Source organism: Embiotoca jacksoni, unplaced genomic scaffold (assembly GCF_022577435.1).
Source record: "Embiotoca jacksoni isolate LCO1_2020_lvr unplaced genomic scaffold, fEmbJac1.0.p SCAF_7, whole genome shotgun sequence".
NCBI lineage: Eukaryota > Metazoa > Chordata > Actinopteri > Embiotocidae > Embiotoca > Embiotoca jacksoni.
In genome coordinates this window covers 2,565,061-2,636,139 of record NW_027185425.1, presented here as the reverse complement: position 1 = coordinate 2,636,139, position 71,079 = coordinate 2,565,061, and the positions used below count along the sequence as shown (strand labels likewise).

General features: G+C 43.2%; 4 protein-coding genes and 1 long non-coding RNA gene across 6 annotated transcripts in view; 3 read left to right on the top strand and 2 right to left on the bottom strand.

Moving 5' to 3' along the window:
• Positions 1 to 3,405, bottom strand: part of oscp1a (organic solute carrier partner 1a) — a 5,807-nt gene extending 2,402 nt beyond the window's left edge. Inside the window, exons 1-5 of one of the 2 annotated variants that reach the window (XM_069176346.1) lie at positions 3,159 to 3,405; positions 2,436 to 2,590; positions 1,018 to 1,185; positions 764 to 844; positions 533 to 636 (exon numbers count right to left, since the gene is read on the bottom strand). In XM_069176346.1, coding sequence (XP_069032447.1) covers positions 533 to 636; positions 764 to 844; positions 1,018 to 1,185; positions 2,436 to 2,588 — 506 coding nt within the window. In that variant the 5' untranslated portion in view covers positions 2,589 to 2,590; positions 3,159 to 3,405. Of the gene's footprint in view, positions 1 to 532; positions 637 to 763; positions 845 to 1,017; positions 1,186 to 2,435; positions 2,787 to 3,158 lie in introns of those variants that run through there. The other variant, XM_069176347.1, reaches the window with a different exon arrangement.
• A 2,167-nt stretch (positions 3,406 to 5,572) lies between these two features.
• Positions 5,573 to 15,809, top strand: zc3h12ab (zinc finger CCCH-type containing 12Ab). The gene is made up of 6 exons (XM_069176310.1): positions 5,573 to 5,650; positions 6,825 to 7,367; positions 11,269 to 11,408; positions 12,413 to 12,647; positions 12,784 to 12,884; positions 13,983 to 15,809. Exons 2-6 carry the CDS (start codon positions 6,949 to 6,951, stop codon positions 14,933 to 14,935), a joined length of 1,848 nt encoding a protein of 615 aa, XP_069032411.1. The 5' UTR covers positions 5,573 to 5,650; positions 6,825 to 6,948; the 3' UTR covers positions 14,936 to 15,809.
• Positions 15,810 to 18,548: 2,739 nt separating this feature from the next.
• LOC138214902 (uncharacterized) lies at positions 18,549 to 21,276 on the top strand. The gene is made up of 2 exons (XR_011179669.1): positions 18,549 to 18,796; positions 21,002 to 21,276. It is a non-coding gene; the product is annotated as an uncharacterized lncRNA (long non-coding RNA).
• smim13 (small integral membrane protein 13) lies at positions 18,822 to 21,276 on the top strand. Its single transcript, XM_069176748.1, has 2 exons — positions 18,822 to 19,089; positions 20,025 to 21,276. Exons 1-2 carry the CDS (start codon positions 19,014 to 19,016, stop codon positions 20,213 to 20,215), a joined length of 267 nt encoding a protein of 88 aa, XP_069032849.1. The 5' UTR covers positions 18,822 to 19,013; the 3' UTR covers positions 20,216 to 21,276.
• A 6,730-nt stretch (positions 21,277 to 28,006) lies between these two features.
• On the bottom strand, positions 28,007 to 59,915 carry nedd9 (neural precursor cell expressed, developmentally down-regulated 9). Its single transcript, XM_069176199.1, has 7 exons — positions 59,648 to 59,915; positions 45,758 to 46,183; positions 33,963 to 34,061; positions 32,547 to 32,663; positions 30,384 to 31,559; positions 30,089 to 30,178; positions 28,007 to 29,001 (listed from the first exon to the last, which is right to left on the bottom strand). The coding sequence occupies exons 1-7, from the start codon at positions 59,657 to 59,659 to the stop codon at positions 28,462 to 28,464; spliced, it is 2,460 nt and encodes an 819-aa protein (XP_069032300.1). The 5' UTR covers positions 59,660 to 59,915; the 3' UTR covers positions 28,007 to 28,461.
• Between the last annotated feature and the right edge of the window lie 11,164 nt (positions 59,916 to 71,079).

Genomic DNA, 71,079 nt, shown 5'->3' with positions numbered 1-71,079 from the left:
AAAATGTAATTTGAAGCAGTCGAGAGGGAAAACGCGTTGATATCTCAAATTGTATAAATAAGTTGTTGGTAGAATCGCTGCGATTAAATCACCACTGGCAATTACGTCTAAATAAAATGATGTTATCACGAGTACAACTAGTTCACCTAATTTGATTAGATTTATACAGTATACGGTTTCACTAAACCAACTCCTACAAATCTGTGACCTTCTTCTGTGACCACGAGGTGAAAACGACTCCAGAGTTTGGCAGCTTTCCCAGCTCTCCTTCCGCTGACGTAGTTTGGGGCAAAGTTCACGCCGTAATTCTTGAATCGCTTTTTCTGATGAACTGAAACACGCTGACCTTTCGGTCCACTCGTAACGTAAATGGGATGTCCGACATCCGAAATATTAGACAAACTGAATTTTTCACCTCAAGGTGGCGCTGAAACGTTCAGGTATTACAGAATAATAGAAGGGAGGTACGGGTTTTACGTTATCTCTTGAGTATCTCTGGTGTCACTATTTACGTGTGAAAGAGCAGCGTTACCTAATAAGACCTGGAACATCGATCCCATGAGGCACCGGCCCCGAGGTAGTCAGAACAAAACGTCCGTTGGCATTCTGGATTTTATTTTTCAGGAAAAGTGACACCTAAAATAAAAGAGAGAGAAATAATCATTAACTGACAGAAGTTTTTTTTTTTATTGTTTTTTTTTTAATATATATAATCTCCTCTCTTGTTTGAGTTTGAGGAATGAGTTTAAAAGCCGAGACTCACGCGAACATGCATGTCTTGACAAAATAAGAGCAGGGTTTGTCTGAGAAGCTGGAATTCACCTTCTGGTAAAGATGAGTATATCTGCAGAAAGTAGAGAGGAAACTCGTTACACAGGTTGTAAAGGCAATCAAAACTGACAGCTGGAATCTGCACAACATGTACCATATAGCCTGCTGCATCATGGGTAATATGTGTCAAAGTTGAACATTTGTGCAAACAGTATTTAGTAAAGGAATAATAAGGTTAATAAATACCTCAATGATTCTCCGGTGTGTCTCGTTCACTTGGTTCATGATCACAGGAGTGTCCTTTACAAATTCCCTGATGGCGTCTATGTGATTGTACGAGATGAGCAGCAAGTCTTTTGGTCGTGGACAAAGGAAGACTTGATTTTTGAAAGCCATGACTATCAACTCATAAAGCTACAGGAAGAAAAAAAAAAAAAAAAAAGACAAAACACAAACTTTAAGGACATGAGAAATGAAACTAACTTCACATCCCAACGACCTTTTCAGAAGGTTATTCCTAAATGATTTCCACTCAGTATAAAAGCTGCAGTCTTAGATTTGAGACAGACTTCACTCACAGAACAACAATCCCTTCAGTTATTTTAAGGCCTGACTGCCTTGATTACGTCGACTTTGACTGGGAATAAATTGGACCTTTTAATGGCAGGCAAGTTTTTATGTCAAACTAACAAGGACCCGTGCTTTGAATATTTAATTGTTAGACTTGATGAGAGAAAGAACTCGCAGTCATCGTAAAACCACAGCTGCAGAACATACGCATGTCATGTCATTTTATGTGGCATCAGGACACCTGAACGATTTGCAAATCTGGATTTATCCTCAGAGACATGGGATCGGTCTAAGATCATTTCCTATTTAGTGTATAGCACACCGGATTTACTGTCCGCCGTTTTATCCCGAGTGTCCGAATGCTGTTTGTGTAAATTTATCTACAGATGCCCTCAATAATTCTCCATAACCAAACAAAAAATGTAATCTCTGTGTGTCATGTAATCGAACAATCCCAACACGTAATGCTCCGTGTTTTATAGATACAAAAATTAGCTTGCATCACCACAGTTGTGTGTGAGAAGGCAAAGTAACAACGATAATTATGTGTGTGAAATCTCAATTTGCTGCTCGCTATTGAGTAGATTATTTTGTGTCCGTTATAAATATATATGGAGTTATTTAGAGTGAAAAAGACTAATTTCAGACAGAAGTTTCAGCCATGGACTTGAGGAGCAGTACATGGGGGGGGGGTCAATTGGCAGAAATGGAATATAATATCCATAATTAGGTTTTGATTCGCGTGTAATCACCTGAAAATAAGAGTTGTGTTTTGTTCGCTAGGAATGAGCGCTTTACAGCTACACGGGGAGCGGGTCCTCTTCCCCCGGTACCCGCCATGTTGTTCCACCATGTTTCTACAGTAGCCCAGAATGGACAAACCAAACACCAGCTGAGTTTCGAATGGGACGGTGCGGTGAAAAATATTAAATTGGTTGCAATCTGCAGCGACGTGCGTAGATGCTACTAAATCCAACACGCTGGTACTTAAAAAATAAAATAAAAAAATAAAAAATCTTCCACAAATGAATGTCTAACTGTGCATCGGTCTATCTAAAGGGCTCCCGTCTCTGTTTCCAGTATCTCTCACGTACTCTGTCCATGCTGGCCGGGTTCAGCATCATGATGGAGGCGTGCGCTAACCGAGTTAGCACCGTTCTCATTGTCCTGTGAGAATACAACTGCTGAGGTTTGAGAAGTTCGTCCATGAAGCTTTTACTAAACATGGTCCCAATGATGTCGTTCATAACTGGGAATAGGGAAGAAGCAAATGCAAAAGAAAAGGAGCATTAAATTTACCGAGCTGCTTTACTCTTATTGACATATGTAGGCAGAGTAAATAGAAAGGCAATACAAAAAAAAGAAAAGAAAAAGAGAAGAAATAGGTTGCTAACCTTCATTTTATGCCTTTTTATATTGATTAAGAACAATTGGACCTTAAAAGTATTGATATATTCTGGACAGTCATCAAGGGAAAACGAAATGTAATAATATTAACCATTTGAAGTTACTGCTCAGGTTAGCCGGTTATCGTTACCAAGGATTGAGCTCTTTTTTTTTTTCCTCCCTCATGATTTAGCTCCGGCCTGGTGCAGTTTTGCCTGACTAAAATCTGAATTGCCAACTCGCCGGTTCTTAGAAGTTCATATTTTTAATACAGTATTGCAATTACAAAACAAACTTTCAGGAAGTTTTAGATGGAGCTGAGTGATGCAATATTTGTACATGTCAGTGCCATCAAATTTTGTCGTTAAATTTCCAGAGATTACGTCTCGATCTCACAAGGGACCGACGGCAGGTGTGTGTGTACGACTTACAGCTAACAAGAGATTACAGGGGGCAGGAGGGCCTGACTAATGTGGATGTTGCGTGGATACCTCTTTTCCTGTCATTGTCTGACCACACTCCTGCGGCCGCAGTCAGGTTCCCCATGAAAGAAGAGAACGAGGACAGACACGTCATTTGTTGTGGCGCATCGGAGATACACAAGAAGCACATTTCTCGGGTGATATATGCCGACATGTGACGGCGACAGCTCGTCGACGAGGAGGGACGACTGGGAGCTAAACACGCCTACCGAGCCTGTCAGCTACCTCTACCTTTCTCCGTGTTGTCCTCGGACGTGTTGCGAGCGCGCAGGCGTTGGTCCAGTATGTACAGCATCTCTCCGCCGAGATCAATGAAAACCAGCGGGAGGGTTCTCGCGGACATCCTGCAGAGACAAAGACGGGATTAGCTCCTGTTGGTAAAAGCTGGTGCAGAAGTAGGCGTTTGAATCAGTTGAGCCCGTCGCAGATCGAAAGCACTGTTGTCATCACGAGGGCGTCATCTGATTGTTCCCGTTGTGAACCGCCACCGGTTACTGAACTGGGCATGTTGCGTCGTATATGATCGCGCTTCTGAAGATAACGTTTCCTCGCTAAGATGCAACAGGTGGCCGTGGAAGAGGATCAGCAGCGGACAGACACGAGCTTATTGGCCGGGATAAGGATGATGTGACAACGCGGTACAACCAACCACAGACGGGTGAACGGTGAACGCACGTGCAGAAGAGAACAAAAGCTCTCCTTCTGGAACCATGTCGGCGCTCTCGACGGCCTGTTTACGGCAGCTTGTTATAAAAAAAAAAATACAAACCTTCCAAAAGTATGTGGACACCTGAAGAAACCATGAATTGTGTGATTGTTAAACGTCTCTTTCCGACGTCACTGTGACAGCCGCCGCTCCTCCGGGAAGGATTTCCACCTGATTTTTAAACCTGGCTGCTGTTCCCATTGGGTCACAAGAGCATTAGTGAGGTTAGCTTCTGATGCTGAGACATAAGGCCTTTCTCCAGTTTATCCCAAAGGTGTTGAGGCCAATGCTCTTTGCAGGTCAGCCTCCTTCCACTCTAAAACACTGGGACACTAAAACTGTTGCCCCAACTGTAGCCGCAAAGTTGGAGCCACACTATTTATTGAAATATTTTTTTTTTTTTCCAGACTGTTGCTTTACAGCTTCAGTTTTCCTCGCTGTTGAAACTCTGTTCGCATTCATGTTTGCACAGCCCCTCTGACCAATCAGCGACCAGTATCGGTGGCTCAGTGCAATGATGCTGAAGCCAAGCATTTTTTTTTTCTATATCCGGTTTCAGCAGTTTAGAGTTTCGGTAAATATGTTGGTCAAGGCCGGTTGACTAAAGGCCGCTCCGTAGTAAATTAACCCGAAGGTCCACGCCCATTTGGATGCACGACTGGAGATGATTCCCGATGGAGTGTGGCCGGGCCTATATTTTCATACAGTGATTTCAGTTCTGGTAACACTGGGCTAGATGAGAGGATCAGAAGTACTGTAACAGCTGTACGGTAAATGATATCCAGTTACAGCAAGAGCCCAGTTAGCCTAGCTTAGCATTGATTGACCTCACAGTGACAACAAGGCTCCAGGGAGTCACTGCACCTGACCCTGAACACATCTCACACATAGGCCTATTGTTTTGCACTTTCTTTCATTCTTTTTTAAAAAAAAAAATTATTTTAATAATATAATAGGACTATATGGATAAATATTATATTTCTTTCCTTTAATTCTTTGCACATTTACAGTCTCTAAAAAAAATAGATATTAGATTAAATTATAATCAATATATAAACCTAGATATATGATTTTGTATTTACACATTCATAAGGCCACATATTAGACTTTCGTATGGGTCCTTTCATATAGGCAATTTGTGTCCAATGAAAACTCCACAAACTACTGACATGCACAATGCAAGGTGAGCCAGTGTGGCCCTCAGATAATGCTTGTCATGGGGCCCTCTAGTGGGTTGATCTGTCCCTGCCTGAGTATAAAATAAATAGGATAAAATGTGGTCACTTAAATAGACTTTAGAGAATTTTTGAAAGCTGCGAACTTTAAAAAATAAATTAAAAAAAAAAAATTCCCAAATGGCTAATAAATAAATGTTGTCCTGCTAAACTAGTAAAATCCGTGTGGGAACTGAGAAAAAAAAAAACCAACCTTTTAATAGATCGTATCGTAGTTCTTAATTTTATGGTCCATGTGTCCCCGTTGACGCGTGCGTAATGATCTGGGTGAATTGTGAGCACGGATGGATGATTTCATCGTGAGATCACCTCCTTACTGGAATCCCAGCATGTGACTGGTCGTCTGCCGGTTGTTTGCTGTGTGAAGAGAAGGGGAAAAAAAAAAAAAACCCAACTTCCTTGTGTCGACTCACAACCCGAGACGCACTCAGGACGACACATCAACCGTGTCAGAAAACTGAAAACCTGAGCCTAAGGGATTTTGTATTTTTAACGTGCAGGTAAATTTGTTTCTTTTGTTTCAAGTTGAGTTTTGACGCGGAAATAGCTAAATGAGAAACTGATAAATTGACTTTCACTCATTTATTTAGGTAGTTAAGAGATTTTTGCAGTCGTTTATTTTCCCTCTTTGCTCTCCTTTTGTGTGATGTTGAACTTTTAAAGGTACAATTTCACTGTAAGGTTACCGAGTTGTGTTTTGAGATCCACCCAGTTTCAGCACGTTGGTGTCGACGTCTGAATGAGAAATGCTTTTGTTGCCACTTCATTTTAAAGTTCATTTATCAAGCAGAAAGGTCAAGACAATTACGGGTTTCAGCCTTTAAAAACTATTTTCTGCCATTTCATTGCAATAACTGGACTGGATTAATTAAAACAAATAACCTGTCGATGACTCAATGCTTATAGTTATCATAATCTTTTGCGGCTTAAAAAAAAAAGGGTAATATTGTGCCTTAAAAGAGAATAACAAGTGCTTTTAAAGGAAAGAACTAGAGCTTTTTATTATCAGTGTCTGTCAGGTGTGTAAAATGGCATAATTATGTACAAAACGAATTGCTGTTATGTTAAACTAGTTCAAATGTAAAGAAATACAATTTACTGTCACATTAGAAAAAAAAAAAATCTAGAAAATATTCTCATTACAAGCCAGAATGAAGCAAAGAAAATTTTCTTCATAGCATTAGATTATTTTTTAATTAGTGGTGGACAGTAACTGTTAAATGTTTATGCTATTTTATACGACACTCATTGTACTTTTTACTCGCCTGCATTTATTTGACAACTGTAGTAACTTGTTAGATGAGCCTCAGGTGTTGTTACACAGTAAAATAAGCCACCAAACAGTAACTAACATTTACACTTTACAGTACAATATTTAAACACTGCCTGTATGTTAATACATCGATAATAGTGATTAGAGATATAAAATAGATCAATTTCAGACCGAGCACATTTCGTCTGCATAATTACTACTTTTATGCGTTAGATTTTGCTGATTATTTGTACTTTTACTGCAGGACTTTTACCTGTGAGAGAGTATATTTACATTTTTGATATTGTGACTTTACTCGTGAATTTTTCCTCCAACTTTGATTTCCTGTTGATCGATTAATTGAATAATGAATGCAGTGTTTTGTGAGGACGGGAAAAGTTTAAGATGTCTTTTTCCAACAGGCGCGACATGAGTGGGCTTCACCGACTGAGAGGAGATGAATGCTGATGTTTGTCTCTCCCAGCTGTGTGGAGTAAAACGGCCATCACAAGCCCTCTGAGCGCCGCACGCTCCCGACACTTTTACATGGGTCTTCCCTTTCCTGCTCTCAGCTCACGACTCGTCCCGTCTGTCCCGTTCAAAAAAATGTACACCAGTGAACCTGACCCGTCCCCGGACCCGCAGCTCCTGGAGGCCCAGCTGGACTTCTTCCACAAGCTGGGCTACTCCACGATCCAGGTAAAGGCTGTCCAGCAGAAGTTCGGCCCCAGCACAGACACGGATAAAGTGTTGGGGGAGCTGGTTCGGATCAAGGCCACTCAGGAGGCCAGGCAGGGGCAGGTGACCACGATGTCCGTGCTGGTATGCAGAGGGGACACCCGGGCTGCGGGCTGCAATTTGCTGCTTCCTGTTACCGGCACGTCTCCTCAGAGCCGAGAGGAGAGCGGCGAGGAGGAAGACGCTCTGAGACCCATCGTTATAGATGGCAGCAATGTGGCCATGAGGTGAGCAAAGTAATCAGCAGCTATTCTCATAATTCAGTAATCAAGAACAGCTTTTTTTTTTTTTTTTTTACCAGCAAAGGTGCCTAAAATTTACTGTTGAAAGCTTTGAAATGGGGATCTTTGCTCTCTTTTACAGCTGCTGTGAATAGCCCATCAGTCGATATTTGATAATCTAATAATGGGTTTAGACATTTTTCAGGTAAAAATGTCCAAAATTCACTGGCTAAATCCAATGATCTTTTTGGAGCTTCAACAATTAGTTGATTATCAACTAATCTTTTATGTTCTTTTGTATCTGCAAAAATGTCCAAACTTTGCTGTTCAGAGCCTTTAAATGTGAGAATCAGTTTTTTTTTTTCTGTTTTACATAATTTAGAGCTGCAACAGTTAGTTGGTTAATCAATATTTGATTATCAAAATGTCTCTGTTTCTCAGTTATGAATATTTGCTGCTTTTCTTTCTAATTGATGATATCGAACTGGATATTTTTGGACTGTTGCTCAAACGAAACAAGACATTTAAAGTTGGACTGTGAAAAATGATTACCAACTTTTCATAGTGAAAACGTTTAATCTGTTAACTGATCAAATATTCTGCAGATTAATTGATACTGAAAACCGTAACTTTCCCCACACCTGGTGTTGCTTGATGTCAGATAGAGCAGTGGCAAATAAAGCACTTTAAACTTCTACAGCTATTTATATATATAACACAGCAGCTTCACATATGAATCACTGTTTCACATTGTGTGTAGCTTTGATGTCACCCATTTAGACAACATAACAAGCGTGGACTGTTCTGACATTTAACTTCACCTCAAATCACCCAGTGAGTCACACTGTTTTGGAGATCCTCCTAATTGAGGCGATAAGCAGCTGAAAGCGGAGGTGCCTGATGGGTAGTGAAGGAGAGCTTCCAGCAACAATCTGATAGTCACTGTTTGTATTTTATCAAGAGTATGTGTAGATGTTGTTAGGTTTTTTTTTTAGGTTTTTTTTACGATTACGTTTTTTCATAAACTAGGATGCTGATAGGTTGATAGGAACAACACGTTTAGCTGCACTGCTTGGTTCGTATTTATCGTCTTTTTAATTTATAATTGACACATTTAACCATTTCATTTAAATTAAACCAGGATTAAACACAAATACTGAAATTCACACACGTGTTAACAGTAATATCTACTACTAATACAACTACTCCTATAAAAACACGATTTGCAACCTTGTGAACAGCCATTTTAGCATGCTCACAAAACCTGTGCTAATTATGCTGTTTTTTTTTTGGCAGAATTTTTTTTACCGCGTTCACCGTGTCGACATTATTAGCTCTAAACACAAAGTACATCAAAGGCCGATGGGAGCATCATTCGTTCTGCAGGTATTTGGTCACAAACCAAGTCAAATTTGGACCTGATTATGGCGCCAGATAAAAAGTCTGGAAATCAGCAAATTTATTACACTTCATTCTGCGTGATGCATGAATGTCTGAAACTAAGTTTGTGGCCCCTCATCCAATAGTCATTGAGATAATTCAGCCTGGAACGCAGTAGCTAATGATAATGGAAAATGATATACAATATTTTCAAAGCTCATGAGTTTAAATGTCAAATTTCGGAGACAAAGCTCACCAGAAATCACAGCACGCGGTCACTGTTTGGCTCTGTACTCGCTGACGTGGATGTCAGTTTAATAAAGCTGTTTGGCAAACGCAATGACAGCTTTGCCCAACTGTTGTCTTTTCTGCTCACAAGAACATTTTAGCCTCACCTCAGCGTTAACGGTTGTCATTAATTAATCATCTGTTGTTATCTGGCAATCTTTTTCAGCACATTTCACACCGATCACTGACTGATATAGCCAGTAATTTGGAGGTGTGTGCCAGTGGGAACACTCTATTGTTTCTTTCATGCACCTCCTCGTGCCCGGACACGCAGGTTCAGGCATGTTGTAAACTTGTTCTCGAGTATGCAAATCAGAGTATACTGCAAAAAAATTTCAACAAGAACAGGCCTGAGAGCATTTTACAGCCAACTATCTGTCTGGTCTCCTTGTTCTCTGACTTGTCACCTTTTAAACTCGACTCCCCTTCAATCACTGTCAAATAGTTTCACGCTAGAGGTCTTAAATAAATACAGACAGTGTGAATATCACTTAGGCGAGGCGCTCTGACATTATTGTTGTTGTAACTGTAGATTCATTAAACTGTTGCCGAGCGAAACACTAAATCACAATCACAACAGTTTGAAAGCCAGTCAGAAAAAAAGTAAAATACATTTCGGTTATTTCAATATTAAAATGACATTGCTTTGCTTCTGTGTCTACTGTTATATATTATGCTTTTTTAAAATTATTTTATTAAGAGAAATTCTAAATTGATTCTTAGGTAGTTATTTTATTAATCACTAAATTTAATCTGCAACCGTTGTAATTCACTGGATTCAGTACCTCAGATGTGACTATTTTCTGGTCTTAAATTGCCGATTATATGTATTTGAATTTCGGTTTGTTGGTTGGGCCTGAAGGGGGAAATTTGAGATGTTGTGTCTGACATTTTATAGGCCAGGAAACGTCGTAAAAAGCAGTGCATCCAAGTTATAAAGTAATAATCTTGACATTTATTATTTAAATAAATGTTTGTTAGGTCACTATTTCCACATTAGGTAACACAATAGTGATTGCTCCTGTGGCCCAGGGGTGTAGTAATCCCTTGCATTTGCAGTATGAAGTAATGACCGAGCTGAGCATCTGTGGCTACATTCCCGGGCCAAATCACAAACTGGACAGGGATGCATCTTCCATTATTGGGCAGTGGATGTTCTGCCAGAGGTTAGATGGTGCTAATGCAACAGGCTGGCTTTTTAACTGCTTGGATCTCTGGGAAATTTAGTCCAAAAATACAGCTGCAATTACTGCTTAATTGCCAAAGTTTCCAAATACACAAGTCAGGCAGCCAAGATGGCGCCATGTTTTGGCTTCACTTTTGTACAGTGGGAGGGAGTGGTGATGCTTCGCTCAAACTTATCCACAGTCTATGATTTCAATCCAAATAAGACAGGGTGTTACATGGGAGAAAACAAAAAGGGAAACCTGCGAGTTAAAATGTTGATCATCACAATAATCTTTGGATTCGTCAGTAATGAAAACAGTTGTTTTTTGCCGTCTCAGCAGGTTTAGTATTTACGACTAAATCATCAGGCTCAACCTGTATGAGAGAAGGAACTTCGTTCTATTGTTATCCTCTCATTTGCATGGCTAATGTCGACCTGATGAGAGCTGTGAGGTCGATTGAACATCAAGGAGAAGCCATGATGAACACGACAGTCATTGTTCTGAATCAGATCAGGGAAGTTTCCTTCCAGCTGTTAATGTGTGAATGTTTTGCAGGAGACAAAATTACATAAGTGATTAGTCCAACAATTCAAGTTTATCATTACCACTAATGAAACATTTATATTGTGTAACAGTGAGAACAGTTTAGCCAAAAAATAATGTCCAGTTTATTCCCTCTCTTCTTTCTCTCAGTTCTAATAAAGTCAAAAGTGTCCTTTTTTAGAAATGTGGAATTATCAATGAGTGTAAATCAAGGCCTTATTTGAGGTTATTGTTTGCAAAGTGCTGCGTCAAAGTGAGCCGACAAGCACAGGTTGGTGTATTCTTTCGCAGGCCCAGTTCCTGACAAACTCAAATGTCAAAATATACTCTGACTCCTGTCTCCCAGTTCAGGAGGTGAGATAGGAAAATTTCTGTTTGGATGACGGCATGTAGGGTCGTGTTGTTATGATTGACAGTTGCTTTAAGCACTCAATAAAAATGAAGAAGAAAAAAAAAAGTTTCGACAGAAAATTCGTCAACAGTTTCTCATTACCCTTTTTCCTGGTATCTGTCCATTCATTTTTCAGCCACGGGAACAAGGAGGTTTTCTCTTGTCTGGGAATCCAGCTGGCTGTGAACTTCTTTCTGGACAGAGGCCACACTGACATCACTGTGTTTGTTCCCTCATGGAGGAAAGAGCAGCCCAGACCAGATGTTCCCATCACAGGTACGATGATGGAAATTTAAGTTCGTCAAAACAAATTTCTACGTCCTTCTTTGTCCGGTATCACGGATGACACAAACGGTGTTTTACGGTGCTCCTTTTCGTCGTGTTTGAAACGGACAGAAAATTTTGCATTTTCTAAGCAAAAGTAACAACAGATTCACTGTTTCTTTCATTGCAAATGAAATATCTGTGTATTTGTTGATAAAAGACAAAATTAAAATTGAATTTGTTGCAACTGCTGATTCTCAGAGTGCGCTGTGGCTGAAAACCCCAGTGGAGGTTTCTTCTTTTTTTTCCAATTTCTCAGGAATGATAGAAAAGATAAAAATGCGGGGGTTTCCTGCTTGTTTGTCACACCAAAAGATAAAACATTTGAACTGCTGCCATCATTTTAACAGCCTACATCTGGAGTTTCAGCTACTGCTTGTTTGCTTCATGTAGATGAACAGATTGATCATGCGGATACATTTTTTGAATACAGGATGTGCTTTTAGGGCCCTTAGTTAATATTTAACTGGGTTAAATCAGGCCGCTGGGAAAAACCCAAATTAAACTGCACCCCTGGCCTCCAGAAAAATACTAATTAAGGTTGTGTGTGAAATATAATGTGCCTATGTTTGTGCTCTCTATCTTGGCACTCTCGCTGCTTAATTTTTGGCCATAGCAGGCCGCTGTCAGCATAAAAGCTCTAAAAGCCCACAGGGCACGACCTGCTCAGCACCAAAGAGCTGACTAACACAGTTTTTGTCTAGTTTATGAGCATTGTGTAGCATTAAGCAGCCAAAAAAAAAAAGCAGATCTTTCCCTCAGCAGATGGCGGAGACCAAAAACAGAGCAAAAAGAGTCAATATTAGGGCTACGTTGGCTCGGTGGTCAGAAACACGACTCCAAATGACTGATCATGTTGCTCCACAAGTCTATTTGCTTAAAAACTTCAAGATTACGCCTCGGTTATGTCACTGAGGCTAAAACAAGGTGTGTTCAATATTTGCGTTCGTGCACAGATCAGCACATTCTGCGAGACCTGGAGAGGAGGAAGATTCTGGTGTTCACGCCGTCGCGGTGGTTCGTAGGCAAACGGGTGGTCTGTAACGACGACCGCTTCATCGTCAGGCACGCCTTCGAGTCTGACGGCGTCGTCGTGTCCAACGACATGTACCGGGACCTCCAAGGAGAGAAGCCGGAGTGGAAGCGCTTCATCGAGGAGAGGCTGCTCATGTTCTCCTTCGTCAACAACAAGTGAGCTCCGCCTCCCCGATACGCGGCGTCCATCCTGAACGAATAGATGAACGATGAATACGTCAGTGAGGAAGAAGAAGAAGGAGAAGAAGAAGAAGTGTGACGTTGTTTTAAGACCGATGTCTGAATTTTGCAGGTTTATGCCTCCTGATGATCCTCTGGGCCGCCATGGACCGACCCTGGAGAACTTCCTGCGGAGGATTCCCAAGACTCAGAAAAGACAGCTGTGCCCTTACGGTGAGAAAACGCCGATCTTCTTCTGTCTATGAGTGACCTCGTAGAGTTCATTACCCCCAGCGGAGGGTAGGGATGTAGACCAACTGATAAATAAGAGAGCTTAACCTTCCAGCTCAGCTCCCTCTTCACCAGCCGTGGCTGCTTCTCCCAGCCTAATGAAATATAAAGCCTCGTTTAAATGAAAAGCCTTTTAGTGTGTCATAAATAGTGCAGCCACGTACTGTTAAACATCAACTCCAGCTCGTCACTGTGAGCATGCTAATGTTAGCATTCAGCTCAAAGCACTGCTGCGTTGAAGTGAAGTCTCACATGGCCGCCAGCATGGCTGTAGCAGCCGTAATTATCCGTAATGGGAAGTATGTGAGATTTGCAGTTAAAAGGTTAAAGGAATGCTTTAAAGGTCCCATATTTTACACTTTTGAGGCCGTTTATTTTCAGTCTTCATGTCCATAACAAGACATTTTGTGGTTTTAACTACTAAAAACCATCTCGGTGTAGTTTTACGTCTCTTCAGCTTTACTTGGCAGTTCTACTTAGTTTTGTGTCTGTTGTCTTTAAGGCGCTTTCAGCTCAGTGACCCTCTGCTCTGATTGGCTACATCCTTTCCATAAAGGCTTAACAGTGGGCGGAGCTGAGGGCAGACATAGGAGATGAGCCTGAGTTTGTGACATCACAAACTTACAAGTCTAAATAGCACAGCTGCTGAATACAGGCTGTGCGCATTTCTCTGTGAATGGAGCTTTTGGACACTTTCACAGTATTTATATTACACATAGACCTGATTAATTTTGCGAAAAGACAATGAAATCGGACTTTATATAAGAGACCTTTAATGTACAAAAGGTTTTGGCCTTTTTAAAAAAAAGAATTGACTTGTACATTTGACTTATATCTTCCTTCATTCATTCATACATGGAAACAAAAACGATAACTATTAGCTTGTCATCAATGTCCTCATGTGGATGTTAGAGGGTTGACGTTACTGTATGTCCAAGTCCTCCAGTTCTGGACTCACAGAGCAGACAGAGACTCTTATTTTGTCTTATTTTATGTGATCAGCATTGCTAAAATGTTCTATTTTTTTTCCTCCTTTTTCAGGGAAGAAATGTACTTATGGAATCAAATGTAAATTCCACCATCCTGAGCGAGCCAAACAGTCCAATCGTATGGTTGCCGACGAGCTTCGAGAGAACGCTAAACACCCTCCCTCCGCTCAGAGACAAGCTTCAGCTCGCTCCAGTCCTGTGTCCGGACTGAGCCTCTCGTTGGTGGAGGACATGGCAAAGAAACTGACTCTGGGACCCGAGAGCGGATCATCGAAGAGAGATCACAAAAACGAACACGTAGCTCAGGTGAAGACGAGTCACCGCTCCAGCAAGAAGGCCTCATCTCGGAAGGAGAAGGCCAGCCAGCACTCGTCTTCTGACCCGGACTCAGTGCGGCGGCGCAGCGGCTCTCAGGAGCAGCTGGACTCTGGTTTAGGCTCCATAGACTTTCAGACGGGGGAGGCTCCTCGGAGCGACCCCCAGTACGGGGCGACATACGGCAGACAGCAGTACTGCCCTCCGAAAAGTGCACCGTACGGCTGCTGCTCACACGGCGCTTCTTCCTGGGGCTCCACGTCGCCCTTCCAGCCCCGCGGCATCGGGCCGGGGAGCGGCCGCAGCGCCGACGTGATGCCCTACGGCCCGCCTCACTACCCCAGCTATTGTCCGTACCCCGTCAGCATGCCTGCGTACAGTCAGCCGACAGATTTCCAGAACAGCAGAGTCCCCAGCCACCAGCAGCAGCAGCAGCAGCGGCCGTACTGGTCCGATCCGTTCGCGGTCCGCAGCCCGCCGGAGGGTGAGCGCTTGCACTGGGAGCCTCCGCCGGGGACGCAACCGGGTCCCTGCAGCGAGGAGCGAGAAGTCGTCCGGAAGAAGCTCCTCGCCATCTTCAGCGCCCGCTTGGTGGACACGGCCATGGACATGTTCCCTCAGCTGATGGACCCGCAGAGGCTGGTGGCGGAGATCCTCATTTTGCAGAGTCAGAGCGGGTCGCTGAGATGAGACGAGTTCAGTCTGAACCCTCGTCTTTCAGTGGAAAGACTGAAGAGAAACATGAGTTAGTGTACTTTTGTCGTGTGGTATCCACCGTGCTATAAAGTGTAACTTTTGAAATGCTTTGGAGTTTCCTCAGCGAGCTGTTAAGCCAGAGGTAGTGTGCAGTTGATACAAATTGTATCTTTTATTCAAAATTAAATAAGGAAAAGTGGATTTTAATGCCACTTAATGGGATCAATTGATACTCTTAAGGACTTAATGTCCCCTTTATTAGGTACACCTTTGCAGTCTTTTTCAATCCATCATGAGTTTTATGATGCATTAACATTTACTTTTTCTTGACTCTGTCTGATGTTTGGAGGTTTGGGAGAGATGAATACTGAATGTAAAGTTATCTGTTTGTGTCATATTGGCACTGTGCACCAGTCATGCTTTCGCGTCAAACTACTGCAGAGTTGAGCAAACAAAACCAAACCTGCAATAAAAATGTCACGATGAAATAATGCTGAGTTCTCAGTCTGTGCAGCTAATACTCACAGCCCTCCCCCAAAATACCGATCTCACTGAAAATGAGATTACAACTTTAAATGGTTTTGTTTTATACTCCTGGTTTAGTTTATTTGATGTGTTGTGCTATTTGTTTCTGTGGTGCTCAGACTTATTGGACCCTTTAGGGGTCAGATCCATTTATAGCTACATTTATTGTATTTACTTAATGGCAAACTGACCAATCAGACCCCTGCTTGGCTTTTTATTTCAATGTTGAGTAGCTGTTATGGATGTTACTGATATAAAATTGAAATAAACCAATAATCACTCATTCTACTCGTTACATTTTGAGATCACAAACACTTTTGACGGTGTCCCTTCCTAATGACATTACCACACACTGTAATAAAAGATTATTATTTCCGGTGTAAGTCAGTCAAGGTGTCACTCTTTAATTCATAAGACTGCATCATATTTTATGGATTGATCATGTATTTGTCTTGACAAACAAATAGTTCAGCTGTCAGATGTCAGCTGTGTGGACGGAAATACACAATACTTCCTCCTGAATTCCCGCAGTAGGAAAATCAAGTGGTTAAAAAAAGAACTTCAAAGCAGACAGAGGAAAACCTCCACTATATGCAAATAAGTGCATGAGCTTAGGAATGCTCTCCTCTGTATATGCAAAGCAGGCTCATTGTTTGTCAAATACCACTGATGGCTGTGTGCTCACTGTATGTTCTGCAAACCTTTGTGTGTGTGTGTGTGTGTGTGTGTGTGTGTGTGTGTGTGTGTGTGTGTAAATACCTCAGAGTCAACAGGTCATCGGCTCTGCAGCCACCAAGACTTGTTCTTCAACACGAAACTGTGTTGTTTCTTGTAGTAGAACTTAAAGAGAGGAAAACCACACCTGAGCCACACTTGCAAATCAAATGAGGTCAAATGATTTTGCAGGAGGACCAGATAAGGATCTGTTTCATGGTTACCCAGTTTCTACAGAGTTGAGAGAGACTTCTACCAAAATCAGTTTCCTGTTTTAGTTTAAATACACTGAACTTCCTTCATTTCCATGAAGCGTTTGCTTCATACTGTTTGTAGTTGCACACAGTGTACTCATTAGGTCACGGTAGATTAAGAAACAGGCGTCAAATAGCCGGAGGTCAAAGAACGAAAAAATTAAACCGTAACAGAGTCGGAAGATTTATGACTCATTCAAGGAACAGCTGTACTTTCCCTGCTTAAGGCGCTAATTGGTATTGACTAAGTCTGTATTAACTCACTTGAGTGCACATTACAGGAACACACGCTGAGATGAAATGCAACTTCACTGATGGTCTTGTGTAAATTGGGCCTTTAAAGCAACAAAAAAAGCTGCAAGGAAGAAAAATAGGCTGTAAATAGAATACAAATATAGAACAACAGAGGACATGCTTTTAAACCATGGAAACATTACAATGTGTATAAATTAAAATGGCTCTCGTGAAGGTTTATTTTTGAGCATTTTAAGTCTGTTTTGGTCAAGTGACGTAACTTATAATACTTACTCATGAAGGTTTTAGCTTCCACCTGTTCCGTCCCTCGTGTATTGTCACATAAAATCATATTTATGAGATATCATGTCAAAGTTTTTATGCAAATTATAACGGTGAAAACTTCAGCTCTCATTGTAGGTAACCCGAGTGTCAACCTGTGAACATTCACTCTCTTTGTACGGAAAACGACGGGAAGCCCCCCACTGATGACAGGAAACTTTTGCTGTGTAAGCACTCTTATCACTGTTGCTGTGGTGAGCACAGTTTAAATCGGGAGGCTTTGTGCTTCGAAACAATGATTCAGATCGGATGCGGTTCAAAATACAGCAGCAGAGTGAGTGTTTACGGGTTCAAAATCTTATCTGACACATAATATAGCATTATATATATGAAAAAAAGATAAACATCCCATTTTCACAGAAGTGAAATGTGTAAAGCTGATTGGAAAGAGCTGAAAGCCAACCACATATTCCTTATAAACCTTTCGCTGCGATAAAATCTTTTCGAAAAAGTTGTGAGATCAGCTCATCTTTCTACAGACTGTCAGTGAAGCTTTACGGGCTGGTTTCACATACTTCGAGTAGACACACTGTTGGACTCAAACATTTTAAAGATGCCATCTTCTAGCGAAGGTGTCTGCATCTCAGCATAATATGCAAATACTGAGGCTGCCTCGGGTGAAAGGACATGCAAGTGTGCACAAGTGAAGACATGATGTAATTGATCACAATTGAATTATTTACATATTCTGATACGTCAAGTCGTAAACTCTTGAATTCAAAAATCCACTCCCTGCGTGTAAACTCTCAGCAGACACCTAATTCCAGCTTTCTCGAAACACAGGAAACTCTAGCAGAGGTGCGACCTACGCAAGATCTGACCTGATAATGATAACATCTGACCTCTGAGGTGTCAGAATACAGGAAAAGCCCTACAGACAGTTGCTTGAACATCATTCACCAGAGTGTTTGCAGTCCTTCTACAGACTGGTAATGACTCCTCCTGCTGGATTTATGAAGAAATGCTGCAGTTATTAACATTTCTCAACTGTATCTGAAATACAGATGTTGTTACACGTTTTTTTTTAACGGCTGGTACTACAGAAATGTTGATTTCCGTCTGTTTCAGTGTACAGATATCTTTTTCTGGACATATAGTTTAGTTTTATCTTCTTATGACACCTGAAAAGTAAACGTCTCACCAAAACTCATTTGTCATATCTCAACTTTAGACTTTTGGAGGCTGATGTGAAACATCTGTTGATTGAGATGTATGAAAAAAAAAAAGACTGGATATTTTTGTTCTCTAATATCCCTTTGACCTTGCATTGTTTAATTAAGTATAACGAAAATGAGTTATTAACGTAATAAATGCCAATATAGTAAACAACAGGGGCACCTAAGTGACTTTATCACAGATGGTTATTACCTCCAAATTGTAATTAAGTGCAGTAGGATAGCGGTAGTATATTTATTTAGCTTTTATAAGTAGGAAAAGTAGAATAAAAAAAAACCAAAAAAACATAAAAAGGTGAAATTGAAAACAAACTACATTACCCATAAGTCCAACAGATCCTGCGCAGACTCAGTGCGTCGCGGCTTCATGACGCTGGTTTTTGTCGTCCTAACCCGGTTACCGCGCTGCCGCGTCTCGTCCCGACAAGCGCTGGTTAAAATACACGTCGCAGTGATGTAGCACAAACCAGCGGGGACTTCAAGCCTGCTGTGACCAGCCGTCGCCGGCTCGCGTTACAAGCCCTCCGGGGGGGCTTTTCACAGCCGTTTTTGTCAACCAGATAAGCCGCCGAGCTAGCGAGTTAGCCACACCGCTAGGACAACAAGCTGGCGTGAGTTTTTTTTTTTTTTTTTTTTTTTTTGGGGGGGGTTGGGGTTGTTTTTTTTTTTTTTTTTTTGCGATGTGCCGCCGTGTGTTTCTCCCGTCTCGGCCCGCTCTCTAAACTCAAGCTGCCGGGGCACGTTATCTACGACACCGCTTGTTTGCTGCCGCCGGGGCGTCCAGCTTAAAAACAACAACAACAACAACAACAAAAAACACAAACAAAAATGTGGCAAAGTGTCGGGCTCACACTGCTGGTCATTGTGGCCACACTTGTCTGCGCGCTGCTCTTCATGCTGTTCGGTGAGTTTCCAAGAAAATAAACCACTTCATAAATAAAATAATATATATATATATATATATATGATACTGTTGTCATCGACGTTACCAAACAAGGCCTCGGATCACCTGATTTTGTTAGTGAGCGTGTGAAGTTGCTACGTCAGCTAATCAGAAGCTACCCGATGCTGGCAAAACAGAAAGGGAATATTTTTCTGTAAAAAATAATAAAAAAAATAATAAAAAAAAATCCTGGCGTTTAAAATGAGAAAGTTTAAACGAGTCTTCTTCAAATTGAACCTGAACTTTTCCTTTTAAAAGTTGCCTCTGACGTCAGTCAGCTGTATTGGATGTCTTCGGCTTGAGTTTCTATTTTTAAACCCTGTTTCCTTCTCACTGCCTGCTTCTCTTTACAAACTGTGACTGATATGAGATTTTTTTAATTTATTTATATATTTTTAATTTAGCACCTTTCACACGGGTGGATGCTCCTTTTTTTAAAAATTTTTTTTTATTTTTTTTTTGAAAATCTAATGTTTGTCGCTGATTTAAAAATCAAAACTTTTGGCAATTTATATTCTGCTTCTTCGGCCTACAAGTGAAGTTTTTACCTGGACGCAACTGATCCAGCTTCTCAGGTGAACCCGTCTCCACTTTTCTGCTTCCAGTATCAGAACCAACTACCAGTGCAATCGAGCCCTAAAATTAAACATCTGTTTATCTGAAAGATAAATATATATATATATGTTTTTGTCCATTTGGGAGACTTGTTTCAGTTTTTTTTCTCTTATCTCCTACCCAGGCAGCCGTAACTTACACATCTCTCTCTCTCGTTCTGTATAAATGACGAATAAACGGCTGCTTTGCAACCGGGACTTGAAAAGTGCTCGGTGGACGCCGATCATCTCGATAACCGGGGCTTTGCGGGTAAATAACAGTTTCCCTTCTTCGCCCCTCAGGTTGGTACGTAGTCTGGCAGCTCTTCCTGTCCAAGTTCAAGTTCCTGCGTGAACTCGTCGGGGACGCCGGCACCCCGCAGGCCGAAACTCAACCGTCCGAAACCAAGAGCGAACGTGCGGCCGGCGCCCCGGCACGAAGCCGGCCCCGGACCGCACGCCAAAGAGCCGCCTGTCCAGAAAACACCTCGTAGACGGCCACGCACGTGAAACCCGTCTCGTTGCGTGCGATCACCAGAGATTTTTTGTTTTTGCTTTTTTTGTCACTGACCTGACACTACACACGGACCTGGCAGTCAACCCTCCTCCTCCTCCTCCTCCTCTTCCTCCTCACCGGGACACTTTAAACTGACCAGGCAGACCTCCTGGTTTTAAAGGGAAAAGCCATCTACGTACATTATTGTCCATTTCTTTATGTCACCTGTTGCTATGTTTAACTACGCACAGTCGTATGTCCTTAGCAGCGAGTCTGGTCCTCCGGTTACCCTGCAATCGTCACGGCCAGCTTTCCCGCGAGCCGGCCGAGCTGCTTCCTCTACCGCCTGCGCGTGGGGTGCGACGACGCTCGGTCACGCCGAGAGACGCGTGAATTCTCCCGTGTACATGTTTGCGATGGTGTATTTTTTTCTTTTTAGCATACGCGAGTACTACTTTGAACACAGTAGGCGGGTAACTTGTTAAAGAAAAGAAAAAAGAGCTAGCCTCCCGTCATTTCTACAAGAGCAACGATAGATAAACTCAAAACTGACAAAACGAGAGGTCTGTGCAACTGACAACTTTACTTTCTTTAAGTTTTAAAGAAACTTGAGTATCGAAAAAAACGTTTAGTGCAATGAGAGGAATGTCCATGCTGTCATTTTGTTGTTTCTTGCGCAGTGTGCTCGACGTATAATGGACTTCCATCCGTGAGGTGGAAACTGATCTTGTTCTTTGTAACTTCTGCTTCGACCTTTATTTTATTTTATTTTTTTTTTTTATAGATTTATACTTGAAAGCGTCGGGAGAAAGTTTCAAGGAAATGACTGTTGACTGCCCGAGTGACGGCCGAACCCTCTCCCGACCCCCGCGCCTCTGTCTGTATCGGTGCCCGTCTCCACGGCATCCACCGTTTGTCACACGGCTTCCTTTTTGGCTGTAGCTTGGTGTCCACCACGGGGCACGTCAAAGCTGACGTCAATATTTATGTATTACAGTTTCCCTCGAGGTTCAGCTCATGTAACCCTTGCACCTTTTTTTTTTTTTTTTTTTTTTTTTATCAGCAGTGTTTTTATTTTACCCCCCCCCCCCCCCCTCAGTGGAGCAGTAGCTTCAAATAAATAATGCCATAAATATATCAGCCTGTTCTGTTTGACTCTTCTGTGGAAAACTCACTGTTTTTAAGGGATAGATGGTTCAGAGTATTTCTAGCCACTCAGTTTTTATTCTATGTAATAAACATAGAAAATATTCAATGTCTCGCTCCATAGGTTCACAATATAACTGGACTAGGCATTTGGAAATTCATTAGAAAGTCATTAGAGCAGAAATGATTTGTCCGTTGATTAAAAATTCATCTACTATTTAATCAGTTGATCCATTTAATTATTTCTTTAGGTAAAAAGCAAAGAAATCTTTTGTTTGAGCTTCTCAAAATTTCCCCTCGGGGATTAATAAAGTAACTACCTAACCTAACCTAACCTCAAATATGTTTTTAATTAGAATTTTAACCAGGTAAAAAAAACATTCACGTAACACAACGCAAAACACATCACGTGTATCGTCTCACCACGCCGGACATATGCGACACGTTTCGTGAGGTTTCAAGCATCCTTTGACCTTAAACATCAACTTCCTGCGTCACGGCGAGACATCCAACTTTGCCGCATCGTCACGGCGACGCCCATTGACAAAGTCGAACGAATGTCTCAATATATCATCAACTACATGTTTATGTTATTGTGACCCGACTTTAGGTTCATGGGATCAACCAGCTCCACGTAGAACGTGAAAGTATGAAAAGTGTCATTTCCGGTGGCCAACAGGGGGCGCTATGACTATGAGCGAATATTACCCCGCAGGTGTCTTCAGGGCGGGGCTGTTATCATACCTGTGATGTTTGGAGAAGGTAGGTCCATGTACATCAGATTTAAAGCAACTCGTAGTTTCATGGCGAGACGCTCAAAATGGCCATCGCGCTACGGGCACACGCGTCGATGAAAACGAATTATTTACACAACTTTTAATCCCAAACACGTTTTCTATCCGTAAAACCTAAATTCAAGTCGGTCGGACAAAATCCCTCGAAGGAGTTCAACAAAGTACAACGTGTCAGAATCGCCCAAAATGGCGACTAAATTCAAAATGGTGGACTTCCTGTCGAGGTGACGTAACGGTGCAATGTGACTTTTTTGTGCGTCTCGGTGTGATACACGTGTCCACCGGATTTGGTGAATTTAGGTAAACGTGGCCGCCGGGGCATCTCTATAGGGGGCGCTCTCGAGCCGTTTGGCCGCGCCCACTCGCGACTCCACTTGAATACGAAATTTTTCGCCGGGAGACATGTGTTTATCCACTTTCATGAGTTTTTGAATATGATAAAGCCTCCAAAAAGGCAAATCACTTTACGTAAGGAGAACAACTACCAAGAACATTTTTTACGAAATACAATAGCTCGGTGCTCGGGCCCTAATCAGTCACCATTGAACAAGCTCCATGACTCAATCCATTTCATTTGTAGTCATCCTTAAATAACACATTATGAATTTCCCTTTAGTGCAGCGTTATTTTCAGCCTTGAAATTGTTTCACGGTTTGAACACAAGGTGGCAGTATCGCACTGATAGAAAACAACCAGTTTGAAGTAATTCTACTTCACTTGAGTATTTATATTCCCTTCGTAGTATTCTAGAAGGAAATAGAGACGCGAGTAGGCTCTATATTAAACATACTCAACAATTGTAAAATAAAATGCATTTATATATTGTTCTGAATTTGGCTTAAACAGGCATGTTTCAGTGAAAATAATCTAATCTAACAAAAGTAAATTTTGCTGCTGAAACTTGGCATCTACCTATTTAAATGTATGAATGTTGGACTTAATGGAGTATTTATGGTATTTTGTGGTATTTCTGCTCTTACTGAAGTAAGACATCTCGATACTTTATTTTATACTTCACTAATTTTGAGTATAAAATCGCGAGTAAAGATTAAACCTGAAGTCTTTTGTCTGCAGATGTGTTGCAGGGCAAATTTGAGAAACAGTACTTTGTTGAGTTAAGAGGAGACAAAGCAGCCTTTATTTAACTGAAAATTGTAAACCTATGAAAAGTGCTTTAATTTACCACAGAGTTGGCTTCGTGACGTTTTTTTTTTCCTTTTTGATATGCTGAAACAAACAGTGCAGCTGTTTTGTTTTTGAGAAGAGACGATAAAACAAACAAAAAAAATATTAAAAAAATAAAGCAAAACCGAGCGTTCATAATGCAGTGAGCTCCTCTGCGAACCAGACTCTGAAACGTTTCGGACCGTGCTGGCGGATTTCAAATTACTGCCATAAATTACTGCCTCAGACCTCAATGCAGTGAATTAATGTACTGTATGTATAATCTATACCGAGTCTGTCGAGCTGTGAAAGACCATTTCAGTCTCTGACAAGGCTTAATCCATTTCAGTCCCAAGGGACATTAGCTTATCCCTGAATGAACATACTTAGTGCAATGATTGTAAATGCAAACGGTGACATGGCTTCGTTCCAGTTTTGGAGAAAGTGAGATTTAAAGGCAGCAATGGAGCACAAGTGAGCCCTGCTGTTGTAATAACTATTTTTTTTTTCCTTCTTAAATGCGTAATACTTAAAGGTGAAAGCAATAAGTTAAATGTAAAATTGACACTTTTCAAAGTGTAAATATACCGTTGTTGCTGTTTTTTAGACTCTTTTCTGTCTCAGCCTGCGATTAAATTCAAATGACCACTTCACTTGTCCTGCACCAAGAACACAGTGGTGAAAAGTAACTAAATACATCTACTCAAATATTACACTGAAGCACAGTGTTGCTCCATTTATTATTTACTTGAGTGCATTGTCGGCTACTGATCGTTCTATTTGCAAGCAAATGTTGGAGTTAATACTTCATTACCTTCATTCTACAACTAGTTTGGAGATTAAGATCACGGACTGAAAATAAAACCACCAAATGTATTATTATTTATTACTAAAGATCTATCAGTATATAAAATAGTGTAAATTATCCCCACCTTCAATTATGAAATATGTTCTTAAACGGGCTGTTTTGCATAATGAGGGCTTTTGCTTTAGGAAATATTAGTGATTTGATAGTAAATTTAATAGTGATGTATCTCTTACTAAAGTAAAAGATTAACGCAGGATTTATGCTCGTGACGGAGTATTTCTAGGTCGGAATAGATCCGAGAACTTCATCCACCACTGCGGGAACATAATAAAATCGAATTAAATGCAAAGTAGGAGGAAGAGCTGCATTATTTAAAGTTCAGTAATTGATAAATTTCGCTGTGGTATGAGTCAAATGTTGAGAATCCGCTCGTCCAGAATATTATGCCTTCATCATCTACTGGAAACAGATGCAGAAAATTAAGAAACCGCCATTACAGCGAATTGACTTTGAGTTGTATTCGTACTAATGATGCCACCTCTCCCTCAGATCTGGCCGAGTACGACTCTGCCTGCAGCTGGAGGCCCGCTCTGAGAAAGAGAGATCCTGCTTAGCGATGGAGCTGTAATTTCAGAGGCTGCAAATACTTCACAGGAAATGATTGTGGTAAGCCAAGGAAATGACATAGACTCTGCAGAGCTCCTCTCGCTCTCTTTTATATACGTGTATTTCACAAAGTGAGAACCAGAACCTCGCTCCGTGCTCCTGTCGCCGGCCGCAGGTATTGCACGTTACCTCCCCGATGACCTTTCACTGGGTTTGTTTGCCCGCCAGACAGGTGAGCAGCTGACTTTTTTAATTGCTGCCGCTCTCGCACATGACTGCAAATTTCCAATCTCGGCAGCCCAACACCTGTCTGTTGTTCCTCAGCTCGACCTAGACAGTGTCTCACGGAGGCGACGGCCCTTCAGCTCTCTTCGTCTCTGTGCCACCTTGCGCAGTGTTGTAATTGTGGTAAACCAGAGACAGTCTTTTGTAAGATGTTTGGCCCGTTGCCTCTGGTGACACAAGCTTCTGCTGCTGTTGAGTTCAGGACTGCATGTTCTGGCCTGAGCTGACGAATTGGAGCTGCCAGGACTGAAATAACTCATTGATTCACCAAGCACTCCCCGGGTCTCAAGCATTAACTATCAGCCAAAAGCTATTTCTCTCACTTGTTTGGAGCCACAATATGTCCCAAGGTGCTATTATCACATCCCTGCAAAGGCAAAACAACAGCTAAACAAAGAGCTGTGGAGGCGAGCTGACGTAGCCCAAGCCAGTCCTGGCATAATGACACTTTTTAGATACATCAAGTCAAGGGTTTATTATGTATATTAGTTCATTGTATTGCGTCCGATATGAATTTAATTAATAGACCAATAACACAACAAGATTGGTCATAAACTGTATAAAAAAAAAAAAAAACGGACGTAGCCACCACCGAGACGTCACCCAAAGGTTTCTTGAAGGTTTTGAAGCTCAGTTGCGGGTTGCTCCGACCGCCGCCGCCTTGGCACTGCGTGACTCCGCCTTCCTCCAGGTTAGTCGAAAAAAGGGCAGAGAGGTGGTGCGAGGGTGGAGCGGAGGTCCACTTTGTTTGTTGATACTGCATTATCCCCTTCTGTGAAGATTATTCACACATTTTGTACATTTTTGGCTGAATAGAAGGCAACAGATCAGCTTCTCTGTCCACCACTTTTTCCAGATTAAATATCCGTCGACAGCAACTTCAGTATTTACGGGCATTCGTGGTACCCAGAGGATGAACCGTAATTACTCGGTGATCCTCTTGATTCCCCCCCTCCCCCTAAACATTATACCTCGCGTGTCGTCATTAGCATTTAGCTCAACCTCCTCTCGGCATACATTCCCAGCACGTCTGCAGACTCTTTTCGGGGGGTAAAATAATCAGAAACCAAAACCGCTTCCAGTTTTCGAGCCACCCTGAAAACTTTAAACCCTTCTTTTGTTAACTCCTCCGCCTTTTGGAGGGCAGATTAGCGCAGAATATATCTCTGCCATGGACAGACTTGTAAGGAGGATCCGACGTCTCCGGACTTAACGGTGTCTGCCTGCAAAATGGGAAGCCCTTTTCACAAGTCATTCTTTTCTTCCGCGTCTCCCCAGAGAGCTCAGAGTGGAATGCAGTGAATAATAAAAAAAAAACCCTTAGATTGCTTGTAAGTGCCAGCCTGTGTGAGCTGGAAGGATTTTTTAATGAGATTTTGTGATTGGGAGCTGAAGGGGGCTGGGAGTCTCGCCCTGGTCATTGACATCTCTCTTCTTAACGCAGTACCGTCTATGTTTCTATCTATAAAGCAGCTCCTCCATTGGGAGAGGCCATATATACTTAGATTATGATGAAAGAGAGCGATGAGGAGCAGGTGAAGACGAGGAAAACACACCGGCTGTTTTTAATTGCATCCCGCAGTCAATCCCGTCGTCTGTACATTTTTAATCGATTCACTACGCCGGACCAGAGAAAAATGTGCTGCGGACGATGGTGTCGCTCTGAACAACATGTTTCTCACGGTCCGGAGGACACGCGTGTCAGCCTCTCGTCCTTTACGCGCCCCCATTACCCTCCGTGTGTCACGTCTGGCGTCCTGCGAGCAAAGTGAAGAATTATTTGGCACCTCTTCCGGCAGAAATCCGTTCAGCCCCGTGTTTCACTGTGATTAGAGGATCCAAGTGACTCCGATCAGACTTGGAAGTCCAAAACACCTCGCACGGGTCCACAAAGGCACGTGACCCGGTTTGACGAGAGTTTGGGTTACCATAGTTGCACCAAAACAAAAACCTGAAACGTGCAGCGTAGCTTTTTATTGAACCACAGAGTCACGCTTTGGCAAAATTAACTCTTCGTTTAGTTCCGTCGTTCTCGATCTCAAGGAAAAAGTAGTTTGACAAAACATTTATTTTTCAAACTCAACGTCCCTTCTAAGGCTGAAATGAATGACTCACGAGGCAGTTGAAAGCTCAGGGAAAAAAAAACTAAACATTCAAGCGTTACATACTTCAAATTAAAAGTTCATTCTCGACTTTGGAAAGTAGTTTGACAAAAAAAAAAAAACACATCTCGACTAAATCTTTTTTCTTTTTTTTTGTCAAACCATGAACTGATGCCAAGTAAACTCAGTATGTAGATGTAGACCCCGACATGCAGTTAAAAGCTCTGGGAAAAACAATACAAATATGTTTGAGAGTTTAGTTAATGAAGACCATGAGAGGCAGTTAAAAGCTGAGGAAGAAAAATTCAATCTACCAACTTTCATGTGGGCGTAACTTTTACCGGAGAATTAAAGTTTGTAAAATTCCTTCTCGGCTCTGGAAATAGACTAACCGAATATGTTTTTGATCTCAGGATCCACTTATTAGGTTTTGTATATTCAACCAGACATTTAAGAAAACGTCATCAGCTGATGAAGAACACGAGATGCCGTTAAAAGCTCCAGAAAAACTACATACAAGATGAATATCTCCGCATTAGTTTTAATATGAAAGTAGAAGCTGAGGGAGCATTTATTTATTTATTTATTTAGGCCGCAGCAGGACATGACAACTGAGCAAACTCCATCCACTTCAACTTCATCTCATGGTTGTCATCAGTGTCTGTCAAAAAAGCCAGTTTGATATTATTTTCATAATTTCAGTTTTGATTGGGAATAATTCAAATAATAAAAAAAATGGCTGAAAAATGATGAAATGCTGTTTTGCTGTTGTTTGCAAAAACGTCGTTAATGACCTTCTCGGCGCCCCGTGATGCTTCTCATCTTGGGAATGTTTGTTTTTCTGTCACGAATCTGTTACGTCCGAGCCATAAGAAGACGCAGGCTCACGGTTAAGAACAGTCCTTTACTTTGCGGAGAGTTCAGACACACATCGACACCGACACGATTTACAAGGAAATTTACCGTCACATCCAGCAGTAAGACACATCAACCACATTCTACAACAGTTGAAAAGGGGAAAAAACAACAACAAAAAAACAGGACATCTCATAAGGTGCTTCATAATATGCAACAGGAATGTTATGAAAACTGTCCACAATGATCCTACAGAGACACCAGTACTGCATCTACATAGATATTCATACTGTAATATAAAACAATCTACACAAAAATAGAGCAAATATGTACAGAACGGGGACTATTTACAAAGTCTAGAACAGGTTTAAAGATGGAGAGCAACATATATAGAGATATGTATACTGCAAATATATATATTTATGCCAGATAATGTACAGAGTCTGTGGAGTAAATGTACAGGAGCGGAGACGCATGAAAGTCACTAATTGGCCATTTGCAGCAGCTGTTCCTTGAACTGCTGAGCGTGGTGCGAGAGATCGGTGACTCTGTCCACCATCTCCTGGATGGCAGCCGTGTTTGGGTAGTTCAGGGCGGCCGTTTTGGTCGCGGCCACCACCGTCTTCAGCAGGTCGCACAGCACGTTGCTGGAGTTCATCACCCTGTTGGCCACCTCGGGAACCGAGGCCTGCCTGGACAGCGTGTCTCCGATGAAGACCAGTTTGTGGGCGCTGAGGATGACGAACTTGCTGTGCGCCACGAAGATGCGGGGAGGCTGCCCGGCGCCGACGCAGCCGAAGAAGGCGTCCACGGCGCTGAGGAGCGTGACGAAGTGCTGCTCGCACTGCTCGGAGTAGAAGCCGAGCAGCTGGCGGTCCCGGGCGCACACGCGGGCGGCGGGGGAGACGGACGTGGACGAGACCGGGGGGGAGGCCGACGTCGGACCCGAGTGTGAAATCCACTGCGTGATGTCGTTCTCCACGGGTTTGATCACCTCCTGCTCCAGCTTCTTGAACTGATTGATCTGCGAAGGGGGGGGAGGGAAAGGATTTCAATCATCTTCCGACCTCGCTCGCTGAGATGCACCGTGTCCATCTGATTTTACACAGTCGGTCACATGAGGTCAAAGGGCCCCGAGATATCGCTTTTAATGTCACATTTACCGCAACGATAATTCATTATTTATTTTTTTTAAATGTACAAAGTCGGTCTTTTAAAGTCGTTTGTTTGAAGTTGTATTATCATAAAAACATCAGGCTCAACAAAAAACTTGGGGGAATAAAAGATAAAAAAAAAAAAAAAAAAATCCAAAGCACAAAATCAGTTCATTTCCTTTTCTTAACTTCATGCAATCAAGTATGAGCAAGTAAAAAAAAAAAAAAAAAATGCTCATTTTATCTTTGCACACGGAGGGAGGCAAAGCTGAAAGTGCTCTTTTGTCTCCCTTCGCTCGTACTCGCCTTTGTGAAGTTAATAACAAGAAATATCTACTGATTTGGGTGTGCCGTTCCTTTTTGTGCCTTCAAATTATTTGCATTTAAATAGAAAATCAGCGATTTGGACCCTTTGTGACATTTTTTTTTTTTTTTTTTTTTTTTTTAACATAAGAACACTTTGCCCTCAGAAAAGCTTTTTATTGTTTCAGTTCTTTTCACATTACAATCTAAAGTCCAGTCCTCTGCTGTTAAACTAATCAAACTGAGAGTGGATACGGAGAGAAGCTATCTGATGTCGTAATAACGCTGTCAAACATCTACTGAAATAGATATACTGTTGGATAATAAAAAAAAAACACAAAGATGCTGACCAAATAAAACAGTTTTAGCATGTGGAGTAGCGTCAGCTGGCACCGTAATAGACTGCTGCGACTTTTTGCTGTTAGTAAGCTGTTGTTGTTCAAGTTATACGCAAGTAAACTGAGACTAAATTGAGAGTCAACTGGTTGACCGTGAAAGATTTAAGTTAACAAACATATCGAAATGAGTAAATTGGATCACAATATCTGTTATTCTATTTATTTGATTAATTGCTCGGCCCGATGAGGACATACTCATCCTACATTAAACCTCTGCCCTTTGCTAGATAGGTTTCTTCTGCAGGCAAAACCTCACCTGTTCCTGGCCCAGTTGATTTTGACTCTGCTTGATAATGTTTTCTTTGTCCAACAACTGCTTCTGCTGGCGTTCAAAGTCTTCTTTGCCCTGTGAAGGAAGACGAATCGGTGAGAAACGGCATTCAGACGTACCGGTGTCCGATCTTTGATACATGCTACCTAAATGAAGCTTCCTCTCTGTTGGGTATAAAGTCACTAAAAAATATAGTTACTCTGGGAAATGTGATTGATTACATCGTTTCTATAGTTAATTTTTACATCCTCTTGAGTCCTTGACATTTTTTCTATCTTACCTGCAAATGCACGTAATCGTAGTCCTCCATCCAGCTTTTCACGCACTTCTCGCTGTTGTTCATGTTGTCTTTTTCTTGGCTGGAGGGCACGGGGAAGGGCTTGGTCGGGCCCCCGTAGTTGTCGTTATCCGAGGAGGGGGAGGTGAGCGGGTGGCTCGTGTTCTCGTCGGGCGTGCTCCCGACGGTGGAAGACCCGTCCATGTGCGTCCGCCTGAACAGCAGCTCGGCATTGCCGCCTATCGTGGACGCCAGCTGCTTGGTGTCGTCGGGGACGGTCCTGGAGACCATGACGAAGCGGTCCAGGTCGTCGCTCTTGTTGTGGTGCTTCCCGGACGAGGCCAGCGTGTTCAGGGCCCAGCCGCAGTTCTCCAGGACCTGGTAGCTCTGCAGGAGGATCTGCTGCGAGTCCTCCAGGCGTCCCAGCTGCTTTCTGAGCTTACTGTGCAGGCTGGAGTCCGATAGAGACGTGGCGTTCGCCGCCGCCCCTCTACCGAACACGATGAAGTCCCCCAGCGCTGCCCGCACCCTGTCCAGCACCGTGCGCACGTCGTTCGCGTGGCGCTCCATAAAGGGAAAAGTCCTCCAGTGAGCCGAAGCCGCCATTGAATGTATAGCGCCGACTGAGACGTCCACCGCTTGCTGCAGGCGGAACAACCTCTGGATGGCAGCGTCCAGATCCAGAGCGAGGCGTCCCTCGGAGCCGGAGCCCGTAGAGGACGAGGAGGTGGACATGCTGCTGCGTGTGCTGCCGGTGCTGGAGAACGACAGGCGGTTGACGCCGTCCGTCACGTCTGCTGCTGCCCGGGCGTCCTGAGCGGGGATGTCGTAGACGCCTTTGCTTCCATCTCTGTCAGCGGGCGAGGTTCTGTGCTGGGAGGGCTGCATGCCCCGCGGGATGTCGTACACGTCCCGCTGAGACCCCGCCCCCGAGTGATGGGCGGGCGGGGGCACATCGTAAATGCCTTCGTTGCCGTTGCTGTGCAGGTGTTGGTGGTGGGAAGGAGGCTCCACGCTCGGGGGGAAATCGTAAGGGGACTCGGGGCTCTGTGTAGACTTGGTGAGGGCGGGCGGGGGCACGTCGTAGATGCCTTCCTGTTTGTGCTTGAGAGGCTGTGGGAAGTCGTAGTTCCCCTCTTGGAGGGCAGGGGTGGTCCTGCAGGGAGGCACCGAGTAGACCTGTGGAGGCGAGGACAATTATTAGGCCGTTTAAAAATCAGCGTGCTTATAATTATTTAATTATTGTGTCATGCGTCAGAACTTCGTCGGGATGGCACAACTGTGGGAAAGCACATTTCGTTTTTTTAGATTGGTGATTAGAAACCTGGATTCCTGCATGAGGAATCCTTCAGAGTGAACGAGGTTATCAAATCTCCTCCCCTGACTGCTCGTTCAGTCGACTGTGACCGGTATATGAAGGCATGGCCGTGCTCCAGATTGTTTGCACAGCAGCGCTGCCGTTAGAGATTGAGGAAGTGAAAGGTCCTCTGGCTTGTGTCGATACTATATTTAAGCCTTAAAGTTTCTACCTTTGATTTCTTCCTCTACGTGCAGCTTCAGAGTGCAACAAAGCTCTCACCTCCCTCCGACTCGACAGAGCAGAGTGTTTTGTTCTGATGTACACGGGCGCAGAGCGCGATGGGAGCGCGGCGGGGTGAATAAAATGGTGGCCTGTAAGTGATTTCCATCAGCCTCGAAATGCACTCTTTACAGCTAGACAGGCCTGCCCAAAACTGTAATTAGGAACGACGCAAATAACAGGTCCCAGCATATTTCAGGTTATTACAAACAAACTGATGGCTCTCCGCCTGGCCGGGTCTGGTGAAATCTTAGAGGGGCTGGAAAGAGAAGAGTTATGTCCTTGACGTATTTTTTTTTTCTTCTCCCCACTGGAGAGTTCAGACACGGAGCCACACTCATAGAGTTTTGGTTAAACTCTACTGGCAGGCAAAGCTGTCATTTGAGGCAGCCACAGGAACGCCGTAAATATGACATTTGACGTATTAGTCATTTAATATAGACAATTAAGAGACATACGAGGAACTGTATCAATAAACATTTTCCGGACGTTAGCGGCTTTTCTTAATGCGGCTTTATTCGACTAAAACAAATCAAGCCCTTTTATTGTGTTTAAGCTCGAGTAGTTGTTGGTTCATTTTCTCTTACCTCTTGTGAAGGAGGTATGTCATAAACGCCTTGTGACGGGGGAACATCGTACACTCCTTGGTTTCTGGCTCCCCCGTGCTGACCAGGATAGATCTGACCGGGGGGAATATCATACACCTGAAACACGGAAGACATGTGAGACAAACGCTAAATATTTGGACAAAACAATCACAGAAACAACTAATTCAGTCAGTAAATTTACTTGATGAGATTTGACTTTTTTTTGTTGGCAGCCTTTCATTTTGTAGCTCTACTTCTTTTGTTTCTGGCCTCCAGGGGGCGGCATAGTTGTGGTTCTGACCAGTAGTCGCTTTCTTTTTGCTCAGTTTTTGGTCTCCACCATCCAGTAGGGGAAATATCTGTCTCTTCAGCTGCTGAATGCTCCACCATGATAACCAGCCCGTCTCGAACTTTGCCTGTGTGGCTGTTTGGTAGCGTTTAGAGATTTTGAAGCTGAAAATTACAGCTTCAAAGCGGTGACAGCAAACCAAAACAGTGAGATGTAGACTGGAGCTGACACTCACGATATAAAGCTCTGTAAACCCAAAGGGAAGTGCAGTTTCAGGCGATAATTTTCTGTATCGTTAAGCAACCCATGTTGTTTTCACATCATCATTATTCTAAGAATGTTGATTATAGACCCTTTAAGAAATCCAATATACCAAAAAGTACTTGCATTCACTGTATGGCACGAACGTCACTATAATACTGCAGGTTTAATCAGCTCAAGACAAGACAGAAGTCTTTCAAGGATGCCTTCTGAGAAAATAAGGTCACTGCACAGAACAGGATATGAGAGCTAAAGTGGAAACAATCAGTTTCCTCATTTTAACTTTCTTGTTTGTTGATGGATGTGGTAGATTGAAGTGAAACGTTTTTAATCACCAAAACTGTAAGTAATTTGATTAAGGACTGTAAAAACATGCGGCCCCAGGTTTTGGATGTTAAAAGACCATCTCTGATTGTTGCCTAACAACAGGTCATGCATGCTTCACATTATTGTGGTACATTTTTTGAAATGTAAACCAGTGTAATCTACTAATTTATCTTTACAGTTTGCTGAATGATTATGTCAGGAAACATGCATGAATAGAAAAATCAGTACCCTGGTTGGTCAAGTGGTATTACATATTTGTATTAAAAGGGGTTAAATCATGCAAAATTACTGGTATAATCTTTAAAAAGTAAGAAACTTAATATTGTATGATAGCTGCTAACTGCTTTATTCTCAGTCATGTTATTTATGATTACAAAATGTCTTTTTAAAAAAAGAGTATTTTTGATGAATTTCAGCCACATACTGCTAATATCAGTGTGGTTATACAACGGTGGTTATTCACATTATTGGGTACTTTTTCAGTCGACAGAATAGGTCACTGTCGTACTGTACATGCTGTGGGAACATGAGACACTTACCCCCTGTGATCTACTGGGTGGGACGTCGTAGAGGTCCTGCTGGTTGTGCTGGCCTGGGCTGTAAATGTAGGACTGTCCCACTCTGGTCGGGGTCACCACCTGTCCAATCACAGCGGGGACAGAGACAAACAATCAGAGCTGCTGTCTAAAAAAAACGACACCTGGGCAACAGCAGTGCTCGAGACAAATGCTCAGAATCACAAACAGTCCCGCTGCCACCCAGATCTCAGACTTCTGTGTGCTAGCTTTCCTTTGTTTTGCCTGTTAGTCATTTCCAGTCCTCGAATGACCCTGGGACAGTAAGTGATTGCGGCTGAGGCTGATACTTTCTGACAACATCCTCCCTGTTTCAGGCTGTTTGTCAAGGACCCAAGAAACCAAGTCCTAAACAGAAACCTTGAGCTGTAGGACTCCTGAGTCAGCTGGTTAAAAGACATCAACAGGGCATCTGTGTCACAGTGTCCCTGGTTTGACTTACTGGGGACCATTTTCCATCAGCTTTATACTGTGCAGTGGCAAAAATGGTGAAATACTCTATAATAGGTTTGAAACTAGCTGTTAATATCCCTATTGATGAATCTGCCCATTATTATCTCGATTAATTGGATATGTGTGGTCTATAATATTTCAGAAAATGACAAAAGCCTATCACAGATTTGTAGAGCCCCGGGTGACATCTTTAAATGTTTTAAAGTCAAAACATTCAGCGTGCATTGGTGTAAAACATCATCCTGGAGAAACTAGTACCAGCATATTTGGCAATTTTGCTTGGGAAGTGACTTGAACAATCATTTATCAAAGTAGTGTCCGGTTAATAATCGATAAAACAAAACATTTTTAAGGCAAAAAACCCAAGTTAAAACATAATTAAAATGGAACCAGGATGTCATACCTACTCACACCAGAAAAAGGCTGTAGTAGTAAAACACTAGCCTGGTGTTACCAGACCCTGAATTCACTGAATGAATATATGGGTCTGGCTAAGCTTCATAGGGAATTGTTTCAATCCTATTGGATGAAGACGAAGACTTGGTTAATACTGAAACTATTTGAGCAGCATGTAACCAATTGTCATTGACCACCATATATGAATATGTTGGGGGTTGTAATTCTACCACAGCTGCAACTACATTTAGAAAAAGCACTTGACGCACTGGGCCACTGGTCTCTGATTGGTCCTCCCGTCACAGTAGCTGTGCCAACCTTAATGTGAACAGAGGTTCCAGACTATAATCACAGCACAGAAAACTGAAGCTGTTAGCAATAGTCTGTCAGGGCCACGGTGCTAAACCCTCTAAGTGAAGTGAACTCAGCAAGGGTTCATTATATTGGCTGGAAATTAAACTTTTAATTTGAATTCAAAAGAATGTGTTTTTCGCCTTAAAGCAGAAATATTAAGAGCAAGGGCAAGATGTGAATATAAAACTAAAAACTAGGCTGTGACGGGTTGTTAAATTTAAGCCAAGGACTCTGCTGGAAAAATATTTCACAATAATGCAGTGCAGCTAATAAAAACAAAGTAAAAAAATACAACTAATGTGGTTCAGTGGAGCAATAAAATGAGCAAAAATAAAACTTAAAACAGTAGGGCACAATAAACCCATACATTTCAGCTCGCAAGGGCTTCATCTGAATGGAAGATGGTTTTATGACTAAAAGGGTATTGGGGGGGTGGGGGAGTTTTTAATCGTAGTGTTGGCTAGATTATGAGTTTCTGAATCCAGAAATCTGGAACGGCACCTGGTGAAGTAATCACTGGGTCACCGGTATTGATGAACAACCCACTTAAACCCAAGCGTTTTGTGCTGTAGGATTTAATACACCTTTAAAATACTTTACACTGTGGTGAAGACAGGCTGCAGAATAATGGCGTGATTACTGCTTAGGAAAAAAAACACAAAAAAAACAACACACTGCGGGCTTCACCTACACCCCATGACTTTTTTGACCCTGTTAATTTTTTATCACATTTTCCCTCCTCTTTTCCCGTCAGTGCAAATCAGTCCCTCCACACCTCCTAATCCCAGTGTTTCCATCGTCCTCCTCCTCCTCCTCCTCGTCCTCCTCCTCCCGCGCCGTCTCGCCTCCAACTAAAAGCAGGGCAAGCAGACCTCCTTGCTGCGTCAGACAGACAGAGGAATTCTGGGAATGTCCTTCCCCGAGCCCAGCGCTCCTCTTCTGCCCCTACGCACCGCTATCGCCACACTGGAACGAGCAGGGTTCATTAGCAGGGCTCGAAAATAGGAACCATACGCGCGGCTTCCTGGCAGAGCGGCAAGTCTCCGGGGACGACTTCAGTCCAAGTATCCAGTAGTCGCTGCGCAGTCGAGTTAATATCCTAATACCGTCTCTTGTAGTGCCGGAGACATTTATCGGAGCGTGAGCGGCAGGAGCCGTAACCTCATAGTGGGATTGATGTGTTCTGAGGAAAGAGAACCGGTGTGTAAAAGAGATTCATGAAAACAAAAAAAAGGTAACGGCGGTGGAAGAAAGGGAAAGCGAGAGCAACGGAAAAATGAGTTGCCTAAGTATGGAAAGGAATGCCATTCATGTGAGCTGGAGTCTGACTAACAGTAGTGCATATGGTTCTCATAAATCCAATCCGAACAAGGCCGCGGTGATTTAAGGTGTTCATTGTTGGCATTCCTGTCCGTGCGTACATCATCCCGGCAGGGCCCGTGGGGTCAGAGCTGAAACGTACACCGAGGGCTTTAAATGCGTCGACCTGAGGTCTGAAATAAACCAGCAGAGGAATAAACAGCTGCTCGCTGCTTCTGGCTCTTCTCACGAACCGTCGCTCGAAACTCTTTGGGCTGTTAAGACCCTCTTTTTAAAGACTTTACAGTACAGAAAGTGGAGCGACGGAGGCCACGCTCGCGTCATTTGTTGTTGTTCAGTCAAGGATGTAGCGGGAGACACCGTGAGCCCCTTCACGCCCCCCCCCCCCCGAGCCTCATTACTTTTAAAACATATCGATGATACCAGCGGTAGAAGAGTTAATATTAATGTAACACCCACAATTCTTGTTTTATTTTCATTTGTGGAATAATCATGCTCATGAACGGATTATTAATTGCTTGCTTGTCGTATTGTATTGTATTGAATTTTGTGGGCTTTCAGGGACGTAGACGGGAATTATAACGTCGTCATGGATTCGGTTAGTTTGCAGGGGGCTTCACGTTGAGCCTATATTTACATTTTGGCACCATTAAAAGTGCTGAATTACTTGTTCCTGTTTGCTGTAATTTCGCAGCACATTTATGGACGTTTATTCCCGATGGACATCCGAAGGAAGGGATACGTCTAGAAAATGTAACGCATGATTAAGTGTTCAGATTTAGCTCCTGTGGCAGCTACCTCCATGTTGGCAGCCCACTCATCTGCATAACTTTCTATTAGCCCGACCCGTGAGGGCTGTAACTTATCTTTTACACGCTTTGTTTCTCCCAGAGCGCGCAACCAGACACGGCAGACAGGGAGCTAGCCTTCCGCTAAGCAACAACAAAGTGACGCTCGGTGAAAGGTCACTTTACGCGGCTGCCGTCCCCGTGGGTCGAGCCCGTGTGCGCACGATGAAGGGCGGGGGGCGAGGGGGGAGGAGACGCCCGGACTCAGCTGTCACGCGCAGATGGCAGCGATGTGTCCGTCAAAAGATCTCCGTGACCTTTTCCGCAGGTACACGTCACTGCACCGAGCGGCTCCCCGGTCGTCACTGGCTCCTCTCGGCCGCTGCCAGATGCACGGCGCTCATTTATTTCCCATCTCCGCCTTCTGTTTACCCAGCGGGCCGTTGCTCCAAGGCCGCTTGGCGCTGCTATAATTGCTAGCGAGTAAATATTTACCACATGCAATGAGGTTTGGCGCTTGCGTGGCGGCGGCGGGAGCCCTTTCAGAGGGCGATGACATCATGGAGGGGAGGTGGGAGGTGCGGGTGGAGAGGGGTGAGGACTGAGCAAACATTTGTTCCCATTCAGGTGATAGGTGCTTCGGATTCCTTCATAGAGGATGGAGGACAAAGTGAGCTACTAAAGAGGGACCGGGCTTCAACGAGTGCCCCGAGGAGCCACATAGATGCCTTGTTAACGCGCCCACGCGTTGCAGCGAGTGACTCATGGCTCCTTCAACATAAACCGTGTTTACTCAGCGTCCAGGCAGGCTCAGCTTTCAGCTTCACTTCAGTCATTTGAGAGGTCTCGTCATAACATCAACAACTCCCGCTCAAGTTTTTTTTTTTATACACTCTCTTCGGTTTTTATGTACCGATGAGCTTTAAATTGGCATCGCAAACACAACGTCTCATGTCATCATTTTATTGGTACACTAGCTTTTGTGGCTTCGAAGGAGTTCTTAATTAAACTCTAACCAAACGCTTTAGCCGATAGCACATATCAAGAGTTTGGTCTCATTTGTTGCAATAAAATTAAACTGAAATAATTAGTTTGTTCATTTGTTAATTGACTGCAACTATTATATTTGGTTTTAGCTCAAATTTGGTTTCTCAAATATCAAATTAATCGGACTTGAATTTTGCGGTCTTATAAGCTTTGAGCATCAGTTGGACTTTTGATCATTTAGTGTACATTTGACACATCGCGATTTGAAGTTGGAAGACAAATGAAAGGAAAAACTGGAGGAAATAAGAGGAGGAAAAAAGCAGTAACTAATTCAGATGCTTTCATACATTACTCAACTAGAAAAATGATGCGAATCATGATGTGCGGAGTGACCACATCTCGACCCTGCTGAACACAAACAGGACGTTTCGATTTCATCAGTTTCCACCACCATCAAAACAACAAACATGTTTTTTTAGTTTTTTTTTTTTTTTTTATAAAAAGGCTGTTCATCCCTCCAGCGTCTCTGCCAGGATTCACTGAAGCCATTTTGGCAACTTGCACTGCCTCCTAAGACACCATATGTTGGTTTGTTCTTTACTCATCTGCTTATGTTGGAAAACATCCATATTAAAATGTTCTCAGCTCTAACTTGCACAGGTGTGTGCGGCAAGATTTCAGATGAAATCATCATTTCGCACCTTTTCATTGACTATACACACACAAACGCGGCCGACCACTTCCCCCCTGCTAATGGCCTGCTGACACAAATCAACAACCCTAATAAGGCTCTTCAGCGAAGGTCGCCTGATAAAAGACAGTGGCGATGACGCCGCTGGCAAATTGGCACCTATTGAATTTCACCCATCCATCTCCTTATTCACACCTTCTCATCTCCTCTCTTGTACGTTTATCCATCGATCAGGATGCTGACAAAGTCTGTCTGTTTCTACCTCCAGCTCTGTCAGCACTGCGCTGTTAGTTCACCTTTTTAGTTACACCCGGCGAAGGGAAGATGAAATCTGACCCGCCGGCTGCACCGAACTAGATGTACTTCTCGTAAACGTACATGCGGTTTTTGCTCCGTAATGACCTTTTTCTGCTTTGCCGAATCCCACTATAAGTGCTTACTGTGGTGTCTCTCTTGCAGTTTTGTGGGCCCCTCAGAAATGCCCGACAATGTTCCCCTCCGCCACTCAGAGCTGCACCAGCCTATTAAAGTGTCAAACTAATTAATGCAGGTAATTAAGTCTTGAATCCCGCGAGGCCGTCGGCCGTCTCCATAACACGTCCGAGCGGCTCAGCCCAAACAGACAGCGGGCTTAATGAGCAGCGTTAAAAGAGAACAGACTAATAAGGATCATCGCTCATCCTCTGTGATCAAAGCGGCAATTTAATCCGGTGGCGTGATTATCTGGAAAGAAGTAATGTTAAATTATGTGTCTGACATTCAGTGTTTGCTTTCAGGGGAAAAAAATACATCATGAGGATTCTTTGAATTCTGAGAAAACAAACCAGCATAATGTGGAGTGAGAAATGTGTTGTCATGAACATGTCATGTTGAATCTCCAACAGTGTTCAGTGAGTAGCAGTGAACTCTAAAGTACAGCACAGTCTGATGGGAATGTTATTCGTTTCCTGGTATTTGTTTATTGGACTGAAACGCCGAGCTGACAATGGTGTTAGATTAACAGTTAAGAAGTCACCAAAGTTACTACAATTCATCTTCATTGGCGATACGAATGTTTGCAGCGAATTTCATGCCAATCCCTCCAGTTGTTGTTAAGATATTTCAGTCCGGACCACAGCGGTGGGCCGACAGACCGACATTGTCCTCCACAGCCGCTGGTGTGGCTAAAAATGCCTAAACTGAGCTCACTTTGGCCTCTTAAATGTAAATAACTCCTTGTTTTCTTCTGTGATATGAAACTCAATCTGCTTTGGTTTTGGACTTCTTGGAAGGCTAAAAAAAGGATATAACGGCCTGGGCTTTTTAAAATGTGCTCGTAAGTCGCCTTCCTTTTCTACTTTATCACAGCTTCTGCCTTAAACTTTCCAGGGGAGAAAGTCCGCTCAGTATGCCGACCGCCAAGCTGATTACTTTTGGTGCCACTGATTTATGACCTTGCCCTCTCGGTCAAATCTCACAGGCCAGCGATTCATCACGAACGCGACAATGGCGAGCGTGTGAAGGCGCGGGCCTTACTCCAGGAAGAAATAACTCACTTAACTGGTGCAGAGATTGTCGTGCGCATGATTAGGCAAAAAAAATATAGCCGGGGCAAACAAACACGCCATTCATTACACACAACCTGGTTACTTCCAAAAGCAGAGTTTTATCGAGGTAGACGGCGCACCCTGGTAGTCCGTAAACAGTTATCAGAGCACTTCCTTGAGTTGTGTGGGAGCTTATTAATGCTTTTGTTGCGCTCACGCTTCTTTATGGCACCAATGAGCAGATTGGATCTACGGGCACGACACAGTGAATGGAGGACATGCCCATACAAGGAGCAGACCGCACGAAGGCAGGAAGTGAGGAATGAAAAGGCCGTCTGGAAGGAGTAGATAAGAGCTGATATTTGAACTCTGAACCCGGCCCATCTTTTGAAACAGCGTGACCTCAGCGACTGAGTCACAGGAGGAAATGGGAACGCCGAGGAGAAACTGACGGGGTGAAACAGACGCACGGCTCAGAAAGCCGAAGACGAAAGAGGAAATCAATCCTCTCGGAGCAGAATGATAAAAGGCTGCTCCTGGCCTCCGTGTGAGGAGGTTCTTTGTGTGGCTGAGAGCTGCAGGCATCGCTCCCACACGGTCCCAGTTTGGAGGCCATCACGGAGGAGGAAGAGGAGGAGGAGGAGGAGGAGGGCAGCTGTGTAGCTCACCCTCCCAGGAGGGTCACCCAAGGACAAGGCCGCGGCATCAAACCAAACAGCCAGAGAGGAAGCGAGCGCCAAACCTCAGTGTGCCTTTATATACCAGAGCCCGACACCACATGAAGAGAAAATAACCAGTCGGCAATCTGGATTTGCGCTGCAGGGCTGCCGTGCAACCCCGAGGACGCATTCTGGAGGATGTGTGCAGCAGACGGGACTGCGTGACACGCAGGAAGCTTCCACTGCGGGAGGCTTCAGAGTAACATGAGAGGGGATTATCAGTCTGGGACGCCGGCATCAGTCTCGGTGATCATTTGGGAAAACAAATGCACCTTTGTAACCCGACAACAAGAAAATGGCTGTTGTGAAAATGGCACCTCGCACCGCACGCAGCGTGAGCCAACGCTGGCAGCCTGTAATCAATACGGCTCCATAAAAAGACGAGCCGTAGTAAACAAAACTGATGTTTTTAAGAGCAAAGGTCAGGGTGCGGATGTCATGTCAGCAAAATGCATTTCCGTACATTACGCGGACGCAGCACAGCGTTATTCTATAAACATCCTCAAAGCCCCTCAACATAGGAACTCTGGGTGTAGTCATCCCAAACTGTTCGGTACACGTCGGTTCAGGATGGGATTTCCTCATTTGGATGCACAGTCATCAATAACACCCTGAACACTTGGGCAGAGCGCCGGGTGTTGTCCATCAGCTGCGGTATGCCAGCAGAGTTAGCCTTGAAAGCTGGACAGATGCTGTGTTATTTAATGAAACACGTACGACTACCCATTAAGTTTAAAAGTCTCACAGTTGACACTTTCCTGCTGTTTTATTCGCAGTCTTGATATCCATAAAATGACATTTTTGTGGTTTTAAAGAAACAAGTAAAACATCTCGACATAGTTTTACATCATTGATACCGAAAATCTTTTTCTTTCTTTTCCCTGCTGTACCGGCAACATAACTGTGACTGAATTCTGCGTATCGTTGCACCCCTAATCTGTTTCTTTTAGGAGTCCCCTGGATGATTAAACAAGTCTGTAAATTTATATTAACGCCGACTGTTTGATTTAGCTTGGAATTAAGCTTTAGCTAAGAACTTATGTTTGCCCGGTATCATTGAACAGCTCTAAATACTACGCTTTAACTACTACGAAGAAATCAACTTTGAGATTGAAATCAAGACCGAAGCAAATTTCCAATCCTTTGTTCAAATTTGCCACAAAAAGCATTTTAACCATCAAAATGTTTTTTTTTTCTTCTTGCATATCACACTTTGTATTTTTTCCCCCCTCCAAAACAGGATTTTCTTTAATGAAACTAAATACGGGGTCGAGTACAGACCAACTTATAAATACATGCTCAGCGATTGTGAGATGTTTGAGTATTTCGGTTTTAAAAGAAATGATCTAAAAAGAGTACACTGTAATTTTGTGCGGTATTTCAGAGCGTAAATGGAGCATCGCTTTATTTGGCGTTTGACTAAGAGTGTATGGTAAAACCACCCACGTCGGTGAAGGGAATATAACCAAAAGCGCCAAGAATTGTTCTGCACCTGTGTTTAGTTGACCCGGTTAATTAAACTGGTTAATGAAGTTAGCTCCTCAATGATAGCGTTGAATGCTAATAATTAAAGTCAGCCACTGCTGACTTTTCTCTTCATATTTTTTATGCATCTTTGACTTTTTGCCAAAGAGCTGAATTAATGCGTCATTTATCTTTTGTGCAGATGCTCCAACCAGCTGTTTTTCACGTCTATCCGAGCCTTGGAAACGCTCCACTTGAACCCTGGACCAACATAACTCTCTCTCCCCCCCCACCCGCCTCGCTCTGCATGAACCAACAACCCTCCTCTGGAGTGCGTTTCACGCAGCCTCACGACACATGTTGGCTTTAACAGAACCGACTGCAGCCACAGAGACTGACGGTGCTTCTGTCCAACGCTCAGACGTCACGGGAAAACAACAAGGCCTTGTCTGGACACACTGACACATGTACGTGCGCGCGCGCGCACACACACACACACACACACACACACACACACACACACACACACACACACACACACACACACACACACACACAATCTTTCTGTTTAACAGACAGGAAAAACCGCCGCAAATTGCACCACTTTGATAACCACAGATTGGAGGGAAAGTTAAACGTCCAAGACTTAATTTAATCTCTCCAATAACATGATTACAGCACAAAACACACTCTCATTAGAAGCACATTTAATTTTCCATGTTATCACCAAAGCCCCTTTTTTAATACCAGCTCCCTGCTAAGCCCCGCGGCTTGTTATGGAAAGGAGAGGTGTTGGCTGACAGCGCTGGAGTGTGCATGTGTGTGCGTAGATATAAGAGTGTGCAGGATGATTGACAGTCCTCTCCTCTCAGGCCCCCGGCTCTGACTGACTTTATCACAGCGGCTCCTGTGCAGTGAATCACACAAAAGTCCTCTAAGCTCCTGGCGCCTGCTGCCTGTTTACCTTTTAAAATGCACACCTTAGCTTATTTCTATGATGGCTGGAGCTGATTTGTTAAAAAAAAACAAAAACCTGAGGATATGAAAAGCTCGTTCAGCACATCATTACTCTGCGTCTCCTGAAGGGATGGTCCGAAGTGCTAGAACTAGTTAAACGGTTGAATACGTAGGAACATTTTCCCCGTTGTGTTTCAGCACTCGCCTGCCAACTAGTAACGTCAGTTTTAACTAGATAACTAGCCTAAGTTTACTAACAGCTGCCGTGAGCAACTAAACGACTTTATGGAAGTCGTGGTCGTTAATGTCAGCTGATGTTTGCTGTCGCCAGGTAACATTAACTTCCATAAGAGACACATGGAAAGCTATTATTACTAAAAAAAAAAACGCAGTGTATTAAATTGAGTAAATATGTGTTTTCAATGATGATGAATTCAACTTTTAGCTTGTAAGGAGGATGTTTAGTTATTTGTCTTTTTAGGGTAGGAAAGTATTTTTTTTAAAAAAGCAAAATCCGCACTAATGCGCACACAAGTGGTTACATTTTGGTCGAGGAAAATTTTTTTTTTAATCTGTTTACATGATGCCGACTTTCTATAAATCTGAGTCTTTGCGTATGTCATTGTGACTGCACACTGAGGACAGATATGACCAGATAACTCCTCTGCATGTGCATTAACAAATGTGAGACTCATGAGGAAACTGATCCATGTGGTATGATGTTTACTTTCTAGCGCAGTCTTGAGATTTATGATTTAAATGATATACCATCTAGTCAATAAAACAACAAATACACATGATGGACATGCTGGTTGGAGGATTGTATATATAGCTATACTGTAAATGACCAAGCCAAGTGCTTTTTCCAGTGACCGTATGTACGGTATTTAAATGCAGAAAATAAAAAAATAAAAACTTTTGAGGCAGCAGGACTCCACCAAAATCTGAAAAAAAAAACCCCTCCATCTCTGTGCTGTTTGCTTTTCCATAAGTTTTTCCCCATATTCGCCGCCTCTCTGTGGCTTCGACCGGCTTCGACCGGCTCCGCTTCGCACAGCGTGCCAGTACACGAGAAAAAGCCAAATGGGAGCCCAGCATTAAAAACACTACCCTGCTCTGTGGCGAGCGCCGGGCCCGGCACACCCTGTCCACAGTTCACATGGCAGACGTGCAATCCCTCAGACCTTTTCTGCCCTCTGTGTGTTTGCGCAATCAAGGCCGATGAGAGCCGTGTCGGGCTGGCGGGGGATAACAGGTCACCGCGTAAACGCCGCGTCCTATCGCACCTAATACCCGCACTCGAGGCCAGCTCGAGGCCACACCCACCAGGGCTGATGTTAGGTTTTAAATCCGCTGGTGATCCCAAAAGATCCATCTCCCAAGGTCAGGGAACAGAGCAGTCTCCATTTTCTTTCTCTAAACCCACTCGATTTCTTTATTTTTATATTTATCTGTGCCTCCACCGCCCTCTCTACCGCTACTGATAAATATTTCTGCAGAAATCATGCCTACTCAGACCTTTAGCGGCCCCTTTACTTTACAACGAAAGCGAATGTCTCAAAATCGAATCGGGATGAAAGACAAAACAATTTGACAAAATGTAATGTTATTTATCAAATAGAAAACAGTTGCTTCTTCCTGCCTCTTTAAATGTGAGGTTGTACTTATTTTTTTCCCGTTTTTATGTCATTGTAAACTGAATAATTTTAGGTTTCAAACAAAACCAGCAATTTTAAAATGTCATACATCAGCAGTTCTTTTTTTTTTTTTTTTTTTTTTTTTTTTTAAACATTTTATTGACTTAACTAAGAATAGGGTGTCTTCTCTCCCACAGAGAGCCAACAGTCCACAGGTGCTCCTTCCCACCAGTCACCTCAGCAGGTGGATTTAATGATGAGTTCCTCCCCTCTACTTTAAGGAGCGCTGATCCGTGAAATCATGGATCAGCTGATCCAGCCTGTGGTTGAAATGAAAACCTGCAAATTGTTGGCTCTCTGTGGTGAATGGTTTCTCAGCCCTGGACTGAATTAATCAAGAAATGAACCGGCAGAGTAACTGATAATGAAAATAGTCATTAGTTTTAGCTTCGGATGAAGAGTCTCACCTTGGTTGGTGTGTTTTCCACAGCGAGGGTACTCCTCGGCGGGACCTGGTAGATGTCCTGCGCCGGAGGAACCTGGTAGATGTCCTGCGCCGGAGGAACCTGGTAGATGCTCTGCTGCTGCGGACTCTGCAGGGACGGCGGCACCTGGTAGATGCCCTGAGCCCCGGAGCCGGCCTTCTGCTGATAGCTCTGAGGAGGAGACTGGGCGCCGGCGGCGGGCGACGACTGAGCCTCGAACATGGGTCCGATCAGCAGCTTGAGGCGGTTGCCGGGGGCGATGCCTTGGCGCCCGTGCAGGGAGCAGAGCCACCAGCCCTCCAGGCCGCCCGTGTTCTGCTCGATGACGGTGAGGATGTCACCTTTCCGGAAAGCCAGCTCCTCGGGGGACTCCGGCACATTGTCGTACAACGCTTTGGCCATCAGGTTCTGCGGAGAGGAAGGTCAGTCTGTCTTTAAATGCACTTCTTTATGGTTCATTATAACACAACAAGCGGGTTCTGCCACGTGCTGTTTGTCAGGTTTGAGAAAGTGCCAAAAAAAAAAAAAAGGGGATATTTTATATTTTGGAAAATGGCTTGTGGCTTGTAGATGAGAGGATTGATAGCTCTGTCATATCTCTCTGGTAAATACAGCAGGTTAGCTTTGCTTGGCATAATGACTGGAAACAACGCAACACGATTTATCTTCCCCAGTGAACAGTTCATATCGTGCTCGTTTAATCCGTATATAAAACTAGACGTCGTGTTTTTAGGGGGAGATATTTGCAGATCACTGCGCCTGACCAAAAATCATCCGCCACATTAACTGTCAGTAAAACCACACTTTGTAATTTTTATATTACTTATTATTATTTTTATATATCAGACAAATATGCCACGAGCTTCAGAGGCAGATTTTACTACCTTTGTACAGAATGAGGCTAAATGTGTCCCCTGTTTCCAGTCTTTGTGCTAAGCTAAGCTAAGCTAACTGGCTGCCGGCATCGTATTTACGGCACAGCGTAGACATGAAAGTAGGCGTGCGTGTTTTCTGAATAAGATTATTTGCCAAAAGGTCCAACTACTCCATTTTTTTTTTTTTTTTTATATAACACTTCAGTTTACCACCATTTGTGATGCCAGGTTTTAAATGCCCTGCTGAATGACACGCTGCTGAACTTCGTGCAGGGTTGCCATTAGCCTGCAGCTCCGCACCAGATGTCTTTCAAACCAAATCTGAACTTGATGGGATTTTCTCAGCTTGCCGCCTGCTTCAGGGCACATTTATCTAAAAGGTCCAGTGAGGGCTGAGGGATAATGACTCAAAACCACAGATTTTGGAGATAGGAAAAGCCCTGGAGCGTGCCGCTTCTGTGTCTGAGAGAGGCATTTAAGACTAATTGCCTCAGTAAATACATCAGTCTCTTTCCTTTAGCCTTTATTCAACCAGGGAAGGAGTTAACTGAGCATGAATACTCCTTTTCAACTGCGGGATGCTCGCAACTTTAACTCCCGGGAGCTGCCCGACTCCACAACAGTCCTGTACTTTCAGCCATACAAGCTCCATAAACACAATTAGGGATTAAGCGCCTTGCTCAAGGGCACCTTAACGTTAGATATATCCCAGCACAAAATCCTGCTGCACCCTCTGATGTTTGTACTTTTAAACTTCTTTTAAACTGCGCTACCTTAAAGAGGTTGTGCTTCCTGACTTGAACGTGAAACAGTCCGAATCCTCGATTTACCTCACAAACAAAACAAAAACAATTTAACATGAGGTGAGAGACTGTGCCGATGCCCTGTAAGGAACTTTTGTCATAGTTGATCATCCATAAAATAAATGCTCAAAATATTAAGCAGACATAAGGTCATGAGTCAAAAGAATAAAAAAATACACTTCATTTAAAAAAATTGCTGACGCAGTAAAGGATTTAAACACCCTCTGTGAGTCAGACAGGCGTTGTAAAGAGAGTCAGACACCTCTTCTTTGTTCACAGCTATTTCCTCTTCTTAAGCAATAACATAGAAATATGTTATAAGGATGAGGAGGAACTTCGGGGCAGCGGGGTTGAAGCCACGCTGCTGCTGCTGCCTTTAAATCTTCATCATCTCTAATCTTTCTGCGTAGTGAGCTCGATTAAATCCGTATCATCGCATCAGATGAAATGAGCTGAGCAGAGAATAAAATTGGATTTCTAATCGGACTACACACGACATGCACATGTGGACGAAACAAATATTCAACAGAGACAAGAAACTGTGAGCGAGCATCCGAGAGCAGCTGCTCGCAGGAAAGTCCGTCAGTTTGACTTATCTCTCCCTTGCTTCTTTTTTTTTTGTTTTTGGTCGGGGCTGTCAGCAGCTCAGTGTGGGAATCAGGAAGCCCACTTTGTGGCTGCTGCTGCTGCTTTGAGGCGTTCTTGATCCTGCCGGGGCCTTTCTCTTTCCTACCGGCCTGATTCATGCAGTTCCCATGTGAAACCCTCCACCGGTAACATCGTTATCTGTCTCTGCGGGCCGGGCCTCCCTGGCTATTGTCTGAGTACACTGTCGGGGCCATTACCCAGCAACACCCATCGCACAATTACACCCTCCCAATCGCCCACCGCCACCAACAACGAGCTGCAGCGAGTTCGATCGTGACCCCCGGAGGTCAACGCTGCCCGATGGGAGCGGATCTGGATGTTTGCTCACTCCAATAATTTGATCAGGGCTGGCAGAGTCATCCGTGAGGAAACTAAATGCTGATTACTGTGATTACTGCTGCCGCTCCGATTACAGTTGGAATAGGTCCATGTTTTATTTATGTCAGAGTTGCAGATATTTTTATAAAACATAAATTGTTTTATTTACTGATTTTAGTAGTTTTTTTATGATATTAAAGTGAAAATTAAAGTTAAATTCGTGGAGGAATTTGAAGACGCCATGTGGAAAGCTGGAAGGCTGATGGGTATTTTTTTTTTACATTTTACAGACCATAATTAAATAAATAATTGTCTTAATCCAACATTAAACAATAATTAGTTAGTTGTGCTGCTTTTTTAAATACTCTGAAAATGTATTATCTGACTTTAATACGTGTTTTTGTCTTTAATTTCACGTCAATTCTTTTTGAACTGATCCAGTTTAATTATTTGAAGTTGGATTCAAACTCTGAACTGTGCAAATTTTAAAATTTCCCGCCTCATAAATGCTCCCAGTTCCACCTTGCACATTTTAGGATGAGCAGTTGTGAGATTTCATCAATGTGATGATTTACGCTTCAAAGTTAATGATCAGTTTTATAATGCAGAGCTTCAGATACAATGGTAACTGGTTTATATGTAAATCAAGCGTCTTTTTCCTGTGAAAACATCTGAATTTAGTTTGAGAAGAACATTTTAAAGTAAATAGATGGATTTTTTTTTTTTTCAGTCTGAAATAATGTCAGTGTTACACCTAAAATATGTCATTATTTCAGTGTTTTTTGGTGATTTCTTTTTTTGTCCGCTTTGTGGAAATGCTAGAATTTATCACCTCAGTATTTTTTTTTTTTTACTTTAATAGGGTCTAAAAATCAGAAAAAAAATATAGATTTGACAATCATTACTATAATTCTTACTCATGTAGCAGCTGATGAGGAAGTGAAGGCAACGTGAACAAAACACAAGAGTTATTATTAAGTGCTAATTACAGAAGCAATAACAATACAATAAATCAAGGCGGCTGATTAGCATTACCTCGATAAGACTATTTGCATTTTGCACTGCTGTATTCATCATCTGCAGCCAGTGAACAAATTGCTCCGCTGAGACTGGACTTCTGCAGAAGTCTGATATCAGCTGGAGTTTGCACACACACAAAAAAACCAAAAAAAAAACCACGCATAATATCTTGTGTTGTGGTGAGTCTGAGGACCGCAACGATCGCAAAAGGAAACATTTTCACACACTTAGCAGTCATTTCTCACAGCGGTTCAGCTTTCATTTGATGACCTTGCGGGTACGCAAACATGCAGACGATATAAATGGATAAATAGCGATTGCTTTTATAGCGCCAAGTTTGATGCAGCGCGAGCAGATTTAAATCTGAAGGGTTCATGTGAAACACTGAAAATGGCCTTCAATCACGCTGAGCAAACAGCTTGTTTGCGCCACAGATCGTTCTGAGGCGACGCAGTGGGAGAAGACTTTGCTTCAGGTGAAACTGAGCATTAGGCCGGGCGTCAGACCTTCGGCGTGAACACCGGTCGGTCACATCACTTTGCCATCGATCCTCCTGTAAACAGGCGCGTGTCGGCCGTGCCCCCCCCCCCCAGCGCTTTGTTCTCAGTTGAGCACGAGCTTCCAGGAAGTGATTTATTCAGAGCGAGCGAGACGAGAGGCACTCTGCTGCTCGCGGATGTAAATACGAGCTGTTTCCGGTTCTGACCACAGACCTCAATGAAACGACGTGCTATCAGAGGCGTACATGCTGGGTTTCATTGTATTGCTATATTTGCTATTTGCCAGATCTTTTAACTGGTGCGATGTTTCAGGTGGAGATTTTGAATCTCTTCCTCGGTGAGAGTATTCTGTCTCAGGTTCAGATTTGTATTCTCTCTTTATTTCTTACATTCGTCCGGCTGCTGCAGTTTGAACTTGCAGTTACTTCCACTTTTTCTTTCGGGATGATGTCACAAAAATCTGGTTTTGGCATTTTGGAATTGATATGAAAATATTGAAATAAAATTCTTTTACCTGCTCCTTCAAGGAGCTGAGAAAAATATTATGATTTAATATGCTGCTCGTTATGTAAATATTAAGCTTATATATATATATAAAAAAAAAAAAAACAGGTTAGGAAGAGCTTTAATTATGTTTTTGACATAAAAGCAGTGTTAACTTTGGCAACAAAAACTGTGACGATAAATATTCCTGGATGACCTATTTTTCATGAATAAAACTAAATAAAAAGTCATATTTCAAGATGACAACGATGCTGAAATGTTTTCCACTCTTCTCAACAAATAAAAACTATAAACTATATCAGCAGTATCTCAAGGCGTCCAATCTAATCTATTAAAAGAAATTCCACAGCTTGTTTAGGAAACAGAAAACCTCTGTTGCAAATTTAATTTTACAGTCTACAACGGATGGGGTAACCTCGTAGTCCCAGGCACTTAAAGTACAGAAGTTTTGTTCCTTTATCCAAGAAAGTATTCAAAGGATAAATGGACAAATTAACTAATGTTTTAATGCAAAGTCTTATTCAGCATCTGTGGCGTCAAACTGCAGCTGCTTATTGTTGAAAGTTCCCCCACCGCTTCAAATAACCCTTAATCAGAAGCACCCGTTAATAAAAAGCACCTGCTTTCAGTAACATTATGAGTCTGTTTGTGATGTTATCTCATGCTCAGGGGATTTAATAATACGATTCATCTACAAATTACAAAAAGAAGAAGCTGCAGCTGAACATCTGACGGTAAGCGTAACAGAACATTACCAGGTGACGTTAACGCTACTTTCAGCCCGATATCTTTGTGTTGTTGCCAGAAGGAATGAGTCATGATGTCGCGATCTAAATCCTCCCCCAGTTGTGAGCTAAATTAATATCATTGTATTCATGTTATCCAATGATGTAGCGTCTCTTCTCAACCTAAACACAGGCTGTAAACAGCATTTGAGTGAAGTAGTGAGTGACTCATCCTCCGAATAAGTGAGAGAGAACAGGTGGCTGCTCATGCACGACAACTGCACAATATAAATATTTACAACGCTAAAAATGAGCCAAATATGTCACCAATTACAACCAGACATGACACATACTTCACTAAATCTATCAGAAATGTTCCTCTAGTGACTAAAACTAAGTCAAAATGCCAAATTCACACTGCATACAGGAGATAGGAAACTCCCACACGGTTTTGTTTTGTTTTTGGCTGGGGGGGACTCCCAGGTCCCAGACTGCCCTCTGTAACATCTGGCTTCAGAAAAGCTCTCACGGCCTTGAATGTTTTTATCATTGGAAAGTAAGACTGGATGGAGCTCCATGTGCAAATCTGGACAGCTCGATTTCTGTCCGACTCGCACACCTCGACATCAACAAGGCCCCTTTTTTTTCTTCTCTTTTTTCCACCAACCGTCTCGCCAGAACACAAACAGTATAAGCGTCGTCTCATTTGCGTGGCGAGCCTGCGCTGACCTTTTCCAGAAATAAAAGACGCCCTTACGTAACTCCACCACTTGCTGAAAAGGGCCCCACCTTTGCTTTCGGTAAGAGCTCTGTGGGTGGTTTTGGCTCTGCCTCTCTCGGGTGCACATCAATCTGATAATAATGAAGGTGGCTTTTGGCTAAACAAGCTCAAAAATACTCAAATTGCCCTGCTTGCCACGGCCAAAAACACAACCGCACCACATCGACGAAACCCGCATCCCCACGGCAACGGCAGCGCAGCCGCTTTCAAAGAGATGGGATGTTTTCAGCCCAAACAAACACAACCTGCTCCCAAAAAGAAAGTGGTACGCGCCGACTGTGAGAACATCGGTGTGACAATTTGGGCCGTACCACTGCAACACGTGTCCTGGGGAGGCTCATACACACTCATTTGGCCTCGTTTCACATGGTTAAATATAGAAAATAATTATAGTAATGACGGTAATGAGGACCTGATGACTTTTACGAGCCGTTCCTCCGAGTGCGGCCTGCTGCGGGTGAGAGCCAGTTCAAATAAATGGGCCGTGTGAAGGGTTCTGGGTAGGAAGGGCTCATGGGAAGCGGTTCAGAGCTCACAGTACATGGTAATTTCTTCATTTGGACAGTTTTCAGGAAGGTTGACCCTCTGATTACAGCCTCTCCATAAGCCGTGCCAGTGGCCGTGTATTAACATAATTACACAGCAGCCTTGGTGAAAACTTTGTGTGGAAAAAGATCCAGCACACCGGGGAAATGCGACCCAACACGTGCCCGGCGACCACACGGTGATTGATTGATATCTTACGCAAGCAGACGTAAATCAACGCTTGGTTACGACACAGTTACGGTGGCACGGAGAGAGTTTTGACCGATCAAAGTCAGAACAGAAATCAGTTTGTTTGTTTGATTGTGTTGCTTAATGACTAATTGTTTTTTTTAATTGTCAATATTTCTGCACATAGTAAAAGCTCTATGTAACAAAAATACAAATATATCCCTGGTCTAAATATGACACCCGCCCCACGCCTTTTCCCTTTTCTTATTTGTGAGACAGGAGCTGCGAGGAAATTTCCACATCCTCAAACACCTAAACAGCAACGGCATGGCAACTGCCTCTTCAACAGGAAACGATGTGCCATGTTGCGTCTCACCACCCTGCACGCTCCAACAAACCACAGGTGCTTGAGACACCGCAGTCTGAGAGGGGAGATAATTGTTTAGTCAGAGAAATATGTCACAATCGTGGAGTTTCCCAAATTGTACTCCTCTGCCGTGGGTGGATATCAATTTTAAGATCAATAATAGTAAATTTTAAGATCAATAATCAGTATTTTCATATAAAAGCCGGGATTATACCGAAAGTACGAAAGGGGAACATGAAATATGTCACTCAGGAAGTTTCAGAAGCTTGCAGCGCTAGTTGTTGAACTGCTGCCACTACAGAACTAAATGATAACATGCTGGCACCGCTCGTCGGTGAAAATAGCTCCGAATATCTTTCTACTTTCTCTGTGCCGAGCTATTTCTGCGGGATTTTCTGTATGATTGCAACATAGCTAATATGCTAAAATAGCTTCCTCCATTTTGGGTATTCTGGCTCGCTCACCTCACGTTTTTATTACTGGTATACAATCAGGCCTTAACTACAGGAAGTGTACTTATAAAGTAATGCTCATCCCACAGAGAATAAACCCAACTCCGCGGCGCGGTTGGCGTCGTTTAGGTCGCTGCTTTAGTTGTAAAGCTAAATACTGTTTTGGTTTACCCTCATTGGCGGAACGGTTTCTACCACAAACTGTTTCAGGCAAAAATAAGAAAATATCACCCGATGCAAGTTTAACATCGTTCTGTTTATATTCCCGTAAGTATGGCTTTAAAACAAGTATCGTTGAAACTTAAGTTTCAACAAAAGGCAATGTTTCCGTGGACTTTGATTAGGAAAATTGCAGAAGTAAAAAAAAAAAAAAAATCATGATGAAATACGGCATTGGGCAGGACACGACTGCAACACCGTCAGCCTTTTGATTAAGTCCCAGGAAGTGATGTGATTTGGGTAACTTCGTGGTGAAAATGACTGTCCTCCCGCCGCTCCTCCTCTCTCTGCCCATTCATCACAGCCGTTTTGTGTTTTTCTACTGTCACATAAACTACAAGGCGACCTGACATGACGCCCTCCTGTTTCCGTCCCACTCCTTAGCCTGCAGCACTTCCTGCCTGCCGCAGCACCCGGAGAGATCCTGGCTACAACCAGCCGCGTCTTATCAGTTCACATCTTGGGCTGCTTCACTGCGGTCCCCAAGTCGAACCTATAATTAGACCTGAAAGCCACACTGGAGATATTCTCTCAAAAGTGTATTGAATTCTGTGAACTAGACGAGCTGCTGGGGAAACACGTTGTGCAACTTTGCCTCTCATATTCTGCCAAGTCATTCCAGGACCGCGTGAATGGTGCGAGACGGAAGGAGGTAACACTGTCCTTAATTTTTGAGGCGTCAACACTGCTGAACGTCTGTCAGACTTGACGCTGACCTCTGACCTGAATTTACTGCACCTACCGGGGTCCAAAGAGTACCAGCGATGCAAATAAACACCAATATGGATGGTATTCATGGCGCATCCGGCCAACGAGCGCTCACATTTGCCAAAAGAGAGACGTGGATTATTTCCAAGCCCGGTGTCGATGCCAAACGAGGGTACGTGAGTGCATCGCGGTTACCCCCGGAGACGGGCGATAATCCCTCCAGGGGGCAATAGCCGAGATGCAAAATAAGTTTCGTGGTATCTCTGCAGGGGCACATTGAATGGTTTTACATATAGGAATAACCAATGAGATGGAGATTCAGCGCCGTGTCCCACCGATTTCACGCCGCGCAAAGATCCCACAGACGCACAAAGCCATAGAACCGAGGCCGCCATCTTCCCCCTTTTGAAACATGAGGGTTGATGGAGGAAAGAATCACTGTTTTCAACACTTTAGTGCTTTTAATTTGGAAATAACTGATGCTTTGGTGATGGCTTTTGATTAGCTGATCGATCATTCGGTGTTAAAACCCCATGAAAACGCCCCCCAGGACCTGCAATGGTGCACGCAAAAGTCTCGTCCAAAACTTAAAGATCTTCTACTTTATATATTAATATAAAGTGGAGAAAGCTGTAAATTTAGCCACTTGAAGAATTGAAACCAAAAAGTCCAAAAGCTTTTTTATGAATTGATTTGTCAACAAAAGAGTTAAATGGCGAAAGTCTAAAATATTAACTGTAAACTTCAGACTGTTAAGGCCTCTGTCTTTTTATTTTTTGGTAACTTTAGATCAACATGCAACGATCCCGCATTGAAAAAAAAAAGGGACCAGATGCCAATTTCTCCACCAACAGAAGCCTCTGCATCTCTACAAATGACGTACAGGCGAATGCACCTGCTCTCTTGAGAGCTGCTCCAAAATAACAAACTATAGCAGAAAACAAGAGAATAAAGGCTTACGTTCAACCGTTGTATGGAAATAGAAAAGTAACAGTGTAAGAACATGTGAGGTAGTTTAGAAATCATTAACAACTCAACTAAATCCAATCTTTTTCCCGTTTAACAGAAAATAACACAAAAATGATGAAGGTTGCGTCTTCAAACTCCATGTTTTGCCCGAACAACTGTCCAAAACCTGAGTCTAGTCAGTGTAGTCTCACATATGACAAAGAAAAGTGACAAAATCTCCAGTTTGAGAGGCGGCACCTTCGTGTCACTCTTAGTTTGCTGTGTGCCCAACTGACAGTCCTCCGAACACAAACAGGTCAGCGCACAGGTGTTAAACACTTTACTTCTTGGCTGTCAGAGTTCCTCTCATCTGCCACTGAGGGTCGAACCGAACTGCGTCCTGAGAGATGACCCTGCAGAATAGTTGGCATTCCTCAGAGGAAGGAAGGAAGGTGGGGCGGGGGGGGGGATGATTTCCGCTCAACGTCGGACATGGAAATGATTATGTGCATTGCTGCTGACGTTGGACTCTCTCTGTCTCTCTCTCTCCGGTTGAAATGAACTGTGGCGCGTCTCCCCGCTGACCGTTTTCAAATGTTAATGTCTGGCTCACGGTGCGAGGGCGCAGCGGGAGCGCTATTCATTGTCGCATGGGAGGGGGGGGAAGAATCTCTTCACGCTCTCTGACAGTCTTGCACAGGAGCAAAGTCGGGGCAAAGGGACAGGAAACTCTGCACATAAAGGTACTGAAAACAGCACGCTGTCACAGCGGGATAATGCCATGACTTTTTTATTATTTTTTTTTTAGCAGGCAGAAGAATAATAAACAGTCTGTGTTGAGTTTAGAAAGTCTGGTTTGGAAAAAAATCAACAGGGGGAAAAAAAAGGCCGTTCCTCCGCTGAAATGTTGCAGGGTTTGCTTGAAAAGGGCACCGGTTTCCTCTGAACAAACGTCTTTCAGGAGAACGCCTGGCTCTTTCTGGAAGTGCTCCTTCTACACAATGCAACAACCAAACAAGCCTGGAAGAAAGGACTTCGTTTTTGCAAGACTCGTTAAAAATGAAAAGGGCACCTTGAAACAATCATGTGCATCTTTTGAACAACCTTCCCATGCACGACAACGCCTGGAATGCTCTCATTCTCACGGGGGCGCTCCTCGACCTCCCAACCTCCTTCCCCCCACCTCCTCCACCTCCCCCCCTACAATACATCCAACTCTGTTTGCCCTCTGGTTCCCCCCGCAACTTCCTCTCTCTTTCATTTTCTGCAAGGCCCTTTCAGCATCACGGATCCTCCTCCTCCTCCCCACTCCCCAGAACAATGTCTGCGGCGCTCTCCTCCAGCTCCCTTCGCTGTTGGCCCAGTGCCTGGAACCTGAACCCATAAAACAGAAACACTGAGGAAAACACGCACATTTTGGCTGGAGTTTGGGTTCACCTAATCGCTCTTCACTGGGGCTGCGAAGCTATTTCTGCAACAGTTACATCAGACACAAAGGAATGAGTTAAAAGGTTGTGTGTTTTTTTGAGGTTTTTTTTATTATTGAAAAGTTGTGTCGCAAAACTTTAAAGAAACAGTTTGAGAAATACACGTAATAGCTTTCTGGTGAAGAGCTAGATGAGAAGATTTAGTACCACAACCATATGTGTTAAATATGAAGCTACAGCCGCTTAGCTTCGCATAAACGCTTGAAACAGGGAAACAACAAGGCTTAGACTTAACAAAATCCACTCGGTAGCCTTTCCGAGGTTCAATATTGAACACATTTGTTTAATGTGTACAAAAACAGAGCCCACAATCAATGCACGTCAGAGGCGCCGAGAGGTATATTTTTGTCATCTCATCACAAAGCCAGGCTTGCTGTATCCCCAAGTTCCCACCCTTAATGCTAAGCTAAGCTAACTTTATCGAGTAAATATGACAGCGGTGTCAATTTTCTCACCCAACTCCAAGCCAGGTAGCAAATAAGAAAATTCCCCCCCCCCCCCCCCCCCCCAAACTATTCCGCGACACTACCTCAAGTCTCTCGTCTTTCTGTCTTTGTCCCCGTCTCTCCTGGAAGAGATGCGCCTGTGTGCGGCCCCATCGGAGGGGATTAAACGCATTAGGTGACCTATGGAAGACAAGCCTTCCCTTCACACCTGAACACCTGCCGGAAACCTTCTCTCTCGCAGTGGCGGACGTGAGTTCAGCGCCCCCCCGCCCCCAGCTCGGGTCACGTGACCGGGGCCGCCCGCTTCAGGGCGACCTCGTTAAGCTTCTGTTGAAACATTACCTCTCCGCGAGGAGAGGAGTGTTAAGAATAGCTGTAAATAGCTGATCGAGATGTGACGGGGGACGCAGTAAAACTTTGGCACTATTTAACAGGATCTCAGGCGGCTGAAACTCGATAACCACGGCGGTGACGTGAAATGTGCAACGTCCGACGGCTTCCCGCCTTCCTTCCCGTCTCCCCGCCTCCCTCCTTTCGTCTGGCAGTGTTGCATAATGTAGATATGTTTATTAGAAGCAAAGAGCACTGGCTTTATCTGAACAAAGGAGGGTAGATGTCAGAGAGTTCATACCGCGTAGATCTCCTCCCTGCAGGGCAGATAACGGCCCGAAGACGCTGCTGTTGATCGCATTTAGCAGCATCCGCCCGTCAATCTCATTGTTTAGGGTGAGTACAGTAACCATGGAGATCTCCTCAAAGTTGTTTCCTTCTGAAAAATCCCTGCTACGCTCACTGGCCTCACGCCCGAACCATCCCCGTCTCCCTCCTCTCGGTGAACTGTGTACTTCGCTGGACAATGAGTCAGTGAGCATGACGCAGACGTGCATCGCGCACGCCCTCCAGCCACAACCAAGCCCTGCCGTGAGGAAGACTTCAGACCGGGCAAACGGCGAAGAAAAAAAAAGAAATGAGGCAGGGACGTGACAGTGCTCAAGTTCATTCGCATCCAAAGTGAATAAGAAAGCTTCCGGTGTACCCGATGAAGCCGACGGCCAAGCTGCAACGTCCATCACCAAATAAAGGCCAGCGATTAGCAGGGACTGATAAAAACAGAGCCTCTGATTGGCTACGTGCTGAGTTTAGAGCAATCTGAGAACTCCAGGCGTGACTGATGTTAGTGAGGTAACGCTGAGGTGGCTTTCCCTTTAAGACCTGTAGCTGCGTTACGTTGTAATAACAGGACTAGTTTCTAAATAATTAGTCAAGTTAATCCATTAATTACTCGTAACATGACCCCCCCTCTCCCCTCCCCCCCAAAAAAACATGACGCAGCGGCACAAAATATACAAAAAACTAAACAAGCTAAAAACATCACACATTAAATGGAGATATGACCCTGGATGAAACGCAGATTTACTACGGAAAAATTCAGAAGTCACTTGAAGTGTTAGTGCAGCATGTTCATCTTCAAGGTGTTTACATCTTTAGAAATGTGACTTCATCCCCATCTCCTGTCCTGAATCCCTGCTAAATCAAACGCCATCCAAACAAAGCGAAGGCCTCAGACTGAGCAGCAAGAATGACGACAGAGCAAAGCAATAATAAATGTGTTATTCATGCTTGCTACGTGGTAATTTGACTCTCAAGTGAAATGCTTTAACGAGATCTTAACAGTCTTTGTCAGCAGCAGGAACAACAATGGAAGAAGCAGTTGCAACAATTATCCAATTAACTACACTCAATGGGCAGAAAATTAATCAGCAACTGATTTTCAAATGAAATAATGCCAAATATCTGCTAGTTGCAGCTATGTGGAGATGTATAGCTTTTCTTTGTCATAAACAGACAAAATAATTACTTGACGTTTTGAGAAAATAATCTGCAGATTAATTGATAACGAAAATAAGTGTTAGTTGGGGCCCTGAATCCATTTCTGCTTTTTAAAAAGGGGAGGAGGAGGCTGCACGAGGGCACAAAGTTGGTTGCATATTCACTCTCTTTACGCCCCTGTGATTGAAAACGTAGCCTACAGACATGAGATGATACACACAAACAGTCTTCTAGTCTGTAGCACGTTTACACACATTTCAGACAGAAAGATCTGACAAGAAAACCTGACAGCATATCCAAAGGGCAGTTTCCCCCCTTTTTTTTTTTTTTTTATTTTTTTTAAAACCAGTTCATTAAATTATAAAAACCGGATGCATTCATTTAAAGAAGTTATATTTACCGCCGTTTGAATACTCAAAGCAGCCACGTTGACTCCTCTCGACAGAAACCTGTCTGTTGTAACTTTCCAGTTTAAAAACACAAGCAACACAAAGTGTACCGATCCAACCTGCGTCGTTTTCACTTACTTTGTATTTCATCTTGCAGCTTTTTTTTTTTTTTTTTTTTTTTTTTCTTCTTCTCTCTGTGACTCCAGTAAAAGTGAGAAATATCCGCTTTATCGCGACAAAGAGCGACACATCTGAATACGTTGCCGGGACTGGAGGGTTGTTTTCAGCGGGGTTAACCAGCCATCCGGAGCTTCGTACACGGAGAAACACGTAGGGAAATCTGTCTGAGGCCGGACCGCCGCTTTCTACTCCGCTACACCGGACTGCTGCACACCACACCGACGGTCGGCGCCTCATTTACATGCAGCGCGCTGATTGGCCAAAAGGAAGGTTCTGGGTCCGCCCCCTCAGCCCGCTCCGTTATAAAACTGACGTCACTATCAGCTATATATACGTAGATCACTGAAGCTCCCTCCGAAAAAAGAATGTAATCGTAACAGAAAATTATAATTTTTTTTTAAAGTATAGTAATTCACCATTTAATTTGTTATGAGAACAAATATATGTACAATTTAAAAAAAAAAAAAAAGATAAAAGACCTGCGTTATAAAAGAATTATAAAAACAAATGAAGTATTCTTTAAATTTTAAAAAATTAAGCCCCATAAAATGAACTTGGATACAATAACATTTCTTATTAACAAAGAAGTCGTTTTGGAAAAAAAAAAAAAGTTCATGCAAAAGCTAAAATAAATAAAAATAAATTTAACAATATTTTTAATCAAGAGACCAACATTTTCTGCCAGGATTATATTTGTCCAACATTTTTATCTGTACAGTAGCTGCATTATTTTTCTTTTATCATACTGGTCCGCTTACATACAAGTTGTATTGTTAGTTACTTGTTTTGACATGATATCTCTGATTACATATCAGGAAGTTCAGGAGGAAAAAAAATGTACTGGATGTATTTCTCAGAAATAGTGAAACCATGAGTGCAAAGGAAGTGTGATTATGCAGTATTTTGTTCTGCACGGAAATGATTCTGTTTGCTCAGAAGAAAATGGCAACACTCAAGAACACAACATTTTACCTGAAGGGCACCATCAATGGCACACTTGGCTGACACACAGCAACACACAAGATATGCTTTTCAGAATCAGAAAATATTGATAGACATTGAGATTTTAGAGTTTTAGAGTTTCAAAATGACAACTTCTGCTTACAACTTCCTGGTTTGACTGTAAACACAAAGTATTAACTGGAAAGTTCTCAAATTAATTCTACACGTTGAATTACTTCATATCCTGATCTGTTTTATGTGCAGCTGTCAATCACATCTCATTAGCTGATCACACATTTGATAGATAATGTCTAGATATAATAGATTTCTTTTTTTTTGTGTGAAGTCTGATAAAATGTACAATATCTCCCAATAAAACTGGATTACAAAGTTGCCATAAAGGAAAATAATTAATATACTAGAGGCTCAGAACACTCTTTACTGTACCGACCCTTTACGTTTCACTTAACTGCATACTTGTTATCAACATGAAAACTTACTGCTTCGCAACTTACTGACATGCAATTTATCTGTCCTGACAGAACATAAAACATATTAATTTACATTATTTTACAGATTAGTTTTAGTGCTCACCTTGAGTTCAGCGAAGACAGTGCAGATGACAGCTGACACATCTCCTCTGTGCATTCAGCTCTGCATCTAATGGAGGTGAGAAGAAACACCCAGTCGGATGGGGCGAGCCAACACACAAGCTCACACCTCTATGAGCTCACGGCTCGTCTGTGCACGCTTACTGTGCTCAAAACTGTCATCGCACGTCTGTCTGCCGGGTGCCGAGGCTGGTTTCGGCGGGCCTGCCTGCCATCACGACCTCTGCAAAGGGTCTGAAATCTCCTGTAATTAGTCGACTCTCGCGTCAGAATGCTCTAATTTGTGTCAGCTCATTTATCACAATCACAGGGATCCCATCGGCTCTCATTGTCCCCTGTGAACAGTCATATCCTCAGATGAATGCCTCCTGTAAAAGGGTGCTCAAAACACTCATTTGTGTAATATACACCCTTCCCAGCTGGAGCCCATTCTCTGAACCACGAGTGGGCAGAGGGGGTGGGGGGCTATTCTTTTCTGTGTATGCCATGTGATTATGTGCACGCAAGCACCTGTTTCCTACGACAAACAAAACTCATTTTTCCCATCTGTTTATATCAGCGGCTGGAAGAAAGCAGCCCGAAATAAGCCAAAAAGGTTGTTTATCCTCTTTGCACAACATTTGGCTGCACTGAACGAGCCCATTAGTCTTCAATCTCCAGTGGCATGTCACTTCAGCTGCTTTCTGCTCCAGCCTGAAGCAGCTCGTTGGGAGAAATGAGAGAATTAGGGAGCCCCTCGCGAAACCGTCCTTGCCAGCTTGAATTATAGCCCAAAATCCGGCTTTTGAATCTCAGCGGAGAAGTCAAACAGTCGGCGGCCAGGGGAAGATTTGCGCTGGCATCTGGGCTCAAGTCGCCATGACAACCGCCACCACAGCAGCAGTATTAGTGGCCTCACACCTAGTGTATTACAGGAGCAGAAAGGGCCCCAGGTTTTTGTCGGCGCAGAGGTCTCTCGCTGGCATTACGGCACATTTCAGCACGGAAATATCCGGTAATAGTACGAGTGAAAAATGAGCCGCCCGCCTTTCATCTCCGCCAGGTGTCTGTGATGTTTGGGTTGCATAAGCGCCCCTGCAGATTTGACCCCGAGGTTTAACAGAGGGCGGAGAAGCCATACGTCTTCTATAAGTGGAGATCACAGGACTGTGCTCGCTGCTGTTTTGGGTGGATGGACAGAAGCAGGAGGTGAAGGTGCTGGCGGTGCCTGACAACAGCTCCTCTGTGCAGGCCGGGCGGAGGGAGCCCCTCACCGCTCCCTGTGAAACACTGTCCCTCAAACTCTCGCAAAGCAGCTCAGGCAGATTTATGGGCCCACCGCCACTCTTGTTGCTCTGGCAGGCGAGGCCTCCCTCCTCCTCCTCCCTCCCCCCCCCCCGTCCTCAGTGTCTCCCTGTGACCTCGTGGAGCCTTGTGGCCGAGCAGCGGCACAGAGGAATTCACAAAATACACAAGGCAAGAAGACCAGCGCGAAAATATTTGTTTGACTCTCAGTGGATGTTTTTCTGCCATTTGTCCACTAAACTTTGAATAGATACGCCTGAAAAGGTTCTTCAAGCAACACTACAAAAACTGTTGCGAGTGAAATTTGTTTGTGGTGTTCATGGTATTTAAAAATGAAAAACAAATACAGAGCAGGATGAAAAAAGTTACTCGCACACAACTAGAAAAAAAACATTTCCACTCCAAACCCTCCACACAGCAGCCTTTATTTATATTATGCTAATACATTCTGATCTCTTTAATCTACAGCAATGAAACACACATTATAAACTCGCATATTTGATAGATAAAACCTTTGAGTAAAGTCAGATAAAATGTTCAATGTTTCCCAATAAAACTGGATAAAAGTATGAAGTTGCCCAATGGAAAATAAGTAATATAGAAAAAATACATCAAAACAGCACACTGTCTAAACAAAGTCTTTCTATTGCATCAGTGAAGCAGGTGAAGGCCAGTGTTTTCCAGGAGAGTGTGAACCTATGAGACCTTATGACTTCACAAGTCAGAAACTTGGCCTCGAAAACTATTTGTGAACCCACAGCAGCATGGTCGAGCTGCATGAGATTCCCTCATTCACCCTAACTTCTCATGATGGGACCTTTTGAGCTCATATTGTGTTTGTCATTTTCATGCTCTGGTTGTGCTTTCAAATGATATTACTCACAAACAGCACAAGAATAATTCCTCGTCCTCAAGAATAATTCCTCATCAGCAGCAGCTTCAAACCTCTATCATCATCAAAACCCTCCAATATCAAATAGATTGCTGTTCTGCACCAAACCTGTAACCCAGGTGCTGCACCGTCATGTTACTACAACAATAAGCCAAACAGACACATTTCTACGTCACTGTGTTTGAGTTTAGGCATTAAAACAGTAAGACGACACGACACTACCACCGTTAGGCCAAGCCATAATACTCATCCAGCAAATTTACGTTATTACCTACCTCAGGTTGTAAACGACCGTATAACTTTTCTCAATAAAAACATTGATAAAAACAATTCTTTTATTAGTTTTGACTCCAATGCATTGTTAAAGAAACGTAGTATAACGAGCGCTAGGAGGTTGCGTACTTGATTGAAATAAGGAATTAATTACATAAGGTGTCATATAAACCTGATCCATAAACAAACCCTGCCTCCGGTCTTTATGCTAAGCTCATCATTTATTGGCTCTAGCTCTCTACTCAATGCATGAAGATCCACATCAATTGTCTAATCTGACTCGGGCGAAGAAAGTGAATAAGCCAAGTTTGTGAACTGCCCTCACAAACACTGCGTGCTGCGCATAATGCTCTCAGTCTCACAGCTCAAGCACTACAGTCGATTGATTCCCTTCTGCATCATTAGCTGAATCAAACACAGATCAGAGGAAACAGTCACAGCGCTAAAGCTCTGCAGCCTCCGAGGCTCCAGCTTGACCAACCTCACTAACATGAAGAGTCTCATTTATGTCTGATTGTCACAGTTGTATTTCAATGATCTGAATAGCTCCTTGTCCGCCGCTTTAAGGCTTTGCTTTATTTTGCCTTCAACTTGGCAGTGATATAAGTGATCCACAGTGGGTGAAAAACAAGTCCATAAAAAGTCCGCATTAGACTTCGATTGTGCCGCACACGTAAAAGCTCACTGTGAACATGAATTACTCTTAAGTGGATGCCAAGACTATCTTTTAAAATCCAGAGTTCACCGTTCACTCCGTTTTGTTTTGTTTTCTTCTTTTTTAGCCCTCTCACTTGTTCATTCATTGTACGTTGCCTGGGCACACCTTCCCCAGTGAGTAATTTACCTCTGGATTGGTCTTGTATTTTGCTGCAGAGCCAACTGTTCATCATTCTGTCACCAGCCACTGCAGGATAATGCTTCAGTGTCAAGAGCAGTTTTTAAAATTCAGACGACATACGGATCCCTGCATACAGCAGCGCTTTATGCATGAAAACGAGAGCGGTGAAAAATCCCTCTTTTGCACATTAAATGTGAGGACACTGAGGTCAGACATACAATATTGACTCGGTTTAGGCTCAGGTCTTGCTTTCAATTATCCACTCCAGTAAGCAATAAGCCCTGTATGGTGTCGTTTATCAGCAACTCTCAGACTGATCCTTCAGCTCATGTGAACCATTTCTTATCCTTACGAGAGTGTAATCCCTCTGACATCAGGACGCTTAGGACCCACAAACACCAGCTAGGGGTGATTGTACTACAGGGCATCATCTGCAGTTGCCAGGGGGAACGTGAAAAGATTGTGTTGTAAGCAATTTGATCAAATAGAGATGAAAATGTTGTTACAAAGCAAGCCAGCAGAGTATTGCTGAAACTGTATGTGCTATACTGTATATGCTATAAATTGATGAATATGAATATACTGTTGGAATATTGTTAGTTATAAGTATTAAGGTCGACGTTATCAGCAAAAACTAGTAGATAAGCTGTGATGTTGGTAGCTAAAAGTAAGAAGGAAAGGTTCAATTGGTTCGCTAAAAATTATAAGTGGTTAAGGCAGTGAACCAAAATACATGAATAGGCAGTTTAAACTGACAGCTAAAGTCATGAATTTCTCATAAAGTACATACTAAAAGATTTCAGGTTGAAAAGGTTGAGTTAAAATAACCGCTATCTCTAATGCCATGAATTCAGCCCCGTTTTGACCCGATTTATTGATTGCCAACAAGAGAAGTCTTGTATGTTTTTTCTACCTGCCCAGTTTTCCATATCCTATGACGCGTTCCTCGACGTCTGCCCGGTGCATTTGTAAATGAGGATACATTTCCTGTGTAGCCATGATTGGCAACTTCCTGATCCTCGTCTCCAATGACACAGGAACTCACACGAGATCGTGGACGATAACGCGTCTCCAGTCTCCCGACGAAGACGCAGCAAGAATTCATGGCACTTTGATTGCCTAATCTGCATCGTGAAAGACAAATATATCGTGTAGTCTGATCATCGGCATGAGGACGAGGCCGGCCTCTCTGCCGAGGAAACTCATTTCATCCGCTTGTGTCCGCAATTTCCCTCTTTCGCTCACTACCCAAAGCTCGTGAATGTGGGTGACGGTTGGAATGTACGTTGACTGGTTGGTGAATCGAAAGCGTCGCCTTCCAGCTTAACTCCCCCTTCACCAAAATGGTCCAGTACAATGCCAGCTATACCGCTGATGCCCCAATGATCCGTCTCTCGGTAATTGATAAAAGATGACATGTCCATCTGCCTCTCTGCAAGATGATTTGAATGCAAACTTAACCGAATATTACATCCAGTTTAAATCCATTTAAATGATCAAATGTTTTGGTTTAGAGGTGCTCGGGCTGATCTGTTTGGGTCTCTGGGGATTTGTCAAACGCTGGGAGCGTGCTGCTGTTGGATTTACAGTCTGGGCTGTGATTGGAAGGCGATGATGCCTGATAATGCGTCGACTCACATTTGTGCTGCAAGATGCTTCTCCGCCTGGTTGGAGGCTCGATAAGGCCTCCAGTTGGCAAGGTGACAGACTCAGCGTATTGACCCCCTCTGCTCCATCTGATTGGAGAGTTGTGTAGGTGTGCAGCTGTGTGTGTGTGTGTGTGCATGTGTGTGTGTGGCCCTGTGAGCATGTGCGTTTACTGTATGTGGTGTGTGTTATGGGGATGTGTGAGCACACGCAGCTTTAATCAAGCCTCTAATCCCAGGCTGCTTCAAGGCAGCAGCATTGAGGGGGTGAAACGAGACACTCTCAGCCAAGATTGAGACGATGAGGGTGTTTTGTGTGTGTGTGTGTGTGTGTGTGTGTGTGTATGTGTGTGTGTGTGTGTGTGTGTGTGTGTGTGTGTGTGTGTGTGTGTGTGTGTGTGTGTGTGTGTGTGTTTCAGTGTCAGTCTTTGCGTGTTATTTAAAGGGGCACTATAAATATCCTTTACACTTCATATTAATCAATACAATCTACTCATGCCAGGCTTAATTCTGGAAAAAACAGAAACATAAAACCAATATGAAGAGCTTATTTGATTATTTTATGTAATTTTAAATCTCCTGGGGGCAGCAGAACAAGCTTTGAACATAACACCAATATGCCTTTTAAGGTTGACACGGCAAACCAACTGTTACCTTATCTAGATTAGCAGGAAACTGGAGTCATGTTTCTCTAATATTTACTTTCTTTTTAGTTGTCTTTTGGTCATTAATATGTGGCCAAATGCTTCCCTATATGTTCATTGACTTGTAGCTCATTTAGTTCATCTGCTGTTTGGTGTATTTCAGCTAAATTACATCAGATTTTAGAGCTTTTTTTTGCTGATGGAAAACTGGTGGGAACGTCACTGAGCAGTGACAGAAAATCAGATCGCTGTAAAACCAAAACAATATTGCTGAAAGACACTGAATTATTCCAAAGAGACACTGGGTTTGTCAATATGAGTGAAGTAAATAAACTAAACTACCAAACTACCAAAAACTACCTAAACTACCCCGAAATTCAGAGTTACAGTTTTTAAAAGAACTACACAACATAAGAACAAGAAAACAAAATGTCAATTCTCCCTTTTGGAGCTTCCTTAAATTATGACAAAATGAAATGTAGTGGAAGCAACATACTCACCCTAAAAAAAAAAAAAAAATCTAAAAATAAAGACAGATCTCTGAGTTGATAATAGTAACAAATATGGACAAAATATGTAATATCATTTAAGCTGTTTGTTTTTCCAAAGTGTCCTTTATCCAAAGCATTTTATTTTTCAATGTCATTTTGTTCCCAATTACTTTTATGTTGTCATAATGTCACATTTCAGTAAATCTATCGTTTATTTTGTCTGTATTTATTCATCGAATGCTGATTTCATCATATTTCTGTTCCAAAACTGACATATATAATTTCTTGTTTTGTCTATCCAACACAGTGAAACCTCCAAATATGCAATTCAAATAACATAAAAACAGACACATGCTGGAAATCTGCATATTTTAGCAGTTGGACCATACAAATGTTTGACACATTTCCTTGATAAATGACCTAATACAGTTGATCCATTGTCAAAATGTTGAATTAAATTTCTGTTGATTGACTAGTCGGATAATCATTACAGTTGAAATGGCCAACCTCGTCTATTTTTATTCACAGTTTTTGGCACATTATGTCAATTAATTCTGACATTATATGATGTTTATCTCATGTGGCAAGTCGGGTCTAATCTCACGGTTTTATTCTCCTCTACTTTTCAAATTCCATGCTTATATTTTTCCTTTATATGCCAAAGATTTATCTGGCCATGTGATGGATCCAGCACATTTGGACCGGGGCTACTTTCTGCCCGGGGCTTTGAAACAAAGCATGGAGAGAAAAACATTGTGGTTTTGGCTTTGCTCTGCTGGTTATTTATGGAGAGGATCCATCCATCCTTTTGTGCTCTGCGGGCAGGGGCGATGCGGGTGGGAATTCTGGGAAGTGAAGGATCTAAACGAGGCAACAACCCCCACCCTCCCTCCCGCCAACATGTTGGTGGACGGCGAGGACCGTCGGTGCCTCTGGCTTTACGTTGCTCCAGTGTGCAGCCGAGTACACACAAATATGCAGAAGGACACACTGAGAGGACGAGCACGATTTTAAAAGGGATTCCTGACCTTTGCCTCCACCTCACCATTTTCTTTGCGAGACAAACATCTTTCTGCCAAGTGCCCTACTTTCGGCTCCTCCCGATACGTTAACCTTTTCTCCTTCCTGCTTTCATTCAGCCGACACTTCTCATGTTCACTACGGCTTTGCTGCCCTGCGGTCGTACCTGCATGTAAATATTTTCTTAACTTAATCCTACCAAAACACAACCGAGACAAAGCACAATCACACCGAAGGGCTTGAGCAAATATGTGAGTGCGCAGGAAGGAAAGTCAGTGATACAATGTAAGCCATCCGTGCTCGGGTCTTTGTGCGCCTCTGGTATGGCTTGAAAATGGGGTTCTGGTTTCCTGCATACTCTGCTGACTGAGATGAATGGGTGTAGTGTGGGTAGTTTCTTAATGAACTCATAGCAGGGTGTAGTCTGGGCTGGCGGATTGCTCAACATCAAGTCTGGATCGCAAATGCTACAAATCTAATTGTGGCTGTGGAGAACAGGGTCTGACTGCTCTGATTGCTTTCTGGTTGCCGTTGTCAGGACGCGGAGCTCTGCCCAGGATCTGCGGCTGAAAAGTAAAGCCGAGCGTTTGGCTCGCATCTGGGTTCGATGTCGGCCGTCGGCCGGATGAGACACGACGAGGCACGGTGAAGTGAGGGACATCGCCGGTAGAAGCACGCCGTGCTTCTTCAGTGCGAAATAGAAACCCAACAGATTACATCAACGTGCTGCAGGAGTCCAGGATTGTGAAGGCACCACCCTGGAACAACAACACTGGAAACAGAAAAGTCACCTGAAAGCAACGCCAGGCGCAGTGGGGGGGTGCTTTGGGCTAAATGCCAGCATGCTAACATACCAACAAGAGGAGTCATTTATCAAGAGATATGTTCGCAATGTTCACCGTCTTTATTTGGTGTGATGCATTTGCTCTTATGAAGAAAAATAAAAAAAAATAAATGAACACCATTAAATAGATGAGGAAAAACATGACACAATGCAAGTTGCTAGCCTCGGCATGGTCGTCGCTAGTCTACGGATGCGAGTCACGAGCCTAAAAATGCCAGTCTTGGCGACGCGTCAAACTCACCGTGGTGTCATTGGGTTGCGAGCGGCCTCCAGTTCGGCATTTCTGAAGTTGCCTTCTTATTTTTTGAAATGACCATATTTGGATAAGCTCGAGATGAGCGAGCGATGAATTTGACTCTGTCTGACGAAGAACCTGAAGACTACGCTAACCAACCTATAGCAAAAACCTGACTGCATCCCAGGCCTGTCAATCAAACCAACCCCCCCCCCCCCCCCCAAATGAATCGCTTCTTTCAGTGTATACATGTTGTTTCCGGACTATTTGGCGAATGGATATCCTTCATCTGAGATTCACTGAAGTTAGATATTTCATTAACGAATCCTTTCAGACCCTCGTTTTTAATTTAAACTTTTCTACGTAAATGACGACCACGAACATTTTCATCTACAAGCCACAAGCACATTAACTAGCATACAAAACAGATGTTAACAACAAGCCCGAGATCGTAAGCACACAGTGACCAATGTGACGTTCCACTCAGGGAAACTTGGTGTCAACAGCAGCTCGGATACAAAACACGTCTTCAAAACAGTCGAGGTTTATATTTAGAAAGTCAGTCGGCTTGCCTCAGTCTACTTTGCTCGAGCTGAGGACCTCCAGCGCGTTTACATCGCCTGAAAGGCCTCCACTTAAATAGCTTCTGTCTCCCCCTTCTTCAAACACACTCATGCACAAGCGCAGCCAGACTTGTGGTCAGAAGTTTGATCCAGTTTCTGCTCTCGGCCATCCGGAGTGGTTTCGTGTCGATGCCATGTCCCCCGTGCAGTCGGAGTCAATCTGAGTGAGGCCGCCGCACATGCAGCTTTCACATTAAATATGTATAGATTGAGCAAAAGTCGATGCTGCTTCACAAACTACTTTTTTAAAGTACTGAATTCTGCTGCGAAATCAACAGACTGGATAGATTTGTGCTTTTCGGCTCCAGGTTAACCAAAAACATCAGGTGTGTTGAGCAAGTTGAGACTTGGGGAAAACAAACCTCTTTAGTTCTTGAGGTTTTTTTTTGTGGTTACTGTCCTGTGAAAACAGTTTTCTGTTTTCTTCTTTAACGTAAGACAAGACGTCTTCTCGGCACATGAAGCCCGCTTCAGACCAAAGATTCGTTAACTGTCCTGTCTCGGCTCCACTTCAGTCAGCTGATTGTGTCGACTTTACATTAAGGCACGTCGCCGCTTTCAACAGCCAATCGGCTCGTAGCAAAGTCAGCTGGTCAGGTTTGTATTCTGTTGAAACACCAATTGCAACCAACAAAATCTCAACCCCCATTTATTTATTTTTTTCATGCAACTGTTGTGCATAACTCACGATCAATATCCTCGAGATGTTATATATTATATCCAGCTTTGAAAAAGCCTGAAAATCCGGCACTTATAACAGAAGTTCAGAGAGTTCTTACATTGTGTTGCTTTGGTGTGAACTTGCAGGTTTCCGAAAGTTTCCGACTGCCGAACTGTGAGTAGTTATAAATTTAAAATCATCTTGTTGCAAATGATTGGTCTGAACTGGACTTAGATAAACATCTAATCCTGAAAAACTCAAGTAGGATTTGCACACTGCATTTTCTTTGTCCCTTTTCACACGCAAATTGTTGACTCAGGGTTCATACTAGGGATGGGTAACAAATTTAGAATATTCAAATAATCGTTTTAATCTCCAAAATCAAT

Bases quoted from the DNA above. Each gene is read 5' to 3' on its own strand.
- zc3h12ab (XM_069176310.1), top strand. From the start codon at position 6,949: ATGGGTCTTCCCTTTCCTGCTCTCAGCTCACGACTCGTCCCGTCTGTC. The intron at 7,368-11,268 runs GTGAGCAAAGTA...TTCATTTTTCAG, and splicing joins GGCAGCAATGTGGCCATGAG to CCACGGGAACAAGGAGGTTT. The intron at 11,409-12,412 runs GTACGATGATGG...GTTCGTGCACAG, and splicing joins ACCAGATGTTCCCATCACAG to ATCAGCACATTCTGCGAGAC.
- smim13 (XM_069176748.1), top strand. From the start codon at position 19,014: ATGTGGCAAAGTGTCGGGCTCACACTGCTGGTCATTGTGGCCACACTT. The intron at 19,090-20,024 runs GTGAGTTTCCAA...TTCGCCCCTCAG, and splicing joins GCTGCTCTTCATGCTGTTCG to GTTGGTACGTAGTCTGGCAG.
- nedd9 (XM_069176199.1), bottom strand. The intron at 31,560-32,546 runs GTAAGAGAAAAT...TCGCCTCCACAG, and splicing joins ACATACCTCCTTCACAAGAG to GTCTACTCGGTGCCTCCCTG. The intron at 30,179-30,383 runs GTAAGATAGAAA...CTTCCTTCACAG, and splicing joins ACGATTACGTGCATTTGCAG to GGCAAAGAAGACTTTGAACG.